This window comes from Octopus sinensis, linkage group LG2 (genome assembly GCF_006345805.1).
Source record: "Octopus sinensis linkage group LG2, ASM634580v1, whole genome shotgun sequence".
NCBI classification, from domain to species: Eukaryota; Metazoa; Mollusca; class Cephalopoda; order Octopoda; family Octopodidae; genus Octopus; species Octopus sinensis.
In genome coordinates, this window is record NC_042998.1 from 69,014,672 (window position 1) to 69,071,559 (window position 56,888).

At 39.5% G+C, this 56,888-nt stretch overlaps 1 protein-coding gene and 1 long non-coding RNA gene across 3 annotated transcripts in view; both read right to left on the reverse strand.

Annotated features, from left to right (window-relative positions):
• LOC118768111 overlaps positions 1–533 on the reverse strand; it is a 9,838-nt gene extending 9,305 nt beyond the window's left edge. Inside the window, exon 1 of the long non-coding RNA XR_005003986.1 lies at positions 400–533. This is a non-coding gene — a long non-coding RNA (uncharacterized LOC118768111). The remainder of the gene's footprint in view (positions 1–399) is intronic.
• A 1,939-nt stretch (positions 534–2,472) lies between these two features.
• On the reverse strand, positions 2,473–38,073 carry LOC115232552 (calcium-responsive transcription factor-like). 2 transcript variants are annotated; one of them, XM_036513929.1, is made up of 13 exons: positions 37,835–38,073; positions 30,120–30,337; positions 28,980–29,207; positions 26,976–27,151; positions 25,147–25,336; positions 22,152–22,269; positions 20,383–20,520; positions 19,170–19,382; positions 13,418–13,573; positions 11,913–12,106; positions 10,213–10,352; positions 7,369–7,801; positions 2,473–2,819 (listed from the first exon to the last, which is right to left on the reverse strand). In XM_036513929.1, exons 2-13 carry the CDS (start codon positions 30,325–30,327, stop codon positions 2,767–2,769), a joined length of 2,247 nt encoding a protein of 748 aa, XP_036369822.1. In that variant the 5' UTR covers positions 30,328–30,337; positions 37,835–38,073; the 3' UTR covers positions 2,473–2,766. The 2 variants fall into 2 exon arrangements, with proteins under 2 accessions (XP_036369822.1, XP_029658355.1); XM_029802495.2 differs by having other exon boundaries at positions 11,913–12,102; positions 13,417–13,573; positions 37,835–38,072.
• Positions 38,074–56,888: the final 18,815 nt, after the last annotated feature.

The window sequence follows — 56,888 nt, forward strand, 5'->3', positions numbered from 1 at the left end:
ATCATCATCATCAACCACTGCACATTGTCTTGAACCCTAGGACTCTTAGGGTCAGTTACCTGGTTTCCAAGGTATACAATTGACTAAGATTACAATATTGCCCCTGAACAGGATGCCTGTCCCTTACAGTTTTATTCATTTTCAGTTGAGTGGACTGAAATGAAGGGTTTTGTTCAAGAACACTGCCTGGTTTGAGAATTAACAATGAAATTATTGTGTACTACAACTCATCAAATATGCATGTATAACACAGAATGATGTACAAAAGTCAGGAAAGTGAACAGTGTATGAGTCATGATATACATGTGTACATGCGTATGGAGGTGGGGAGGATATCAGGTGTAGTGTTGGTGAATTTCAGGAAGCATGGAGGTTTGATGGATGCAATGTCTCAGCAACTAACAACTGATGTAGGTAGTCTCTTCCATGCTTCAGCAACTCTGGGTGTGAAAAAATGTTTCTGAAAGTCATGGGAGCTGTGCTGTTTTCTGACTTTGTAGACATGCCCACATGTTAGACACATGGAGTTCAAAGAGGTGCTCAAGGTTGCTGCTGGCACGATGGTTAATAATTGAAACTGTAAGCTTGCAATTATGAGTACAACATCCTAACTACTAGGCCACATGCCTTCACTACTGAACTGGAACTTTAGTTAATCAACTAAAGGGGCCAAACACAAAGTTTACCTCAGTGAAATTCAAAATTTAAGACATAAAGAGCTGAAATAAATATTACAAAATTGCAAGGAAATTTACTCTGATGCTCAAACAAATCTTCCATCTCCCCACTTTGAACTATCAACTTGAGAATGAAAAAGTCAGTCATTCTCCTAAACCAAAGGTTCTCAACAGGGGTTCATATAAGATTTTGTTGTTAAAATTTGTGTGTAACAAACTGGTTATATTTCAATACAAAAAAATATTTGGAAAATTTTTTACACGATTCCTAATAATATTTAATCATAAAAATCATAATAGGAGTATTTAGACATCAAATGACTATGAGGGTCCCCCAACCACCACCACCACCACCACTTGGGTAGAAAAGGAATCAAAGTAGTTCAAAAGCAAAAAATGGTTGAGAACCATTGTCCTAAACCTTCACCAAATTCTTAATTATTTTAGATGTTAATTGACACAGATTGTTGAGCACCCCAGTACACTCTCTATAGTGGTTGTCATTGGGAAGGGCATCCAGCCATAGAAACCAAACCAAAAAAGACAAACAGAGCCTAGTGCAGCTCTCTGGCTTGCCTGTTCCTTTCAAACCAGTGCACTCATGCCAGCATGGAAAACAGATGTATGATGATAATGATGATGGTGTCAGGGTGTTATGTAACAAATATGGCCTGGAAAAGTATAAACATTATTGAAAAATATAACGGTCATTATTATTTACAGAGCTGGCTTAGTGGCATTTCATCCATCTTTATGTTTTGGGTTCAAATTCCGGCAAGGTTGACTTTGATTTTCATCCCTTCAAGGTCAATAATATAAATACCAGTTGTGTACTGGGGTCAATGTAATTAACTTACCCTTGCTTCCTCGAAATTGCTGGTCTTGTGCCAGAATTTGAAACCATTATTTGCAGTGGTTGTTTGGATTTCTTTTCATTGATCAGAAAATTATCATCACATTTCTTAAAATTTTATTCTATTTTGTTTTAATTAATCACAAAGAGGAACAAGGGGCAGGGAACAGAGAGATGGAGGGGACAGAGTGGTTATTGCACATCGCAAACATTGCAAGTCACCTCAGACATGTCAGATTAATACAAATGATGACGATGATGATGATGATGATGACGATGTTTTAACAGCGTTGTTAATTAAACTATATTAATTATGCAAGAAATCAAATTAAAAAATTTTTCAAGTTGAAAACAACGAAAAAGAACATTTAGTGAGAAAAATAATATAGATACAATGAAGAAAAAAATTTTTTAATACTGCTCTCTCTCAATATAAATATGTATATATATACATACAAACACACACACACATATATATGTATCACATACACATATCTATACATATACATACATTTATATGTATATGTATACATTCACACATATATCTACATATATACATAAACATGTGCACACCCATTCACCCACACACTATATATATATATATATATGTCCAACCCATGGAAAGCGGACGCTAAATGATGATGATGATGATGATGATACATACATACATACATATATAAATAAACAAAATTTCCCACACATTTCTCATCTCCAATATTTGAAAGTAAATTTTAAGGACACAAGGAAGTTACACCAGGAAGGAAGGGAAAGCTAATAAATGGAGGAGGATGAGGAGGAGGATACAGACAGACAAAACAAAAAACATAACCAAACAAACAAATAGACAAACATATCTGATGACAATCGGAAAATATAATGAAAAAAAATTTCTGCTTTCTTTCTTTTTCCCTACTTGGGTTTCTTTTTGTTGTTTTTGTCACAGTTGTTTGTTGATGGATTTGTGTCTGTGTGTCACTGATAGTCTGCAGTTAGCAGAAACCAGGGGGAGGGGCATGAGCAGGACAACTTCCAACTCTCAGAATAATACAAATTCTAACAGAACAATGTAAACAACACTTCTCTCTCCACCCCCACCCCTCTCTCATCTCTCCATAACACTGATGACCTTTGACATCGTCAAATGTATTACTTCCACCATCACTACCATCACCATGCTGAAACTGGTACAGTTTAAAATTACTGTAGTCTGTAGCAACAATGAAACAGTCAAACTTCCTAAACTTTCTCAACTGAAGAGGCACTGTGAAGTGGCACCAATGAACCAGGTTCTGAAAATAGAGAAGAAAAAATAACAAATATATATTATATAAATAACATGAAAAAATACAATAGAATTTGAGGGAGGAGAGAGAGAGAGAGAGAGAGAGAGAGAGAGAGTGGAGTAGAAGAACAATGATGTTGAGAAAGTGTATTATATAATAATAATGAAATTATTGTATACAGTGCTCAGGTGCACCACAACTTGTCAGAAAGTGCATATAAAGTACATGCAGTAATGTAAAAATGTCTGGAAAGCGAACAATGTATGAGTCAGATACATGCCTGTGTGTGTATGGAGGGGAGAAATCAGGTGTAGTGTTGGCGAATCTCAGAAAGCATGGAAGTTTTGAAGGATGCAGTGCTCCGACAACTAACAACTGATGCTGGCAGTTTGTTCCATGCTTCAGCAACTCTCAGCGTGAAAAAATGTTTCCTGAAGTCATGGGAGCTGTGCTGTTTTCTGACTTTGTAAATATGTCCACGGGTGTTAGATGGGTAGAGTTTGAAAAGGTGCTCAGAGTTATTGTTTGTACGATGGTTGATAATTTTATGGGTGTCTGCCAAGTCAGCTGCCAGACATCAGAGTTTCAATGTGTCCATCCCCAGGGAAGTAAGGCGTCAGGATATGGCAAATGCCTGATGGAGGGTATTCTTTTGGTTGCACATCGCTGAACAGCTTCCAGACGATTGATATCCTGGGCAAGATAGGGGTTCCAGACGATTGATATCCTGGGCAAGATAGGGGTTCCAGACCGGTGATGCGAATTCCAGGTGAGGTCTTACCATAGCTATATAAAGCCGCAGATAGATAGCCAGAGAGCAGCTCACAAAGGATTTGGTGAGTGATGCCAAGACACCCTCAGCTTTCTTGACAATTTTAGCGATGCGTTTTGTCCAACGCAAATCACTGTCGACAATAACACCCGGGTCACGTTCACATGAAGACTTTTTGAGACTAGTGTTGTGGAGGGAGTAGGTTGACGCTGGGTTTCTCCTCCCAAAATGCATGGTGGTACATTAGTCCACAGCCAGCTTGAGTTGCCAGTCCATGATCCACTGCTGCATTGTGTTCAGGTCTGCTTGCAATAGAGATCTATAGTGTACAGGATTTGACCTCTTTATTTCGAGGTACAGCTTGATGTCATCTGCATATTTCAGCATTCTTTAAGTTGGTATCTATGTCATTAACATATGCAACAAATAAAAGGGGGCCAAGAACAGATCCCTGTGGTACACCAGATGTCATCTCATAGGGCGAAGAGTGCTGTCCTAGAACTGTGACAACCTCTTTTCGGCTGAAAATAAAGGACTTCAACCAGTTATAGAGTTCGTCTCTTACACCCAACGCAGAAAGCTTCACCATAAGTCTTTTGTGTGGCACAGAGTTAAAAGCCTTAGCAAAGTCCAGGTAAACAACATCCACCCAGGATCCGCGATCAGTGATTTGGGTAACATCCTCAAGAAACTCGATGAGTTGATTACAGCAGCTGGAGTTAAGAATAAATCCGAATTGTGACGGCTGGATGAGGCTGTGAGACTTCCAGAAGTTCCAGAGGGTTTCTCTGATACAGGATTCCATCAGTTTGGCGATGCAGCTAGTAAGACTGACGGGGCGATAGTTGACAGGCGATGTGCGGTCGCCTTTTTTTAACAGAGGGATGACACTGGCAGTTTTCCACTGTTCTGGAGTAACACCATTGTCAAGACAGAATTGGAAGAATAGAGAAAGTTGGCTTAGAAGAAAGTACCCACGCGTTTGAGAAGTAGGTATGTAACAGAGTTTATCCATCATAGAAGTATGGTGTCCTTTCTTTTGACCTGGGATCTTCTGAAAGTTTGTGGCACATTGAAAGCAGATCGAAAGCAGATCGAAACATAACATTTACTCCCTCAAATCAATATCTATCTATTATGTGTGTGTGTGTGTATGGGAAGGCCGGTTTATGGAATTATCCTGGGTTTCCCGTCCATAAAGGACTTAACTTTATGGCGTATTGTCAGACTCCAGAACCTGTTAGCCTATTTTGCTGAGATCTTACGCCAACAGGTCTTGGGGTCTGAGGATATGCCATAAAATTAAACCCTTTATGGATGGGAAACCCAGGATAATCCCGTAAACTGCCCTTCCCCAGTAAAAAATATAAACTGCTCTATATCTTAGAGTGTGCTTCTTCTCCGGATTTATGTTTTCTACAAACGACATATATATATATATATATATATATATATCATCATCATCATTTAATGTCCGCTTTCCATGCTAGCATAAGTTGGACAATTTGACTAAGGACTGGTGAGCCAGATGGCTGCACCAAGCTCTAATCTTGATCTGGCAGAGTTTCTACACCTGGATGCCCTTCTTAACGCCAACCACTCTGAGAGTGTAGTGGGTGCTTTTACGTACCACTAGCACGAAGGCCAGTCAGGCAGTACTGGCAATGGCTACGCTCAAATGGTGTTTTTTACATGCCACCTGCACAGGAGCCAGTTCAGGGGCACAGGCAACGACCTCACTCGAATGTTTTTCCCATGCCATTGGCACAAGTGCCAGTAAGGCGACGCTGGTAATGATCATGCTTGATTGGTGCTTTTTACGTGCCACCGTCACGGAAGCCAATTAGCTGCTTTGCAGTGATCACGCTCGGATGGTGCTCTTAGCGCTCCTCTAGCACAGATGCCAGTCATCGAATTTGATTTCGATGCAGATATGGGTACAGGACGTCAAAAAAGCGTGAACAAAATGAGAAACAAGAACACAAAAAGCAAAAACATGGAAAAAAAATTTTTTTCGAGCTATGAAAGAAACAAATAGAGAAACAAGACAGGCAACATAAAGAATATTCCCTTCATCAGTTGTCCCCTGTTTTATCTACTCTGCGTTTCAAACGTAGGGACAAGACGCGACTTCATTAAAACAGTCCTTCCCGCAAAGCAAATTAAAAACACTTGGGATTTGTGGAGGGTTAGGGTGGTGACTTTTGTTTTTGTATTTGGTCTGCAAGATTCTTTATGTGAATTTGTGTGTTGAAGCATATTTTATTGTATCTGGGAAGTCATACTCTTTTAGTGCCTTATTACTTAACACACCAGTTCAATTTCCACTCATTTACTTATTTATATTTTCTAGAATTTTTGCTGCGTCTTGCAACCTTTTCAATAGTCATTGACTATGTCCATTATCAGAGCTGCATTCTTTTTGTTTGCTTGTTTGTGTGCATGGGTATACACATACACATGTATGTATAGCAACAGTGCCAAGCAGTGATTAGGAATAAACAAACTTGTGACATATTTCAACTTCTAAAGGCAAATTTACTGCACTAACCATGCTGAAAGAATTCTACGGTGTTTTTACATCTTTTACCAGATGAGAGAATCTTTTCTCCTGTAACTGCAGTGAATTTGCCTTAAGAAGTTAAAATATATCAAACATATCTTAACTAACCTACAGTTCACACACACATAGGCGTAGCTGTGTGGTGAGTAGCTTGCTTTCCAACCACATGGTTCCAGGTTCAGCCCCACTGCATGGCACCTTGGGAAAATGTCTTCTACTATAGCCTCGGGCCAACCAAAGCCTTCTGAGTGGATTTGGTAGATGGAAACTGAAATTTATGTATTTGTGTGGGTGTGTTTGAATTTGTCTACCCACCATTGCTTGACAATTGATGTTGGTGTTTAAATGATATATATATCATTTAGCGTCCGTTTTCCATGCTGGCATGGGTTGGACTTTTGACTGGGGTCTGGGAAGCCAGGAGGCTGCACCAGGCTCCAGTCTGATCTGGCAGTATTTCTACAGCTGGATGCCCTTCCTAACACCAACCACTCTGAGAGTGTAGTGGGTGATTTTTCACGTGCCACCTGTACAGGGACCAGAGGGGGCTGGCATCAACCACAATCGGATGGTGCTTCGAAAGAAAAGAGACATAAGGAAAGCTTCTAACAATGCAGAAATTTTTGCAGAAACCTTTATATTTTGGGCACAAAGGCCTACCGTCAGAAAGAAACTGTCCAAGAAATGTGTAGTTACATCGATTTTGCTATCCTATTTTAAACTGTGCTTGGGATTTGGGTTAGCAGCAGCAGCAACAACTCTACAACGCTCCTATGTGTATGTATGTGTGTGTGTATACAGATTGATACATACATGTATGTATTGATGTATGTATGTATCTATTCATATATCATACATTGAATGTAAAGAATTTGGAAGTCATTTTCTGTTCTCTCCTGCCAGCTGATATGTTGACATTGAGGGTGACCAACTGAAAGACTTGGACACTTGCCTAGGGACTTCTTTCACACATGTACATGCACACACTTACACACAAGGATGTAAGGGTACACATGTCTGTGAGTACTCAGCCACTTGCAAGCTAATTTTGCAAGCAGGCTGTTCTACTGATTGAATTTACTGGAACCACGTGGTTGTGAAATAAACTTCTCGACCACATAGCTATGCCTGTGTCTAACATATTTATAATAATTATTTTTCTTCTTCACACATTTCAAATTTTTTCATGGATAATAATAAAACAGACAAAATGTTCTTACGTCCATTAACCGCAACTGTAATTAACTGTCTTGAGTTTGGTTCCGTACCATCAGAATTAACTATTTGAGCTGTTAATCCAGGCGGCAGCAACTGTACATTGTCCGTTTGTACAATGGCCGTGCCATCTGCTTGGATTATATGAGCTTCATGAATCGTCATTGGTGACGATCCAGTTTCAACCAACTGAGTACCATCAACTAAATGTGTTGCCTCAACGATTTGGTGCGTGCCATCAGCAGTTTGTATATACTGGGAGCTGTCTGCTGGCACAACTTGTAAAGTTGTTACAGATTCTGATGACAGAGCTGTAGCAGAAATCTCTGAATGAAGTTCTTCACATTGCTGATCATGTGAAATGTTCGTCTCATCGTCAATGGCAGAAGTGACAGTTAATGGTTCGTTATTCATCACATCAGATGAAATTGATGGTAACTGGAAGATGAAAAATAGCAGCAAAATAGAAATTTGATAGAATTACCAAAAACAGAAAATGAAGGAATTTTCATCATTACTCATTACCGTTAATATTTCCTTTCAAAAAAGATTAGCAAATTGGCAGAAACATTAAGACAATGGACAAAATACTTAGCAGCATTTCTTCATGCTCTTTATAATCTGACATCAAATCTTGCTGATGTCAACTTTGTCTTTCATCCTGTCATAGTCATCATCACCATCACCATTTAACGTCTGCTTTCCATGCTGGCATGGGTTGGACGGTTTGACTGAGGACTGGTAAGCCAGTGGGCTACACCAGGCTCCAATCTGATCTGGCAAGGTTTCTACAACTGGATGCCCTTCCTAATGCCAACCACTCCGAGAATGTAGTGGGTGCTTTTTACGTGCCACTGGCATGGGAACCAATCAGCGGACTGGCATCAATCACGTTTGGATGGTGCTTTTTACATGCCACCAGCACAGGAGCCAATCAGGGGTCACTGGCATCAACCACATTTGGATGGTGCTTTTTACATGCCACCAGCACAGGAGCCAGTCAAAAGTAAAGTACCAGTCAAGCACTTGACCATTATCTTTCCCCTTAAAACTGCTGGTCTTCTGCCAAAATTTGAAACAATATTATTTTTGCCCACGTAAAAACACCATTTGAGTGTGGCTGTTGCCAGTACCGCCTGACTGGTCCTCATGCCGGTGGTACGTAAAAGCACCCACTACACTCTCGGAGTGGTTGGTGTTAGGAAGGGCATCCAGCTGTAGAAACATTGCCAGATCAGATTGGAGCCTGGTGCAGCCATCTGGTTCGCCAGTCCTTAGTCAAATCATCCAACCCATACTAGCATGGAAAGCAGACATTAAACGATGATGATGGTGATTGTTAAAGTTGATTCCATCCTCCAGGGTCAACAAAAAAATGTCAGTTAAGTACTAATTCAATCTGATAAGAAAGACATCCAATTGTAGAAACCAAGACAAAAATTAAACATATGGAGAAACATGTGATCCTCTGACCGCTGTAAAAACAACAATGTATTTAAATAAGTACCAACTTGGATTACGACATATCATCCGACTCATGACAACATGGAAAAACAGACCCAAAATGATATTTCATTCATTCACATTCCAGTACATACTAAGTTTATTAATTACAAATGACCACTACAAACCTAATTAAAACATACTGTCATATATAGGGTGTCTGCTAGTCAATATTGACCACCTATTAGCTTGTAACCCAACCAAATGGTTCTGAGTTCTGTCCCACTGTGTGGCATCTTATGCAAATGTCTTCTACAATAGCCTTGGGCTGACCAAAGCCTTGAGAGTGTATTTAGTAGTCAGAAACTGAAAGAAGCCCATCATATACATGTGTGTGTGTGTGTGTGTGTGTGTGTGTGTGTGTGTGTTGTTCCCCACCACTATTTGACAACTGGTATTGGTGTGTTTACGTTCCTGTAACTTAGCAGTTCAGCAAAAGAGACTAAGTACCAGGCTTAAAACAAATAAGTCCTAGGGTTGATTTATTTGACTAAAAATTCTTCAAAGTGTTGCCCCGGCATGGCCACAGTCTAATGACTGAAACAAATGGAAGACAATATACATGTAGACTCAGGTAAAATTGTCTGAGGAAGACTAACAGTTGCCCATACATGCAAATCTCCTCTCTCTGTATTACTGATGTTTATCTAAGGGAAATACCACTGGCTTGGATTATACAGCCTGGCACACAGTCCTTGCTGTCAGAACACAAAGAGCCCACAATGTATTTCATCTGACTTTCTGACAGTTTCAAGAATCATTTGTCCTGGATTGGTACTTTTTTTTATTGACCCCAAAAAGATGAAATCAAAGTCGACCTTGGTAGGAATTGAACTCAGACCACAAGGGGTTTGAACAAATACCATCAGACAGCCTATCCAACGCTCTAATGACGCTTTTCTTCTCTAGGCACAAGGCTCAAAATTTTTGGGGAGACAGGAGCAGTCAATTAGATCAATCCCAATAAGCAACTGGTACTTAATTTATCAACCCCAAAAGGATGAAAAGCTAAGTCAACCATGGCGGAATTTGAACTCAGAATGTAAAGACAGACGAAATACCAGTAAGCATTCCGCCTTTCATGTTAACATTTCTTATTTCTTTATTGCCCACAAGAAGCTAAACATAGAGGGGACAAACAAGGAAAAACAAAGGGATTAAGTCGATTAGATCGACCCCAGTGTGCAACGAAAGGGAAAGTTGATCTCGACAGAATTTGAACTCAGAATGTAACGGCAGACAAATACTGCTGAGCATTTCGCCTGGCATGCTAACGTTTCAGCCAGCTCACCACCCTAAGCCTCTAATGACACTGCCAAATCGGTGCTATCACTACATATATTTACCTGGATAAAACTTCCAGCAGAAATAAGACTTGGATGTATTTTCGAAAGTAGTTGAGCAGTTTCAGGTGTTAAACTTGTAGAGACTTGTGTTGTGCCATCACTTAAATGCGTCTCGATTCGAGAGATTACGTGTTGACCATCTGAAAGTAAAAGTTAAAATTATACAGTCTGAGTCATTTAACATATTTGATACAATTAATCAAGAAATATTAATTAATTCTAATTATACCTTGACTAACGAGAAAACTTGAATAGCAAAATGATTAACATAAGTAACAAAAATAAAGGGAGATAATAAAGAAAATTAATAATTAAATATAAGGTGTTTAAAAAGTCTCTCCGCAATAAGTATTTTATCACAAAATAAATATTTATAAGATGGTATAAGACTACAAAAGAATATATTAGATTTTAGAAGACTTTAAAAAACTTTATAAGAGGTGTTGAAAGTGTCGTCCTTCGTTTTCAATAAATAAGTTTACTCTTCTACACATGTTTTGAAGTATATCTTGGAAAGTCTGAGTCTTGGAGAGTCAGGATGAAAAAAAATTCACTGCGGAGAGAATTTTCGAACATCCTGTATAAATATAGTGTGAAGTGATATATAATAATAATAATAATAATAATAATAATTGTGTACAGTGCTCAGGTGCACTACAACTCATCTAAAGTGTATATATAATCAGGTGTAGTTTCGGCGGATTTCGGAAAGCATGAGGGCCTTAAAAGATGCAGTGTCATGGCAGTCAACAACTGACGCAGGCAGTTTATTCCATGCTTCAGCAACTCTGAGCGTGAAAAAATGTTTCCGAAAGTCATGGGAGCTGTATTGTTTTCTGACTTTGTAGGCATGTCCACGTGTGTTAGACACATGGAGATCAAAAAGGTGTTCAGTGTTGTTGTTGGTGAGGTGGTTGATAACTTTGTGGGTGTTTACCAAGTCCGTCGCCAAACGCCGGAGCTTCAGTGAATCCATGCCCAGGGAAACAAGGCGCTCAGAATATGGTAGGTGTCTGATGGAGGGTATGCGTTTGGTTGCACGTCTCTGGACAGATTCCAGGAGGTCAATGTTCTGTGCAAGATAGGGGTTCCAAACTGATGATGCGAATTCCAAGTGTGGTCGTACCATAGCTGTATACAGTTTTAAATAGATGGCTGGAGAGCGGCTAACAAAAGACCTGCTGAGTGATGCCAAGACACCCTCGGCCTTCCTGACAATCTTAGAGATATATATACATACATACATATATATCACTACACTCACAGAGTGGTTGGCGTTAGGAAGGGCATCCAGCTGTAGAAACACTGCCAGATCAGAGTGGAGCCTGGTGCAGCCTCCTGGCTTCCCAGAGCCCGGTCAAACCGTCCAACCTGTGTTACCACGGAAAACGGACATTAAACAATGATGAGGATGATGATGATATATATATATATATATATATATATATATATATATATATAGTGTGTGTGTGACCCAACCACTTGACAATTAGTGTTGGGGTTTCTATGACCCTGTAACTTGGTGGTTCAGCAAAAAAAGACAAATAGAATAAGTAACAAAATTTTGATAACAAAACAAACACACACACACACACACACACACACACACAGGGACCAAGTTGTTTGACTAAACTCTTCAAGTTGGTGCCCCAGCATGGTCACCGTCCAAAAACTGAAACAAGTAGAAGATAGAAAATTACCTTCTCCTGGGTTCTGTGTAAACGTGACTGTCACAGTTTCTGGGACAGCATTAGGGTTATCACTGTTGTTGGTTCCATTAGAACCAGTGTTCCAGACACTTGTTGTGCCCAGCTGGGTCATATCACAGCTTTTGTCACCATCCTGAGAATTTTGCATATCACTACTGGCAATTATCTCCAAGTTAAGATGCTGAAAGTAAAGAGAGACAAACACAAAATTAGCCCAATTAACAATTTAATTACCTAGCATTAAAGCAAATAGAGTTATTTTGCTTCAGTCATTACACTGCAGCAACACCTAGACTTTTTAGTTCAATGAATCAGCCCCAGTACTTAACACACACACACACATTTATATATAAGATGTAAAACGCACCATCTGAATGTGGCCAATGTCAGTGCCTCCTGACAGGCTACTGTGCTGGTGGCACATAAAAAGCACTATCTGAAAGTGATCAATATCAGGGCCACCTGACTGGCTCCTGTGCCGGTAGCATGTAAAAGCACCCACTACACTCTCAGAGTGGTTGGCGTTAGGAAGGGCATCAAGCTGTAGAAACGTAACTGGCTTTCCAGACCTCAATCAAACTTTCCAAAGCCAGCATGGAAAACGGACGTTAAACGATGATGATGATGATGATGATGGGTTTCTTTCACCAAATCTACTCGCAAGGCTTTGATCAGCTCAAGGCTATAGTAGGAGACACTTGCCCAAGGTTCCACATAGTGGGACTGAACCCATAACCATGTGGTCGGGAAGCTGGTTTCTTCAGTCTTTACAAGTATCATGCTAAGTCAAGACAAAGAGATAGTAACAGACACACACATTCAGCTTCTTTCAGTTTCCGTCTACCAAATCCTGAAACCAACATAGAAGACACTTTCCCAAGGTGCCATGCAAAGGGACTGAACCCAGAACCTTGTAGTTGGGAAGCAATGCACTCACATATCTACCACAACCCCACTGACTCACTTGAGTTCGCTACAAAACCATGCCAAAGCAGACAATAGAGCTTGGTACAGACCTTCAACTTGCCAGCTCCTGTCTAACTGTACAACCCATGCCAGCATGGAAAACAGACAGTGAACAACGACGACAATAATGATGATGATGATGATATATGCATGTGTTTTGTGTGAGTGATTGCATACTTCCTCCTGTCTTTACATGTTTACTGACTGTAAACAAAACACAACTGCCTGGTTATCAAATATTGATGATGTCATATGCTTGCAGTCAACTGCAAATGCATGTCCAGGCTTCCTAACTTGTCTTGACATGTTGTGTGTGATCTTTGTAAACAAAAAAGCGACTCAGAACTATGTCTGGAGTCGTCTGCTGTTCAACAGACCAAGGCATTATTACCTTGTTTGGAAATAGGAGAAGGTCATCCAGCCAAAGAAAATCTTTCTCAATGAAACATGGAAAAATGGATATTAAAACATTGATGATGATGATGATGAATGACAAGGCAAAAAAAAACAAACAAAGAAAAAAGCTTACAGCAGGAGAAGTATAAGGAAGTTTCCCAGTTCCGATGTCTTTGAGAGCTTGATGGATGTGATTCTTCAGATCGTTAACAGTAGGAAAGAGTGTGAGATCATGGCGTTCAGGACTGTTATCAGGATTCCCTGGGTACAATTCTTTGGTTACAAAATTCCTGAAAGTTTCAGATTACAATAAAGTAAAACTCATCATACTTTCTCACACAGTCATATATATATAAATATATATACATCAGTGCTGGCTCTCGCTACAGAAAACTTGTAAAGATAAGTTTCAAAAAGTGACTGAATTGCACTTCTAACACAGGTAGGACACATTATTGACTTGTAAGCCTTTAATATACTTGGTAGTATATTATGGTTGTATAACAAAATATGGTGCCCCAACCCACCTGCAATTAATAAGTACATACCAGTTGTCAGGAATGTGTTTAATATTTAAAATTAATAAATCCAATTGTGTTACACAGCTAAATATTAGTAGTTATTTAAGCAATATGTTTGTGTATGGTTAATGAGTTGGATGTGATATTGAAGAAGGAGCAAGAACACCTGAAATATGCATATACACCAATTACCTATTTTTCATCTTTGATTCTTGATTCCGAATTCCTTTTGCCAAGACTGTCCGTAAACGAAGTGATCCCAAGATAAGAAATCCTTGAACTTTAATTCATCCCGTATTTCTATTTATTATTATTATTTATTAATTATTATTATTCTGATCCCCCTAGACGCCACTCTGTTTACTATTTCAGCCTCGCCTCGTTTTTGCATATTCTGTATAATTCACTAGTTATCGTTATAGATATTTAAGATCTATTCTCCCTTACAGGGCTGATAGAAATTGGCTGCCGATTCTTCGCGCCCTTCTCTCCCCCTCTTTTTACATTGTCTGTCTGGACTCCTATGCATACTTAAGCTAGTAACCTGCCTCATTCTTGATTCCGAATTCCTTTTGCCAAGACTGTCCGTAAACGAAGTGATCCCAAGATAAGAAATCCTTGAACTTTAATTCATCCCGTATTTCTATTTATTATTATTATTTATTAATTATTATTATTATTCTGATCCCCCTAGACGCCACTCTGTTTACTATTTCAGCCTCGCCTCGTTTTTGCATATTCTGTATAATTCACTAGTTATCGTTATAGATATTTAAGATCTATTCTCCCTTACAGGGCTGATAGAAATTGGCTGCCGATTCTTCGCGCCCTTCTCTCCCCCTCTTTTTACATTGTCTGTCTGGACTCCTATGCATACTTAAGCTAGTAACCTGCCTCATTCTTGATTCCGAATTCCTTTTGCCAAGACTGTCCGTAAACGAAGTGATCCCAAGATAAGAAATCCTTGAACTTTAATTCATCCCGTATTTCTATTTATTATTATTATTTATTAATTATTATTATTCTGATCCCCCTAGACGCCACTCTGTTTACTATTTCAGCCTCGCCTCGTTTTTGCATATTCTGTATAATTCACTAGTTATCGTTATAGATATTTAAGATCTATTCTCCCTTACAGGGCTGATAGAAATTGGCTGCCGATTCTTCGCGGCGCGCCCGCCCTACCCACCCCCACCACCAATACCGAATATCTCTATTTTGCTCCAACTATACCGGATGTCGTTTCTCCCACCACCATTATAGGTGTCTACTCTTTGAACCCCCCTCTTCAATACGCTATTTCACCATGCATTACCCCTCTCTCGATATCCTACGTTCTACTTGCCTAGAACCTGTCCTCGGAACCACCCCTCCCACTGGTGTTCCCCTATATTTCTGCACCCCCTCACCACCATTATAGATGTCTACTCTTTGAACCCCCCTCTTCAATACGCTATTTCACCATGCATTACCCCTCTCTCGATATCCTACGTTCTACTTGCCTAGAACCTGTCCTCTGAACCACCCCTCCCACTGGTGCTCCCCTATATTTCTGCACCCCCCACCACCATTATAGGTGTCTACTCTTTGAACCCCCCTCTTCAATACGCTATTTCACCATGCATTACCCCTCTCTCGATATCCTACGTTCTACTTGCCTAGAACCTGTCCTCTGAACCACCCCTCCCACTGGTGCTCCCCTATATTTCTGCACCCCCCCACCACCATTATAGGTGTCTACTCTTTGAACCCCCCTCTTCAATACGCTATTTCACCATGCATTACCCCTCTCTCGATATCCTACGTTCTACTTGCCTAGAACCTGTCCTCTGAACCACCCCTCCCACTGGTGCTCCCCTATATTTCTGCACCCCCCCACCACCATTATAGGTGTCTACTATTTGAAGCCCCCTCTTCAATACGCTATTTCACCATGCATTACCCCTCTCTCGGTATCCTACGTTCTACTTGCCTAGTACCTGTCCTCTGAACCATCCCTCCCACTGGTGCTCCCCTATATTTCTGCACCCCCCCCCATAAAAAGCACCATCCGAACGTGGCCGATGCCAGACCCCTCTGGCACCTGTGCAGGTGGCACGTAAAAAACACCCACTACACTCGCGGAGTGGTTGGCGTTAGGAAGGGCATCCAGCTGTAGAAACACTGCCAGACTAGACTGGAGCCTGGGGCAGTCCCGAGCTCCCCAGACCCCGGTCGAAACCGTCCAACCCGTGCTAGCGCGGAAAACGGACGTTAAATGATGATGATGATGATCATCATCATCACATTGTTTACATAGACATATTTGTATACGAAATGTCGTAACTTTCAGTGCTGGCTCTAGTTTCTACAGACAATCTGTAGAAATAACTTTAAAAAGTGATAAATATACGTGCTTATTTTTTTTGACTGGTGCCAGTGCCACCTAAATAACACCTGTGCCAGTGGCACGTAAAAAGCACCATTCGAGCATGGTCAATGCCAGTGCTGCCTGATTGGCTCCAATGCCAGTGGCATCTAAAAAGCACCCACTACATTCTCGGAGTGGTTGGCATTAAGAAGGGCATCGAGGTGTAGAAACCTTGCCGGATCAGATTAGAGCCTGGTGCAGCCTCCTGGCCTGCCAGTCCTCAGTCAAGCCATCCAACCCATGCCAGCATGTAAAGCAAACGTTAAACGACAACAACGATGATGATGATATTGTAATTTGTGAACAATAGTGAATTTGGTTACAGGTTTCTAAATAATAAAACCCTCCCTCCATCCATCCATCTGTTACTCACTATTTCTGGGAGGGTTACTGAAGTAGAGTCCTATGGCACTTCCTCCATAGGTTCCTGTCGGAACCATCTTTCCAGATGGATTCCCAAGATGGAATCAAAATTTCCAGATGGATTCCCAAATATCACTAACTGAAATTATGGATATTATCTAACTATCTTCTTCTGGTTCCATCCTTAGGTCTCCTGCCAGTTGGTTCAGTTTGAAGAATCTGTCTTATGATTCTTTCCTGCAATATCTAAAACATGTTCATAGTACTAGAGTTGTGACCTATCAATGCAGAGAATTAGTGGCTCAACATGGAAAGAGTCTCCGATCTCCGAGCTATGCACTCTGTTGAGTGACATTACTCCAGAGATCAAACAAAAAGAAAAACAAACATTGCACGGCTGCCTTTTTGCAATCACTGACATTGTTAGAGGGTGATGCATGCATTTTACACGACATTGCTGGAGTTCTAAGCATAGAAGTAACAAACTCCTATGGCCTCTCCTGACAAAGATATACAAGGGTTGGCCATCCAGCTCTGTATGCAAGAGGATATTGCTCTACTAACTTCCTGAATGCTTGACAAGATCATGATGGACAGCAGGCAAACTTGCCCAGATGAAGAGGGTTCTAAAACCTTCCTTGTGATTCATCGTCATTGCTTGTTTTATTGTCTATTTTGTAAGCATGCATGCCTCCTATTCACATTATGCACTGTGGCTGTGTTTGCTTCTCAACCATATGGTTTTGTGTTCAGTGCCACTGTGTAACACCTTAGGCAAGTATTTTCTACTATAGCCACAGGACAACAAAAGCCTGCTGAGTAAATTTGGTAGATGGAAACTGAAAGAAGCCTGTCAAATACATATGTATATATCTACATGTGTATGTGTTTGTTTTCCACCACCACTTGACAACCAGTGTTGGTTTGTTTACATCCCCATAACTTAGCAGTTCTGCAAAAGAGACTGATGGAAAAAGTACCAGGCTGTTAAAAAAATAGTCCTGGGGTCAGTTCATTCGACTAAAAACTCTTCAATGTGGTGCTCCAGCATGGCCACAGCCTAACGACTGAAACAAATATAAGATACAAGCAATTTTGTTCATTTGCAACCTTGCGTGAAAACATGTCTGGCCATTGTGCCATTATTGCTCAAAGAACTATGGTGAAAATCACCTTGTATGGAGACAGGTGAGGGTTGGCAATAAGAGCAGTCAGTCATAGAAGATGTGCCTCAACAAAATCTGTCTGAGCCTTGATGATGAGGGTGATGATAAATACTGAGAAACAATTTTACAAAAGATACAACTTTTGCCATATATGGACAATAAGATGCAAACAAGCTTTAACTTGATACAGGTGTGGTTGTGTGGTTAAGAAGTTTGCTTTATAATAACATGATTTTGGATTCAGCCTTGCTACATGACACCGGGAGAAAATGTTTTCTACTGTAGCCCCAGCAGGTTTAGGGTTGACTAAGTTTATTTAATATCTGAAGAGCTGAAATTTATGTAACATGATACAAATGCATTAAACAAATTTCCAGAGAAACAAGTCACAAACTTAAATGCCATTCGTCTATAGCAGGGCTGGGGAAACTACCACCTGCTTGCACAATTGCGCCCGTGAGCCCATTTTATTGCGCCCACAGGCTGGTATACTTGTATGTACAAAATATAAATTTTTCAATTATAAAATTTGTACAATATTCATATGCCTACTTGCGACATAGATTGTGTTTCCATTACGACATAAAATGGTCAGACCTGAACAGAAATTGTCCAGTAATTGCCATTTGAATGGAAATTTTGCTTTCATTATAAAACACATATTGATGTGTTTGTACCACCTCCTTGAGACCCAACTATACTCTAGCTGAAAAATATAGAAACCTCATAAGTAATATAAACGTCCTAAATTCAGTGGTAGCGTTAATGAAAATGTTGTGTTAATTTAATGTCTTAAACTTATTATTAATGTGTCTCAAATTCTACATAGATATATACAAGATTTACACAGATATGAGTTAGAACTTGTGATGCGCCGGTGGACCTTTTTCTTCGGAAATTGTTGCCAACCGCACTAAAACGTTTCCCCAACCCTGGTCTACAAAAAGCACTTTGTTGGTGCTTGTATGGCAGGCGCAAGCGTAATGAAAACAGCTGAAATGTTTGGTGTATCAAGAAGTACTGTCTCGAAAGTAATGACAGCTTTTGAGAAAGAGAGAAAAAAACCCTCATCGAAACAAAACTCCGGAAGAAAGCTAAAACTTTCAGATAGGGAACATCGGACTCTTACGCGAATTCTTAGAAAGGATCACAAAAATACAGCTCCAAAGCACTGGTAGTGTTGTCAATAAAAAGCACTGGTGTTGATGCCATGTAAAAAGCACCCAGTATACACTGCAAAGTAGTTGGTATTAAGAATGGCATCCAGTCATAGAGACCAGGCCAAATAGACAATGGAGCCTGGGGTAGTTCCTGCCTAACCAACACCTATCAAACCATCCAACCCATGCCAGCATGGAGAATGGATATTAAGTGATGGTCATGAGGATGGAGTGTTAGATTTGCAAAACTGTTATTTTAGACTCACCGTAACTGTTTGCGAATGACATAAATACGAGATTCTCCAGCAGCCACCATTTCTCGAATTTTATCCTGAACTCTTGGATGTAACCGGGAGGACAATGCATTGTTTTTGGCTTCAAGCTCTAAATCAATAGCTGTATCGTATTTGGGTGAGGCTGGTTCTACATTCTCTGCATGAAACTCATGCGCATTTTCAGTGGGCAGTTGTACATAATACCTGAATGGAAAGAGAAAAAAAAAGACTAAATAAATGCAATTTTTTTTTTTTAAAGCAAAGACACACCAGAAATACAGGGGTTGGACAAAATAATGGAAACACCTAGCATCATAACAAATTTTAAGGTGTTTCTATTATTTTGTCCAACCCCTATATAACAAATCAAATTTCAAATGTCCTTGTCTTGGTTAATGTTGGTTCATGGCTGAGTGATTAAGTTTACTTTGGAACCTTATGTTTAGGGGTTCAGTCCCACTGCACAGACACAGTTGAGTGACATCTTGTATTATAGCATTGGGTTGATCAACAAAATTGATAGATGGAAACTGAAGAAACTCATAAACCATCATCATCATTTAATGGCTGTTTTCCATATTGGCATCAGTTTGGACGGTTTGACAGGAGTTGCACCCGGTTATGTTGTCCGTTTTGGCATGAATTTTACAGCTAGATTACATTCCTAATGCCAACCACTTTACAGAGTGGACTGGGTGCTTTTTAGGTAGAACAAGCACCAGTGCTTTTAACATGGCACCATACACACACATGTATACATGTATGTAAGCATTTGTCTTATTTTCTTTAGTCTTCACATGTGTTTGTTGATTGTAAGCAAAAGCTTCACTGTTCATACAACTAGTGTCCTTTGCTTGTGGTCCACACAAAAGCATGTTCAGGCTTCTTGACATATCATGCAATCCTTAGAAACAAAAGGTTCTTTGAACTGGTGTTGTTTTCGATTCCAGTGCTCCGTATAACCAAGTCTGACCTGTCTTTTGGTCAATAGACTGGTGGGGAATTATTACCTTGCTTGGAAATAAGTGGGGAGCTGGAATCAGGAAGGGTGTCTGGTCATAGAAAACTCTTCTCCTAATGTAGGCTCATTTGAACCATGCGAGCATGGAAAAGTAAGCATGATGATGATGATGATAAAACTTATCAGAAAAACAACAACTTAGGACAAAAAATAAAAAAATTATAAAATCAGGATGGGACGCACCTTTCTTGACCAATGTTTTCAAGGCAAGAAGATTTTAATTCTTGAAATCGTTTGTCCATTGAAATTTTTAATGATCTTTTATCTTGCATTAAATCAACTGTAAATTCAGGGAATTTTTTAACTTTTTTGATGTAAATCCTGTAAAATGTAAAGAAAAAGGAACTTTAATGTTGTGTTTTTTCATAAGTAGAGGCAAGTTCCCTGGCTTGAGGTCCTGCAAGAACTGGAAAAGATGCAAAAAAACAGCCATATTTAACCCTTATGTTTACCATATTTCAGTTGAAATATACTGGTTTTATTTTGATTAATTTTGAAAATAATGGAAAATTTAGTGAAATATTTTAGTTGTTATTAACATAAAACTAACATTTTCTTATGGAAGGTTTTAATTTAGAACACTTTAACCCTTTTGTTACCCTATTTCTCTCAAAATTCACTGCTGTCCTTTCAATTAATTTTGAAAATAATGAAGAATTTAGAAAACTAACTTTATCATTATTACACTGGCATTTCAAACAAAAGTAAACATGAAATTTTGATACCAGTTTTAATTTAGATCAGATTAATGCTATGTGAGTCTTAAAATTTCTTCTTGTCTTCCCATGCTGATAAGAAACAAAGGCTTCACTATCAAAGTGTCCTTTGATTGCAGTTCACCATAAAAGCATATCCAGGCTTCTTGATGCCATAACATACTGTGCTTTCTTTGTAAACCTCGTATCATGAAGGTCCACATTGACACTCCATCTCCTCCAACTAATCTCTCTTTCTAATACCACCCCAGTCACTCACACCTTCTCTTCTTCAATCTGAATAGCCACGGAGCCCCAAACAGCAAGAAAGCTGTTCTGTTTGGCCCCTTCTCTCATACTCTCACTTGACATCCCCTAATATAAAATCATCTCCCTCTACTTTAGCCCCACTTAGTTAAAGGAGATCTTTGTCTTACACTTGTATGTATGAGTGCCATGAACTGGCATCAGGAAGGATTTCTAGCCCATAGAAACCATGCTAAAGTAGGCATTGGAACAAAACACATTCTTCAAACCCATTGCATCCTGTCAAACCATCCAACCGATGCCAGTGTGGAACATGGTTATTAAATGATGATGATGATGAACATAAAAAGCAGAAAGAAATACCAAAAAGCATTTTGTCCAATGTTCTAATGATTCTGGCAATCCACCATCCTTACTTATATCATCATCCTCATCATTTAACATACGTTTTCCATGCTGACATGGGCTGGATGGTTTAACAGAAGCTGGCAAGCAATAGGGCTGCACCAGGCTCCAATTGTCTGCTTTAGCACGGTTTCTATGGCTGGATGCCCTTCCTAATGCCAACCACTTTATAGAGTGTACTGGGTGCATTTTACATGGCATCAGTACTGACAGGGTCACCAAGTACCTTGTAAGACAAAAAACCCCTCAACTGGGAAGGAGCAGGCAATAGTATTGAGGTGGGTGTGGCTTTGTGCCAGATGAGAGATTTAAGGTATCGAGGGGACAGTTATAGGGGTCTTGCTGTAAAGTAGAAAGAACAGTGAGTTGGAGAGTATGTAAAGAGAGTAATGTAAAGAGAGTGATAGTGAGAGAAATGATGGAGGAGATATGATGGGACATGCCCTTAAGGGACATTGGGGGTGGTGAGAATAAGTGAGGTGATACAGAGGCTTGGGCTGGGTGAGTGGGCAGGATGAGGTGTTAAAACAATAAATACCATTTACAAATTAAAAGAAAGAAGCAGAATAAATGAATAAATATTACCGAGCAGGACAGGTTTGAGTGTATTCAGGTTTTTTATTATTCTGTTCAGCTTGTTTCTTCTTCAAGTTTCCTTTTCTCCGAGGACCAAACTGACATTCCATAACAATTGCCCGGCTTCCTGGCAGCAAAAATGGTAAAATTTCATCTATCTACATCACCTTTTGCTCACACTGTTTTCATTACTTTAACTATTTAGCATTCTTATTACTGTCAAAAGTAATGCTTATTTATTCATATTATTTTGAATGAATCATGCATTATTTCATAACTTTGAGATCTCAAAGATGTGATTGCTTATGTTTAGAATGATATTGTAGAGAAGGTGTGAAAGGCAAGATCTAGCTAGTCTGAACGTAAAACAGGCAGTATATTTGGGCTGGATATCATCATCATCATCGTTTAATGTCTGCTTTCCATGCTGGCATGGGTTGGACGGTTTGACTGAGAACTGGCAAGCCAGAAGGCAGCACCAGGCTCCAATTTGATCTGGCAATGTTTCAACAGCTGGATGCCCTTCCTAACGCCAACAACTCCGAGAATGTAGTGGGTGCTTTTTACATGCCACTAGCATGGAAGTCAGTCAGGCGGCACTGACAATGACCTACGCATAAATGGTGCTTATTGGATGCCACCAGCATGGGAGCAAGTCAGGCGGCACTGGCATTGGCCACAACTACAATTTCCTTTTTTATTTCTATTTGATTGTGATTCTGATTCTGATTTGATTTTGATTTTTGATTTTACTTGACTCAATAAGTTTCCTCAAGCACAGCATGTTGCCTGATGAAAACCACCCTCCTCTCTACTACAACTCCATGCAGCCAAGGTTTTTTCCTCGTCTTATTTGGTGACTTGATTAATGTTGGCATCAGAAAAAAGGATCAAGTTCTTTTTGTAAAGTGGTTGGAGTTTGCTAGTTGATAGTGTAGAAGAGAGGGAAAGAGTAAGGAATGCACAGTGCTGACTAGAAAGGATGAAGAGGATAAAGGTGGCATCGTCTTTGCTCACCATACGAATAGAACAGAGTGGTGACATTTAGTAGAGATGATCCGGAAGTTGTTCCTCTTCGATTACAATCGCAAACAGCAGTAGCTTTCTCCAACCAAATACACATCGTTCATTGATTGAAATTACCCAAATACGACAACTTTAACACAAAATAACTTCTAAGATACAAAATTTTGTTAAAAATGTACACAGTAAACCATGTTCTATGTGAGAAATTCTACCAGTATTCGAAGATTCAAACTGTTTACTCATTTACTTGTTTCAATCATTTGACTGTGGCCATGATGGAGCACCGCCTTTAGTCAAGCAAATCAAACCCAGGACTTATTCTTTGTAAGCCTAGTACTTATTCTATCGATCTCTGTTGCCGAACCACTAAGTTACGGGGATGTAAACACACCACCATTTGTTGTCAAGCAATGTTGGGGGGGGGGAGACAAACATAAACATATAAACACACACACATACATATATATATGACGAGCTTCTTTCAGTTTCCATCTACCAAATCCACTCACAAGGCTTTGGTTGGCTCGAGGCTATAGTAGAAGACACTTGCCCAAGGTGCCACGCAGTGGGACTGAACCCGGAACCATATGGTTGGTAAGCAAGCTACTTACCACAGAGCCACTCCTACGCCTGTAGTTAAAAAAATTAATTAAAAGATCTGTGATTGGGATGGAATAGATCCTCGACCTTACTTAAAGGCAGTGAGCTGACAGAATCATTAATTCGCTGGGCAAAATGCTCTTAGCAGCATTTCATTGGTCTGTATGTTCTCACTTTGAATTTCGCCAAGGTTGACTTTGTCTTTCATCCTTTCAGATTCAATAAAATAAGTATGTGTGGAACACTGAGGTCAATGTAATCGACTTAATCCCTCCTTCGAAATTGCTGGCCTTGTGCCGAAATTTGACACCATTACATTACTTGAAAAACAAGTGAAGTTTGGCAACAGGGAGAGCATTCGATCAAAGGGCAATCTGCCTCAATAAACTCTATCCAACACATGCAAAAATTGAAAAATGGATGTTAAAATGATAATGATGGTGTTGATGAAGTAAACACTCATCAACTTGCTACCAACACTCCATTGGTTGCATGACAAAGATTCCATCTGGTCCTCCACAGACATGTGTATCCTTAACGTAAGTTCTCAGGGAGATTCAGCATGACACAGAAAGTGACAAGGCTGGCCCTTTGAAATACAAGTACAACTTATTTTTGTCAGTTTAGTAGACTGGAGCAATGTGAAATAAAGTGTCTTGCTCGAGGACACAAGGTACTGCCAGGAATCGAACTCACAACCTTATTATTGGGGGCTGAATACCCTAACCACTAAGCCATGCGCCTTCACACTAATCAACTTAAAGCCCTAGAATTCTTAAAACATTCATAATCAGTGATCTCCCTTAAACTGACAAAGATTATCAGCAAAAGCAGGACATCCAACCATAAACATCTGACATCAGGATGTTACTGATAACACACCTAGAAGGTGCTTCTTTTCCGTTCACCAAAGTGAATGGAACTTTAGCCAGGGGGAACTGATGTCATCAGATGGTATCCAATGACCATCAAGTATTTCAACCCTAAACTGTAACACATTCCTGTTGGTGGGTCTGCAGAGGTGGCTAGATCCCTGCTCCTCATCTCCTCTTGGCTTCCAGCTTAACTCCTCTCTGTTCTGCTCCATAACCAGCAAAAGGATCTTTCTTCTGCCTCTCCCATCCTAGGCACAGCCACCCTTTGCTCTTTTCCTCTCGTTCCAATGGTTGTAAGCATCCTTCTAAATGGCTGGACAGGGAATCCCCTACATCAAACTTCACTGTAAAACTCCATGACTGCCATCCCATTTCCTTGCATTCTTCTCTTTGACAATGTTACAAAATTTTTCGGAAATTAAATTAATTACATTTATGCATATAAAAGTTATTAGATACTTTTTATTTTCAATATGAAGAGATTTTTTTTTTCTTTTTCTTACCTGAATTCACAAAAGGGATCCCATCAAATGGGACATATTGAGACTTCCACATAAGGCGAGTTGAAGGTTTTGCAGGACTTGGAGACTGTCGAGTCCCCCAGTAACTGTGAGTTTGTTGTTTGTGGTAAGTTAGCAACAGGTCGACTTCTATCTCACTCTCAACATAACCTCGAAATGAGTTGCCAATCATCTGTTAATAAAAATAATTAGGATTATTATTTAAGCCATAAGAATTTAGAATTCTCTATCAGTTTTCCTGGTGTCTGAATCTAAAAGTTCTTTATCTGGAACGAAGAAACATTGATGGTTGTAAAGGAATTTCTTAAGTTCTTTAAAATGTTTATGGATGAATTATTTCCCACTTTACAACACCAAGTGGATATTGTCATCCTCCTCCTCCTCATCATTTTCAAGTCTTTGTTCAGATTGGGACTGTAGCAGAAGAGAATTGCCCAAGGTGCCATGCATATTTCCAAGACATGGCTGCATGGTTTGCTTCCCAACCATTTGGTTTCAAGTTCAGTTCCACTGCATGTCACCAAAGACAGATGTCTTCTACTACAGCCCTGTACTGACCAAAATCTTGTGAGAAGATTTGGTAGAAGGAAACTTGAAAGAAGCCAAGTTTATATATGTCTATGTGTGTGAGAAAGAGAGAGAGTTCATATTTTTGCATTGTTTGTAAATATGTTATTGCTCTTTCTCTTCTTTGGGTTCAGTTCCAATTTGCAGTGCCTTGGTCAAGGTCTTCAACTATAGTCCCAGGCCAACCAATGCTAGGTGAATGAGTCTTATAGATGGAAACTATGAAGAAGCCCATCATATGTATATATGTGTGTATATATGAATCTTTCCCAGTTTCGGTTTATTTACTTTCCTGAAACTTAGCAGTTCAGCAAACGAGACCAATAGAGTAAGCATCAGGCTTTAAAAAAAAAACAATAACTAAATGCAGGGGTTAATCTGTTTCACTAAACCCTTCAAGTCAGTGCTCCAGCATGGCTGCAATGCAATGACTGAAAAATGGAAAAAAATAAAAGGTAGGTGTGGGTGTGTGGTAAGAAGCTTGCTCTCCAACCACATGGTTCCAGGTTCAGCTCCACTGCATGGCACCTTGGGCAAGTGTCGTCTACTACGGCCTCAGGGTGACCAAAGCTTTGTGAGTGGATTTGATAGACTGTTGAAAAGGGGTCATTTGCCACTTTTGTATCTGTCTTTTGATGATGGTTGTTGCTCTGATAGATATTGTTATATTCCAAAGTTGTCGATAAAATGGTTCTATCTGGCACTGTACAACCCCCAGTCGTACAGTGTTATCCTCAAAAAGATTGGTTTTTTTATAACGTCCACTCAGTATCACAGTATGATTACTATATCAGCACAGACATGACTATTAACACAGTCGACGCATACTCTTGACCTTCCTGACTTTCTCTGTCGACCAGCTACTGGTCTATTTATAATGGTTGGTTACTACCACTTTTTACTAGGAGGGGTGTACAGTTTCACTATACAACATAGACAGAAACTGTAAGAACCCCATTGTACATGTATGTGTGTGTGTGTCTCTGTAAATATCTTTGTACTTCTATTTGTCCCACCCACTACTTGACAACTGGTGTTGGCATGTTTAAGTCCCTGTAACTGTAACTTAGCGATTCAACAAAAGAGACCAATAGAATAAGTACAAGGCTTAAAAAAAACTAAGTGCTGGGGTCAAATCATTCGTCCAAAAATTCTTCGAGGCAGTGCCCTAGCATAGCCACATTCCAATGACTGAAACAAGTAAAAGACAAAAGATAGTAATGTAGAATCCAATTTGCTGTTACCTGGCAACTATGAAGTCGTGCCGCCCATGAGGGACAATTGGGCGGCAGAGAATGAATGGATTGAGGTGATGGTTGCGGAAGAGGGGAAACTAACATCATCCCAGAATCAGATTCACTGATTGTTGCTGAAACTTCATTGGAATCGGAATTCTCAATACTTTCAAGTTGATCGACATCTGTAAATAATTAAAAATAATTGGAGGTCATCATCATCATCATCATCATCATCATCTTGTTTTCCATGCTGGCATGGGTTGAATGGTTTGACAAGAGCTCACATGGCCAGGAGCAGCAGTAGATTCAATTGTCTGCTCTGACATGCCTTCTACAACTGGACGCCTGCCACTTTATAGAGTGTACTGGGCGCTTTTTACATGGTACCAGCACCAGTTCTTTTTACATGAAACCAGTGCCAGTGCTTTTTATGTGGCATCAGTGCCAATGTGTTTCATGTGGCACCATCACCAGTGCCTTTTACATAGCACCAGCACCGACAGGGACATCATAATTAAAAAAACATTGGAGTCAGAATTATCGATATTTCTAAGTTGATCTGACACCTCATCATTACATTACTATTTTCCTTCAAGTTACACTCACCTACCCTCATATAATGCAGGGTAATCATATATCTCCACTACAACAAGGCTGTCCTTCCGTCATATTTTAGCCTCTCAAAACTTGACATAAAGCAACCCCTCACTCTACCATGACCTTGCTGGGTCAAGGGGTTTGTTTCTTTACAATTTCACTAGTGTTGAGGTCAAGAAAAAAGAAAAGCATTCAATGATAGAAAACCATGGTCAAAACAAAGGAGTTTGATGCAGTCCTCCAGCTTACTGGATTCTTAACCATTCCATCCATGCCAGTATAAAAGATAGATTGTTAAATGATGATGACATTATGCAATTAGGGTTTCTTCAAAGCATTTTAACCTGAGGCCACCCTGGGTTCTATGTTACAAACTTCTTGCATGAAAGTAGTCTAAATTTAAAAAGGTAAGATTGATACACCGTTAAAGAAAAACAGAAAGATTAGAATGTAAAAATGCATTTTTTTTTAATGTAAGATTTGGTAAAATACCCTGAAAGCAACTATATCAAAAAATGCAACAGGACTTTCTTTCCAATATTTTGTTAAGATTATTTCTGCAATTACAGAGATGTACTTGCATAGCAAGTGACCCGATCTGAGATTGTGTGCTGGAACAAAAACAATTGCAGCGTGGAAGGTGTTTATAAACCATTTAAGAAACACACAAAAACTGTTAGATTCATTTCAATATTTAAATCTAATCAACTGGACAAAATGCTGTGCTGCATCTCAGATGAATCTATCGGTTATTATGTGTTTCTTAAATGACTTATAAACACCTTCCACACTGCAATTTCTACAATTATTCTATAGAAATTACAGCCAGCTCTGATTTTTGCTACGTTTCGCATCAAGATATCAGATGTAAACAAAGAATGAGATCTAAGACAAAAATGGGAGTAATGAGTGTATATGCCATATTTCAGGAGATTTTGTCTTCGATATGAAGCTTAGCAAAAATCTGAGCTGGCTATAATTTCTATAGAATCTCTATAGAAATAACATTAACAAAATAATGTAAAATGCACTGCTAACACAGTAGAACATGGTGTTGACTTATGAAAACATTTAATATAGGCGTAGGAGTGGCTGCGTAGCAAGTAGCTTGCTTATCAACCACATGGTCCCACTGCATGGCACCTGCACAGGAGCCAGTCCAGCAGCACTGGCAACAACCTCACTTAAACGTTTTTTCATGTGACACCAGCATAAGTGCCAGTAAGACGATGCAGGTAACGATCATGCGAAACAATAGACAATGCTTCAAGCGAACTACAATACTTTCCTATACTTTATAGTATATTGTGTTTGCATAACAGAATGTCACATACCTACCAATCATTAATATTTCTTTCCAATCTATTATATATCGATTATATCAGAAAGAAATCACTTCGCAAATAAACATACCTGGAAGTTCTGCTTTTACTTCAAAGTTATTGGTATTTACAGCAATAATTGTAGCAATTTCAGGGTTTACTGAGCTGGGCACAACCTGCCAGACCTTCTCACCACCATCAGATTGGGTTGAGTTTAGGAGTTCCTGAGCAGGGGAGGTAACTGTAATGATTTGTAGTTGACCATTTGTCACAGGAGTAGCAAGTAAACTCTGTAAAGTTGGTGCACCATTTTGATTACCTGTAAAGAAATATTTAATATATATAAGAAACATGATAGGTTTTATTTTCACAGCCTTGGAAATATGCCAAGCAGAATATAACACTGCATAATATCAGACTTAAGTCATAAACATTATTTAAAAGCAGAAAAGTGTAAAATTTCACATAGTTCATACTCTGTATTCAGCATCTGTTTCATTAAGATAAAGACCCCCAAATGTATAATTTCATAATTGTTATACATGGTTAGTCTACATCACTCCATAAGAATCATAGGGCTGGTTTCCCGGTCCTTCTGGTATATATATTCCTCCCTGAATGAGGCACCAGCCCTTCGTAGGGTTATTAATTTTTACCAGCTGAGTGGGTGGAGGCAGATGGCCTAGTGGTTAAAGCAGCGGACTCACAGTCGAGGAATCACAGGTTCAAATCTCAGACCAGGTGATGTGTATGTTTATGAGCAAAACACCTATGAGCTTAGGTAATGGCAAACCTCTGCTGACTCTTCCGCCACAACTTTCTTTCACTCTTTCCTCCTGCATCTAGCAGCTCACCTGCGATGGACCGGCATCCTGTCCGCGTGGGGAACCTATACATCAACGAAACCAGGAAAACAGCCCTTATGAGCTAGGCATGGCACAAGAAGGAAGAAACAACAACAACACCAGCTGAGTGGACTGAAGCAACATAAAATGAAGTGTTTTGCTCAAGAATACAACACATCACCCAGTCCAGGAATTGAAACCACAATTTTACAATCTTGAGTCCTGACCAATAAGCCTTCACAATTATTAGTTACAATTAAATTAAATTAAATCAAATACATGGAAGTCAGTCCCATTAGAGGGTGGTGGTGACTATTGGAATGTAGAATCAAAGTAAAGTGTTGGATAAAATGAAATCTGAACAAGTATGAAAAATAATCCTTTACCTCCACTATGAGCAATCGATGTTTCTGCATCTTGGCAGACAGCTTGTCCATTCTTTGGCAAGAGTGCTGCTATCGTCTCTGGTGAAGTGTGGATTATTTCTATGGGAGTACCGGAAGTGACCAGTTCTCCTTGGCCAATGTCTTGAACAGTGGCTGTTGTCAAGAGAGACTCAGGAACAGATGACAAGATCTGCACCCCATCTGACATGATTAGTCACCTGTGAAAAAAAATAAACAAGAAGATAACTTCAAACATTCAATATCATTAACCTAGGACAGAAGCAAGCATATGATGGGAGAAAGAGGCTGAATGGAGAGACAGTGTATTAGAGGAGGAAGAAATGAGACAGTTTGCATCATCATCATTTATCATTCATTTTCCATACAGTCATGGATTAGCTGCCTCCACAGGAACTGGTAGGTCAGGAGGCTGCACCATTCCCTGCTATCTGCTTTGACTTGGTTTCTACAGCTGGATGCCCTTCATAATGCCAACCACTTTACAGTGTGCTGGGCTGTTTTTTTTATGTGACTCCAGCAACAATGAGGTCACCAAGTAAAGTGCAAGACAAGACCTCTTCAACTGAGGGACAGAAAAAAAAAGGAGTCTTACATTAGAGGGGAAACATAGCTGCCTCAGCTGAGGAGAGAGTGAAGAAAGAGGGGAGAATGAGAAAGAGAAGATGGTGGTAGCAGCGTGTGGGCTGGGGATTGGAAAGGCTGAGTGGGGGAATTCATGAGTGTAAAAGGAAAGTGGTGGGTGGAGATGGTATTAGGAGGATATGTGGTAGGGGAAAATGCAGCAGGTGGTGAGCTTGGGGGGAGATGGGTTGTGGGAGAGGTTTGTCAGGGCACAGATTGTGTGCAGGTGGAAGAGGCATGGACATAAAGGACACACATGTATGGCCTTGATTTTTACCTAACTGGGTGGGTCTTATTATGCTCAACTCTAAAGGAGCACTGTCTGTTACGACGACAAGGGTCCCAGCTGATACGATCAACGGAAAAGCCTGCTCATGAAATTAACATGCAAGTGACTGTGCAATCCACAGACACACATACCCCTAACGTAATTCTCAGGGAGATTCAGCATGACACAGAGTGTGACAAGGCTGGCTCTTTGAAATGCAGGTACAACTCATTTTTGCCAGCTGAGTGGACTGGAGGAACATGAAATAAAGTGTCTTGCTCAAGGACACAACGTGTCACCAGGAATCGAACTCACGACCTTACAATCGTGAGCTCAACTCTAGCTGTAATAGAAAAGACACAGTAATGCCAGGGTGTAGTGGGAAAGACAATAATAGCAGAAAAGGTGGCGAGCTGGCAGAAACGTTAGCACACCAGGTGAGATGCTTAGCAGTATTTCATCTGTCTTTACGTTCTGAGTTCAAATTCCACATCAACTTTGTCTTTCATCCTTTCGGGGGTCAATAAATTAAGTACCATACTGGAGTCAATCTTATCAACTGGACCACTTCCCCAAAAATTTTGGGCTTTGTGCTAAGAAAACAATAATAGCAGAAAGTAGAGACTAATAGCAACAACAAATTTGCTAGTGAAAAAGAGATTGTAAATTGTAGAACTGGTAAAAGGTGAGAGCATGATGGATGTGAATAACAAGTGACCTGGGGAAGAAGTGATGGCTAGCATTAGAGGAGGTAAATACAATCCTTTGATACTCAGGCATCTTGAGTGGGGAGAGAGAGAGAGTGATAGATGGATGGTGGTAGGGAGTGTTTAGTATACAAAAATGGCATGTGTAGTGAACAGGACAAAGGGCAAGTGACAGAGAGATGGGAGGTTAACAAGTAGGTGGGAAGGGCAGCTGATGGAGACTTGGCAGATATAAATGGCTGAAAGCCCAGACATAAATAAGTATTATACACACCAGTCTCCATTTTTACCCTCACTTTAACCCTTTGTTTCAATCAATTTTGAAAAAACCAAGCCAAAGCAGACATCTGGAGCCTGGTGCAACTCTCTGGCTTACCAGCTCCAGTCATTCTATCTATTCATGTCACCTTGGAAAACAGACATTAAATGATGAAGATGATGATGATTAAGTTAATGTTTGAAACATATATTAACCAGTGCCACCTGACCAGTTCCTGTGCCAATGTAAAAAGCACCATTCAAGCTTGATCGATGCCAGTGCCGCCTGACTGGCCTGTGCTGGTGACATGTAAAAACCACCCACCACACTCTCAGAGTGGTTGGCATTAGGAAGGGCATCCAGCTGTAGAAATCTTGCCAGATCAGATTGGAGCCTGGTGCAGCCTCCCAGCTTACCAGTCGTCAGCCAAACTGTCCAACCCATGCCAGCATGGAAAGCAGATGTTAAATGATGATGATGTAAAATTTGGAAAGAAAATATTAATTTAAGTCACTTTATCACTTCTTGTGCTTACAGACATGTCCTTTACATCCCTCTCTCACACAAGTGCTCCTAATCTTACAGGCTTACACGTGCTGGTGCCACATAAAAACATCTATGTTGGTTCCACGTAAAAGTGCCCATACTAGTGTTACATAAAAGCGTTTATGCCGATGCCACAGTAAATGGCACCCAGTCCACACCCTGTAAAGTGGTTGGCGTTAGGAAGGGCATCGAGCCATAGAGACCATGCCAAAACAGACAAACGGAGCCCAGGCAGCTCTTGTCAGACTGTCCAACCCATGCTAGAATGGAAAACAAACATTAAATGATGATGATGATGATTTTGCTTGTTTTTAATTACTTAATTTCTTCCTTTGAGGAAGGAACTAGTTTCTAACAAAAATACAAAGTTCTATTGTTGGATTTCAATTAATTTTGAAAATAACGAAAAATTTGGTAACAAAACTTAGTCATTATGTTGCTGTTTGGAACAAATATGAAATTTTTATAAAATGTTTTACTTTAGATCACTTTTAAACAGAAATTTTGTATCATAGAATCAGGGCTGGTGTTTGACTGGTTGGTATTAAATGGGTTTTGCCATTTTTGTACAAGTAGATGGCTCCTCACCAGCATTATGTTTTGTCAATTGTCATCTTCTTCATGAGATACCATCTTTAACCCTTTAATATTCAGATTATTCTCTCAAATCTAATGCTTATTTATTCTTTTATTTGTTTCAGTCATTTGACTGCGGCCATGCTGGAGGACCACCTTTAATCGAGCAAATTGTCCCCAGGACTATTAGTACTTATTCTATCAGTCTCTTTTGGCAAACTGCTAAGTTACTGGGACATAAACACACTGACATTGGTTGTCAAGCGATGTTGGTGGGAACAAACAGACACACAAATACATATATATATAAGACTATCTTCTTTCAGTTTCCATCTACCAAATCCACTCACAAGGCTTTGGTCGACCCGAGGCTATAGAAGAAGATACTTGCCCAAGGTGTCACGCAGTGGGACTGAACCCAGAACCATGTGGCTGGTAAGCAAGCTATTTCCCACACAGCCACTCCTGTGCCTTAAAATTTTTAACTACATCGTTTGTAATTTCTGGAAGAGATTTGAAACCACCAATGTGTTGTATCACTACTTCTCAACACCCATGCCTACTGGGCTGCCGAAGCAGCCTTTATTCACATTATTTTAGATTAATTATGCATTATATTGAAGCTAAGAGATTTTCCTGGTGTGACTGTTTATTTTTAGAATGACAAGATAGGTGTGAGAGGCCAGATCTGGTCAGTTTTAACATAAAACTGGTGGAATATTTCGGCCAAATATGGCCAGTTTGAATGCCAAAGGATAAAGTCATTCTTCATTCCAAGACTTCACCAGTTTCCTTGCCCCTTAGGTTCTGTTCACTTCTCCTAACATAAAAACCACCTTACTAGTGCTGTGAAGCCCTAAAAAAGGGCCAACAGTACATGCTGTAAAGCAGTTGGCATCTTAGGGTCCTTCCAGACAGAGAAGCCATGTCAAAGTTAACACAGGAGCATCATACTATTCTTGCACCCATCAGATCAAATTGTCCAGCCCATGCTAGCATAGAACATGGACGTTTATATATATATATATCTATATATATAAATACATATATAGATATATATATATACATACATATATAAATATGTTTTCTTTTATTCTTTTGTTTTAGTCATTTAACTGTGGCCATGCTGGAATAAATACTGGGCTCTGTAAGCCTAGTATTTATTATATCGGTCTCTTTTGCCAAACCGCTAAGTTACAGGGATGTAAACACACCCACATTGGTTGTCAAGTGATGGGGGGGGGGCTAAACTCAGTAGTTGATAGCTTCTGTTACCTAGGTGACCAAGTCAGTAGCGGGGAGGGTGTGCTGAAAGTGTAGCTGCTAGAATAAGAATAGCCTGGGCAAAGTTTAGAGAGCTCTTACTTCTGCTGGTGACAAAGGGCCTCTCGCTCAGAGTAAAAGGTAGACTGTATGACGCATGTGTACAAACAACCATACTACATGGCAGTGAAACATGGGCCATGACTGCTGAGGACATGCGTAAGCTCACAAGGAATGAAGCCAGTATGTTCCAATGGATGTGTAATGTCAGTGTGTATACTCAACAAAGTGTAAGTACCTTGAGAGAAGAGTTGGACCTAAGAAGCATCAGATGTGGTGTGCAAGAGAGACGACTGCGCTGGTATGGGTATGTGGCGAGAATGGAAGAGGATAGCTGTGTGAAAAAGTCCCACAACCTAACAGTTGAGGGAACCTGTGGAAGAGGTAGACCCAGGAAGACCTGGGATGAGGTGATGAAGCACGACCTTTGAACATTAGGCCTCACCAAGGCAATGACTAGTGACCGAGACCTTTGGAAATATGCAGTGCGTGAGAAGACCCAGCAAGCCAAGTGAGGCCATAACCCGTGGCCTATTCCAGGGGTGTAACTAGCCCACTTATGCATACCTTTCCTTCATTGGACACTAAACTCTGCTTGCGAAGACCTGTTGAGGCAAGTGAAATCGAAATCAAATTATATTCGATGACTGGCACCCATGCCAGTGGAACACTAAAGCACCACCCAAGCTTGAGCACTGCCAGAGCAGCTGACTTGCTTCTGTGCCATTGGCACATAAACAGCACCATTCAAATGCGATCATTACCTGCGTCGCCTTATTGGTACTTGTGCTGGTGGCACGTGAAAAACATTCAAGCAATGTCGTTGCCAATGCTGCTGGGCTGGCTCCTGTGCAGGTAGAACATAAAAAATCACTTGAGCATGGCTGTTGGCAGTACCGCCTGAGTGGCTCTTGTGCCTGTGGCATGTAAAAGCACTCACTACACTCTCGGAGTGGTTGGCATTAGGAAGAGCATCCAGCTGTAGAAACTCTGCCAGATCATATTGGAGCCATCTGGTTTGCCAGTCCTCAGTCAAATTGTCCAACCCATGCTAGCATGAAAGCGGACGTTAAACGATGATGACGGGCTTCTTTTAGTTTCCGTAAACCAAATCCACTCACAAGGCTTTGGTCAACCCAAGGCTATAGAAGACAGTTTCCCAATGTGCCACGCAGTGGGACTGAACCCGGAACCATGTGGTTGGTAAGCAAGCTACTTACCACACAGCCACTCCTGCAACTAAATATGTGTATGCTTTAAATTCTTCTGAGGAAGGAGCTGTTCTCTAACAATAATACAAAACTCCATTGTTGGAATGTCTATAACAAAAATATCACAGTTTAAACTTGAGAAAAGTCTAAAGTCTTGATATGTGTGTGTGTGTATACACATATATACATACATATATATATATATATATATATATATATATATATATATATATAGTACTATTACACCAGTAATTTATATATATACCTAGTGGGTGTATGAATATGTGTGTCATTATATCTACAGGTATATGTATGTATATATTACCAATGGTTATATCTTTACAGAATGAGTATATATATATATATACATATATATGCATACACACACATACACAGGCTACGTAAGTAACCACACAAACACCCATGCGCATTATTTACTGACATAGAAAAAAAACACTGAGTCATACATTCAGCCCGCCGGTTAATAACACCTGTATTGGGGACAACCTCGCCACACCCAGCCCCACCACACATTATATATATTTATGTATATACATAAATCCTTTATGCTGTAATCAATAACTGGAATTATTGATGATATTGAAAGAACATCAGGAGTATTTCAGAAGACAACCCAATACAACAGTCGATTATAATTACGTAGTGAAAACGGGGAGAGGGGGGGGCTCAATTTTAGTATAAAAACAAATTAACTGAAGGGGGCCAATAACAAAATATTAACTGTTGTGTTGTTTAACACTAGGTCAGCCTTAATTGAGCAGATCGATGGTTAAATGTATTCTAATCATTTCGTCATTGCTTTTGCTGGTTTTGTTTTACAGGCACAGTGTATCGAGGACTACAGTAATCCAATGTGGCTTTACTTTTTTTTTTTAGTACGTTAAGATGTGATTTGAGGAGCATTTAACAAGTTGGCCCTACGATTAAGTGTTCTAGCCGTGACAATCCTGTCTTATATTCAAAAATAGTGTGCGTGTGTGTGTGAATATATTATTCAAAGTCCCGTCTTCTTATAAAACAGTACCGAGTGATTTGTGAGCGATTAGGCTGCTATTTCTACCAATTAGCGCGGCTAAGTAGAGGCTTTCTCAGTAGTTTCGTCTCTTTAAACATTATTCGCTGTATTTTGCCAGAATACGCCTCATAAAGTTTATAAAAGAGCTTATTTGAAGGGCATTAAACAACACCGTTCCTAGTAAGAATCGAACTGCTGGGTACCTGATACCTATTTTAATAACGAAAACTATTACAAAACCAGACTGAAAATGGAAGTAAATGTTAACAGAAGTCAGAAGTATAGTGTCTAGAGAAAATACTGCATTACGGTGGAATTACATTGGTGTAGAATTTATAGAAATATAGAATGGTGTGGTATTTATAGCAAGGAATTGAGATATTTAAGTAACACAAACGGAATTTCATTTATATACATGTATTCATTATATATATATATATAATGAATCTCAGACTAGTATATAATAATATCTATTTAGAGCCAGGACTAGGATTAAAAGCATTCCAGCCATGACCAACCAATGTTAATTTCAGACGTGTGTGATAATGTAGTGGTGCCAGATGCGTTATGTATCCTTCCATTTTTAGTGTAAGATGTGTTAGTTGTAATATCGGTAGAGTATTTAGTTGTTATTTCTAGTCGCAGGTAAGAGAGACGAGAGAGAGAGAGAGAGAGATCGGTTCCCTGGTTAAGTCGGGGTTCCATCGATGAAGTAAAAATGGTAAATTAAAGAATGAATATCGACAGCATTAAGAAATTATTAATTGTGAACATGTCCGTATATACATGTGTTGGAGGGGGGGGTAACAAGGAGAGGTTTTGTTAGGTCTGAAGAATTCAAAAATATTTAAAACAGAAAACCATGAGGGATCAAATATTTTTGCTTTACAGTGTCTGGAGTCTGGGTACAAGAGAAAGTGAGAAAAGAGCATCAGGAATTGGTAAAGATGATGAGTTATGCGGTATAACGGTAGTGAAACAGTGAATGGCATATTGAGATATATGGGAATTATAATATCCTCAGTAATGGTAACAGATGAGTCCCATAATTTAAGACTTCGTCCCATAAGGAGCAACAGTGATTAGAACTCACAACCTGAATCTAACAAATAAAAACCAAGCTTTAAAGCGAAAACGAGTCACAAACCTCGAAATCGTCGCAAAACCTCGACTTCAAGATGGCGATGAAACTGAGGCCAAAATGTGTGTGTATGTGTACGTAGCTGGCCAGGTCTGTGTGCGTAGCTGTCTGTGTCTATATGTGTGGACTTATAGTCTACGTGTGTCTTCAGCTGTCTGTGTTTTGGGGTTTGCGTTTATGTGTATGCGCATGTGCACAAGTCCGTGTGTATGTTTTTAGGTTTGCATATCGTATGTGTGTGTGCGCGCGTACATATATGCATAAACATGCGTGTGTATGTGTAAGTGTGGCTATTCTTATTATGAGTGCGTGTGTGTATGTGCTTATATGAATGTGTGTTAGTCATGTAATCGAACTTGGCAGATGGCGCTACTTGTTCTCTCCCACAAAAAATCCTCTTTTTTTAATCATTTTCGTTAAGCATTAAAAGTTACAATAATTAAACATTTTTTAATTGGTTTTCTATGAAAGGATTTTACAGTATTGTTGGCAAGATCATATTTGATAACCTCTAATGTAAAATTTTACGGGAAATAAAGGAAAAAATAGAGAATTTGTAATTAGCAGCGATTTTTTCCCATTCTATTTGAAATTTACAGAATTGCAAGTGATTATTAATGTGTGTATCGTTAGCTGTTGTATAAATAAAGGAAAATGCTTTTTTTTTTTATTTAAAAGTATAAAAAAAAAAGTCGGGTGTGTATGTCAAGTTATGTTCGAGCCTTTTCAGACATCAACAATATAAGTTCCTTCTAGAACTCTGATACGGCATTCAAATTATATTGGGTCTGTTGAGACCTTACCGCTCAAAGATTGTAACAATTACTTGAATAAACATCGAGCTTCAACGATAGTGTCAATATCTTAGATTACCATGGGTATCAATCCTCTAAGACTAGGAATTTCATCAGTGATGCATAGCATTCTCTGTGTTTATTTATATGCTTCTTAACTTTGAAGCCCTTTGGCATTCACACACTATACTTTTTCACCGAGCATGTAGGTATTATTCATCATCATTTAACGTCCACTTTTCCATGCTTGGGAATTTGGCAGATTTTTTTTATAGCCATATGCTCTCCCTGTCGCCAACCCTCACCTGTTTCCAGCAAAAGTAATATTTCCCAGTGGTCAAACATGTTTTTCATAGAAAACTGAAAACGAATATTAAGGCTGGGATGGACAGTGATGCTTGATCACAACCATCACATAGTATCACGACAGGCACACACACAAACACGATCGTCTAAGAATCGATAAGTCATAAAAACGATGCATTTCTATGTTTGTCAATAGAGTGAGTCTATTAATCAAAGTATACAGTGTTATATATCCGTTTCAGCCGATCTTACTAGCACAGTTAAGTAGTACCACATGCTCTTCATGAAGAGTATTTAGGGTGAAATCAATTTGCTAATATTGACAGTAATTGATCTACAATACTGTATACTTTGATTTGTACATACATACACCTCACACACACACACACACATATATACATGTAGCGTACACTCAAGTGAAATTCCTCTCTCCTTTATTAAATATACATACATTTGAACGTAGTAGATAACAGCTAACTTTTGGCCGCTATTTGGACCCTGTTGTCCACCACTTTGATTGGTTGGTATTGGCACAATTTGTCTCTTACTCTGTCACCCCAGTATGCAACCTAATCAATCGGGGTCCCTAAATAAGATCATGTGAGACAGCTTGTTCATAATCCAATTTGAGCCTACTGTTACCTATAAAAACCCAGCTACTCCTCATCTTGAGGTCTTTGGTTCCAGACCTTCTAAGATCTAACCACTAACCACACGACACAGCCAGTTCCAGTGACAATGCCAGACAACACCCATCCAACAGCATTACAGCAACCTCCATCTTCATTGCCACCATCATGTCATCAACAACATCTCTATGTACACAGCACCAGCATCACTGCACAGGTTCTAACATAGTGCTGTTCATGAACTATTTCACCTTGGTTAACAACAAACAACCCACACAGATGCATGTAAATATATCAATAAATCTTTCACAAGCATTCCATGCTGTTGTGTCTCTCTCTTTTCTCCCTGCACAGATCACAGTCAATCCTACATATATTGTAAGGACTGTGTGTTGTCCAACATTAACTCTCGTTATCTCGCATTACACGGTCCTATATATATAGTCAGAATTTACAAAAAAACAAAAGACAAAGATGGGTGTGTGAACAATAGAGAGATGTATTAGTTTAACACTCGGGAAGTGAGAAAGTCCTTTATGTTTCGAGCCTACACTCTTCGGCAGAAAGGAACACAGAAATAAACAGGGAGAGAAAATAAAAAAGGTTTAGTGGCTAGGGATCTATCATGGCGAATAGCATATATATATATATATATATATATATATATATAAATATATGACAGGCTTCTTCCAGTTTCCATCTACCAAATCTGCTCAGAAGGTTTTGGTCAGTCCAGAGCTATAGAAGACACTTACCCAAGGGGCCACACAGTGAGATTGTACTTGTGACCACACGGGCTAGGAAGCAAGCTTATCAATCACATAACCAAGCCAATACATTTTCTTTTTTGTTCCTAACAACCCAATTATCTGCATTCATTAATTAATGTATTTCATGCTTAATTAGCCCCTTGAGTTCAGATATTAAACGCATCTAATGGGTTGCATTTTCCTTTTTACTGGCTAAGTCTGGAGGAAGGGACAGAGTCCCATAACCTTTGCAGACTCTCCATGACCTGTAAGATTGATGTCATGAATGTTCCATTTAAACTGTGGCAGGTCAGGATCTACAGGAAAGACATGAGGTGATTCCAGATTACCAATGTTCTAGAGAGAAAGATCAGAGTGCAGTGCTTTGTGCAAGGGTGGTGAGGTTGGATGCAAGGACAATGAGAAGTAGAGAAAGAGATGAGTGGGTTGGATGTGCCCGTGAGATGGAATTACAAGACCAGCCAGTTCTGTAGGAGAAGCATTCAATTAATTCCCCTCCATGTGTTAGATTTATGAGGGTGGTGGAACATTGCTATTGAGAGAAACGGTAATTATGTTGAGAAGTAGGGATATGATCCACAGAGGACCAGCTTCATTTTGATTTATGATACATGTTCCTGTGTTGGTAATTATACCTGTCCTAAACAAAATGGCATTACTTTTTGATTCACCCACATACTATCCATGGTTCACTACCATACAGCATCACATTTCATATTTCCCACTATAATCATGTGACTGGACCTCTTTTATCTAAATGAATTTTCCAATGGACATTAGGCTTTTAAAAATTCTGAAAACTTAGCTCATGGACCCAACTTCTTTCTTAGGTATCATCTACTCTCTGCAAATTGAATATCAAGGATTTCCAACTTAGAGCCATGATTTACAACAGGTCCAGTTATGAACATAGTAGAGTCCCTGTCCCTTCCACAGAAGCTGGTCACAAGTCTGTATTCCATCAAGAGAGTGCCTTAGATGTGCCACACATCTTACTGCCATGTCTTCTGAGCCATTGACCATATTAAGTTTTAATCTACCTCATCTACCATTTCAGTCTTCATACACTTAAGGGGTGATATTTCCTGTATAGCAACCTTTCCAAGATTGTTGATAGCTTCTGTTTAGTTTTGCTCACTAACCAACTTGTGGGATGCTATGGTGTGGCCATTGGTTTACATAACTGGTTTCTGGGAGAGTTGTTGAGTAGTTGGAGACAAGATGTATGGCTGACTGGTTCACAAAGATATAACTACATATACACAAAACCAAACACCTGCCTTTGTTAGGCTTCACTTAATTTCTAAGGCTCAAACAGGGACAACTTTCAGATTATAGGTATCATAGGTGTAGATGCTTCTGGGAAGAACTTTTATGACCTAATTTTACTTCTGTGCAATGTGCATCCTTATCTCTCCTGTAATAAGATTCTGAACTTTAGACAGAGTATCCTTAGATACTTTTCTATCATCATCACCATCGTCGTCGTTGTTGTTTAACGTCCACTTTCCATGCTGGCATGGGTTGGGCAGTTTGATAGAAAGCTGCACCGGGCTCCAATCTGATCTAGCAAAGTTTCTACAGCTGGATGTCCTTCCTAACGCAAACCACTCTAAGAGTGTAGTGTGTGCTTTTTCTATGCCACCGGCACAAGGACCAGTCAGGCGGCACTGGCATCGATCACGCTCGAATGGTGCTTTTTACATGCCATTGGCATGGGTGCAAATCAGGTGGTAATGCCATCAGCCATGACAATGATTTCACTTGACTCAATAGGTCTTCGCAAGCACAGTTTATTGCCCAATGATTGAAGGGTACTCTTAAATGGGCTCGTTATGATGCGCTGGCATAGGCCACGGTTATGGTCTCACTTGGCTTGCTGGGTATTCTCAAGCACAGCATATCTCCAAAGGTTTCGGTCACTTGTCATCACCTCCATGAGGCCCAACATTCAAGGGTCATGCTTCACCACTTCATCCCAGGTCTTCCTGGGCCTACCTCTTCCACAGGTTCCCTCAACTGCTAGGGTGTGACACTTTTTCACACAGTTGTCCTCATCTATATGTAACACATGATCATACCAGCACAGTCATCTCTCTTGCACACCACATCTGATGCTTCTTATGTCCAACTTTTCTCTCAGGGTGCTTACACTCTGTCGTGTATGCACACTGACATTACACATCTAGCGAAGCGTACTAGCTTTATTCCTTGCAAGCTTACACATGTCCTCAACAGCCATGGCCCATGTTTCACTGCCATGTAGCATGGCTGTTTGCACACATGCATCATACAGTCTACCTTTTACTCTGAGTGAGAGGCCCTTTGTCACCAGCAGAGGTAAGAGCTCTCTGAACTTTGCCCAGAGCTATACTCTCAAAGCAGCCACCTCCTACTACTGACTTGGTCACCTAGGTAACAGAAGCTATCAACTACTTGTAGTCTTTCCCCCTGGCATTTCTCTGCACATTTTCAGTGTTTATTGCTCCTGAGAATTTGCCACACACAAAAACTATCTCCCCAGTTAGCCTTCCTTTGATATTGTTGCACCTCTTATGTGTCCATAGCTTACACCACCTACATCTAATAGAGTTTCTACCTATGCCTTTTCTACAGATCGAGCAGGGCCATCTACCTGAAGGGATTTGAGATTTGTCTGCCTTCCTACTTATTAAGACTTTGGTTTTTTCTAGATTGACTCTAAGCTCCTTTGATTCTAGACCTTGCTTCCACACCTGAAACTTCTCCTCTAGTTCTGTTAGTGACTCAGCTATTAGAGCAAGGTCATAAGCACAGAGAAGCTCCCAGGGGCATCCTGTTTTGAATTCCTGTTATTGCCTGGAGGACTTTGATGAATAAGAGGAGGCTGAGGACTGATCCTTGGTGGATCCCTATCCCTACACGGAATTCTTCTCTGTACTCATTTGCCAATCCTCACATTACTGACAGCATCCCTGTGTATGGTTTGATAGCTCTTACTAACCACTCATCTATTTCTAGTTTCCACATTGACCACCAGATAAGGGATCGAGGGACCCTGTCAAAGAATTTCTCCATGTCAATGAAAGCCAGGTACAGAGACTTATCTTTGGCTAGGTATTTCTCCTGCAGCTGTCTTACCAGGAATATAGCATCAGTGGTGCTTTTCCCTGGCACAAACCCAAACTGCATCTCATCTAGACTGACTCTTTCCCTAATTAGTTGGGCTATAACCCTCTCTGGGACCTTCATTACCTGATCCAACAGCTTGATACCTTTGTAATTATTTGTATCTAATGCATCACCTTTACCCTTGTAGCAGTTGACTATGGTGCTCCTTCATGTATCAATTGTAAGAAATAAAGTAAGAAAACCATTATTAATTGTATAATATTTTAAATCCTAGGATTAAGTCCTTTTTAATCCCCAAATCCAAGGAGAAGCAAAATATCTTGTAACTCAAGAGTGCTATTATAATGGAGACACATCACACACTCATTGAGCTTCTGGTAAAGACACTGCATTAGAACTAAACTGAATTACAACTTGAATATTTTCATCAGTTTGTATCTATTAGCACACACTCTCTTTATCTTTCTTACTTGCTTAACCCTTTAGCATTTAAACTGGCCACATCCAGCCCAAAATGTTCTGCCTGTTTTATGTTCAAATGAACCAGATCTGGTCGCTCACATCTATCCTACAATGTCATTCTAATAATAAACAACCACATTATCTTGAAACTATGAGATTATGTATGATTTATTCAAAACAATGTAAATGAATAAATATTAAATTCGACAGAATAAACTGAATGCAAAAGGGTTATCATAATCATAGTCATCATCATCATAATCATTTAGCGTCCATTGTGCATGTGTTGGACAGTTTGACCAGAGCTGGCAAGCCAGAATGCTGCACCAAACCCTAGTCTGATTTGGCATGGTTTCTACAGCTGGATGCTCTTCCTAACAGCAACCACTCTGAGAGTGAAATGGGTGCTCTTACATGCCACTGGCATGGGTGCCATTTACGACACCAGTATCTGCCATGACTGCAATCTTACTTCGCTTGATGGGTCTTCTTCTCAAGCACAACATAATGCCAAAGGTTAATCTCTCTAAATTCATAAAAGCTTTCATGTTGAGATTAGACTTAGATAACTTATTTTTCTTTTTTGTATACATTTGTAACTTTTTTTAACTTGATAAACTTCTTGTGGTTTAGAAATGATTTGCAATTTTTTTCACCAGGGAAAAAAACAACTCTTAATTGTAAATTATTAAACAGCCATCTTAGAACTTATCAAAGTAAAAAGACATTTATTTCTTTGGAAGGTAATTGTTGTTCTCTATCATTTTGAAAAGATATCTAGGCGTAGGAGTGGCTGTGTGGTAAGCAGCTTGCTTACAAACCACATGGTTCCGGGTTCAGTCCCACTGTGATCTATTGAACATAATCTGTACTTAATATAAATATAGTTATTTTACAATACCTTTGTAATGAAAGCAGGGTATTTCAGCAAAAATATGGTCATAAATTGGTTAAAAACACTCTAAAATAAGCCACATACAATATAAAGTTGTCTGTTCTTTGTGAAGACCACCATAAGATATACCAGATGTGATTTCTCAATCTTATGTAACCAAAACATTGAATTCATAACTTGATCTCTTTCATTGAAATTTCTGTTACTATAATCGATTAAACCAGCTTCGTTCAACATAAATATATATGTACACATACACATACTCATGTACGTATATATGTATGTATGCATGATTGCATATATGTTTGTATGCATATAATGTATGTGTGTATGTATATGTGATGTATGTATGTGTGTATGTATGTATGCATGTAAATATATATATACATATCTATGTGCATGTGCACATGGATGTCACTGCATCTATTACATGCTAAACTTCTTGAATGTTTCACATATTTTTACAGTGCCTTTGAAAATTTCTGGTTGTAATCTTTTGAAGAGGTGTGTTCTTTCTGGTTTTGTGACTCCCAGCTTCTCAAAGTTGGCCCTGATTCATATCGCCAAAATGCTTCAAATATTATTGGTAGAAATTCAGAATTATAGCCTGGATGAAGAAACAGCAGACTTATTAGTTTGGCATAAATGTTTTTCTTCTTCAGGCGCAGGTATGGCTGTGTGATAAGAAGCTTGCTTCCCAACTACATGGTTCCGAGTGGCACCTTGGGAAAGTGTCTTCTATTGTAGCCTCACGCTAACCAAAGCCTTGTGAGTGAATTTCATAGATGAAAACTAAAAGAAGCCCATTGTATATATATATGTCATCATCATCATCATCATTGTTTAATGTCTGTTTTCCAGACTGGGGTCTGGGAAGCCAGGGGGCTGCACCAGGTCCCAATCTGATCTGGCAGTGTTTCTACGGCTGGATGCCCTTCCTAATGCCAACCACTTTGAGGGGGTAGTAGGTGCTTTTTATGTGTCACCGGCACAGGGCCCAGAGGAGCTGGTATTGACCATGATAGGATGGTGCTATTTATATGCCACTGGCATGGAAGCCAGTCAAGGCAGCACTGGCATCGGCCACGTTTGGATGGTGCTTTTTACATGCCACCGGCACGAGGGTCACAACTACAATTTCTGTTTGATTGTAATTTGATTTGATTTTGAGACTGATGTTGATATTGATATACTTGACTCAATAGGTCTCCTCAAGCACGGCATGTTGCCCTATGTGTGTGTTTGTCCCCCATCACTGCTTGACAACCAGTGTTGGTGTGTTTACATCCCCGTAATCTAGTGATTCAGCAAAAGAGACTGATAGAATAAACAGTAGGCTTAAAAAATAAGTCCTAGGGTTGATTTGTTCAGCTAAAACCCCTCAAGGTGGTGCTCAGCATGGCTGTAGTCAAATGACTGAAACAAGTAAAAGAGTAAAAGAATGATCTTTAATGTTATCTTGACATCTGCCGGAGAACTGATTTCACCTGCTGTGCAGTTTCTTTCTGTCCTAGATCATAATGTCTGGTCTGTTATGCTTGTATTTTATAGAAGATTGACAGGAACATTGAACCAGTATTCTTGTATTATATATATGGTTATGTCTTCCTCATTATCAGTAGTGGACTGGGTCTAAAAATATTGGTTGCCAGAAGACTAAGGCCTCCCGCCCTTGCAACTACAAGGGGGCCTACCTGTAACTACGTTATCATTTAATTTTTTTTTTACCTCCGCCAAGGAAGGAGGTTATGTTTTCATCGGCATTGGTTTATCCATCTGTGTGCAAAATAAATCAAAATGTGAACAGTATTTGATGAAACTTGCAGGAAACGTTGGTAATGACGCAAGGAACAGGTGATGAAATTTTGGTAGTGATCTGGGAATAATTTTTATGGATTCTTGAAGGATTTTTCTTTTGTTATATTTACTTTACATGAAGTTTTATAATGTTCTTTGATTATCTCCCTTGGAAACACGTTCATCTTTCCACATAACCTAGTTTATTTTTGTTTCTCTCTTAGTAATTTTACTTGTGTTGTGTGTGTATCACTCAAGTTTTAGGTAACTGTTGTTTCTTTTTAGTTGTATGGTGAAACCAGCTTGCTATTGTCATTGATGTATTATACATATTTGTACATTACTGCATACACTTTATACGCACTTTCTGACAAGTTGTGGTGCACCTGAGCACTGTATACAATAATTTCATTATTATTATTATTATTATAACTGCTTCAGATGATTCCTGTTTTTAAAGGGTTTTTTAAAAAAAATCATATGGCTGTGTTATTTTTTTAACCCCTGCCAAGGAGGTTATGTTTTTGCTGGTGTTGGTTTGGGAAATTGGGCAATTTTCAGCATGCATGCATATGGGTGGAAATGAGCTGCTTGGCGGAGGTCTGTGCTCTCCGAATGATTTTCTAGTTTGTTAAAATTATTCTTTTCAACTGTCTACAAACACAACCAAGCTGAAATAATTAATACATTCTTTCAGGAGTGAATAAAAAATTCTCAAACTTGAGGGGATGGGCCCCTTTGATACTAAAATTGGCCCCCAAATATGGATTTTAATGGTGGAGGGCAAGCTGGCCAGTCCGCCACTGCTCATTATACATGTAGTTATGTGGCTTCTTATATTTCTCCAGATTCCATTATAGAATGTTCTAGGCATGACATCATACCTTAAGGGTAGGTAATATCATGATGGTGTTTTCAGACAATCACTTATCATGTTGGCGATGTACTGAATGTTAATTCCATTAAGCAGCAGTTGTCACATCCAGCAAAGATCTGTGTGCTCAAACTTTTATAGTAAGAAACACTAGCTTGCTACACAAAATATCTTTTGGCAGTTATCCATAGCATATGTTATGTGTATAGGCCATGTAGACGACGTGGAAAATATGCAGTGTCTGTAATTTCCAACATTTGAATAGGTACATTATTTACATTTCACAGATATTTGTCCTCATCTTATTTGTTGTTAACACGTTTTGGCTGATATACCCTCCAGCCTTCATCAGGTGTCTTGGGGGAAATTTCAAACCTGGTTCTCATTCCTAAGGTATTTTCAATGTTGTTGTTGTTATTCAGGTCGGAGACCACTTCCCCCTGTTGGATGAAGTTAAAATAATAGACAGAGAACACCACTAGAAAATATGAAAACTAAAAGAAGCAGCACATATGCTAGGACATAATAACTTCCTAAGCAGACCAAGTGCAGATATGAATAGTAAAATAACTTAGTAATCATTAAGCTAGTGTTAGGAGCATAAATTGTGACTAAAGTTTGGTGGAAGATTTTCATTGAAAACTTTTGAAAACAAGACGTTTGTACTACAGATCCAGAGGCGGTTTCAGCCGGGTTGGTAGCGAAAGAGTTAATGTCCATGTTCCATGTTGGCATGGGTGACACGATCCAATGTGAATCTAAGGACAGTATGCTCTGAGGACAGCTGTGTGAAAAAGTGCCACACCCTAGCAGTTCAGGGAACCTGTGGAAGAGGTAGACCCAAGAAGACCTGAGATGAAGAGGTGAAGCACGACCTTCAAACTTTGGGCCTCACTGAAGAAATGATTAGTGACCGAGACTTTTGGAAATATGCTATGCGTAAGAAGACCCGGCAAGCCAAATGAGACCATAATCTTGTGGCCTATGCCAGGGGTATTACCAGCCCACTTATGCGTACCTTTTCCTTCTTTGAACACTAAAACTCTGCTTGCGAAGACCTGTTGAGGCAAGTGAAATCAAATCAAAAATCAAAATCAAATTAGATGACTGGCGTCCGTGCTAGCGGGGTGCAAAGAGCACCATATGAGTGTGATCATTGACAGAGCGGCTAACCAGCTTCCATGCCAGTGGCACTTAAAAGGCACCATTTGAGCGTGATCTTTACCAGCATCACCTTAAAGAGCACTGAGCGAGATCATTGCCAGAGCGGCTATCTGGTCTCCGTGCTGGTGGCATGTAAAAGACACCATTTGAGCATGATTGTTACCAGCATCGCCTTACTGGTACTTGTGCCAGTGGCATGTGTAAAAGATTCGAGCGAGGTCATTGCCAGCACCGCCTGACTGGCCCCGTGCCGGTGGCATGTAAAAGTACCCTCTACACTCTCTGAGTGGTTGGCGTTAGGAAGGGCATCCAGCTGTAGAAACTCTGCCAGATCAAGATTGAAGCCCGGTGCATCCATCTGGTTCGCCAGCCCTCAGTCATTCATCCAACCCATGTTAGCATGGAAAGCGGACGTTAAACGATGATGATGATGATGATGATGATGATATATATATATATGTACACACACACACATACATCATTTGACGTCCATTTTCCATGCTGGCATAGGTTGGATGGTTTGGCAGGAGTTGGTAAGCAGAGGACTGTCCCAGCCTTTACTGTTTGTTTTGGCATGGGTTTTATGGCTGGATGCACTTCCTAACACCAACCACCTTACAGAGTGAAGTTGATGCTTTTTATATTGTGCCAGTTGATGCTATTTATATTGTACCAGCAGGGAAAGTGGACGTTAAACGACGATGATGATGATGATTTATATACATATATGTACATATGCATGTGTGTGTGTGTGTGTGTGTGTGTGTTTGTGTCTCCTTGTCCTAACATCACATGATTGTTGTAAATAAGTGTCACTGTTATATCATTCACTTCCAACATTCTGGAAGAAGACATGTCTGGCCATGGAGAAATATTATCATTTTGCTTGGAAACAGTCATGGGTTGGCGGCAGAAATGGCATCCAACTGCAGCAAAATTTACCACAATGAACTCTGTCAGATTCACACAAGCATGGAAAAGTGGACGTTAAAACAATGGTGTTGATGATGGCGATGGTGGTGATAATGATGATGATGATGATGATGATAGTGGTGGTGATGATTCATTTTTAATTTAATAAACAAATTTACATTGACCTCAACTAAAGTGCATAGCATTCCAAAAACAAAACGAATAATGGTAACAAAATTAAGAAAAAAATAGTTGTAAAGATGTTAGATTTGTATTAAGCTGTCTGCAGCAGCAACAGTTATTTGTCTTGAGATACAAGAGAGAATCGGTACAAAAAGGCCTCAACTCAACATGCAGACTAGAAGGAAAGGCAACACGGTATGTTGTTTCAATAACAACAAATCTTTGCAAAGATATAGAATTACGTTGATAAGGTGCAAAACGGGTGGATCTGGAAAACATTCATTTTTTTCCTTTGATGTGATTGCAACTGCAGGTGATCTCCCAAGGTTATAAACAACGCTGAGATATATACAAACACACACGTATCCATACACACATGTTTATGTTGTTCTTAAGTTTCATGTTTATATGCTTGCTCAGTCAGCAGCATGGAGTATCACAATGAAACGTTCCTTTGCCCATGATGGCACCATACATATATGTATATGAGTGTGTGTGTGTGTCATCATCAACATTTAATGTCCGTTTCTCATGCTGGCATGGGTTGGATGACTTGACAGCTGGAAGCCCTTCCTAATACCAACCACTCTATAGAATATACTGGGTGCTTTTTCCATGGCATCATCCCAGTACATTTTATATGGCACCAATACCAGTTCTTTTTCTATGGCACCAGCACCCACACCAATGCTTTTTATGTGGCACCTTGGTTTCAGGATCTCAATTCTGTTGTGGTGGGCAGGTCTTCTCGTGCCACATATCTCAAACCTCTCTCATCTACTTTGTAAGGTTCAGCATTTATAGATTGGCCTTCAATACTTTGTTCTATGTCTTCCTGGGTCTCTCTCTTTCATGAATTCCCTCCACTTCAAGTGATTGGCACTTCTTTATGAAATTGTCCTCATCCATCCACATCACTTGACCAAACTAGCACGGTCTTCTCTCATGCACACTGCATCTAATCTTCTTCTGCTCAGCTTCTCTCTCAATGCACCACTGCTCTGTCACACATGCACATTGACATCACACTTTCAGTGGAGCATACCAGCTTCATTCCTCTTGAGCCTTTACATGTCCTCCACGTTCAGGGCCCATGTCTTACTACCATGCAGCATTGCAGTTTGTACACATGCATCATACAATCTTCCCTTCACTCAGAGAGAGAGAGAGAGAGAGAGACCATTGGTTGATAATGGAAGTAAAAGCTCTCTGAACTTTCTCCATCCTAGTCTTATTCTAGCAATTACACTTTTTGTACAACCTCTTCCACTGCTAATTGGCTCACCTATGTATAGCAAAATTTATCTATAACTTTCAGAGAGCCACCAGGATATTTTAAAGACTCAGTTTCTCATGTATCTGTGGCCTTTATGGCCCCTGTACATCTTCCACATACAAACACTACTTTCTCTGTTAACCTTCCTACTATTCCACTGTCCCTCTTGCATGTCCATAGCTTGTACTGGGTACTCTGAACAGAATTTCTGCCTACACCCTCCCTACATATTGAGTAAGGTCATTTACTGGAAAGCTGAAGGGCCCGGTCCAACTTCTTGCTCACTGGGACCTTAGTCTTTACTGGGCAAACACTGTACACTAAATTCATTATTGTACCTATAGTCAACTCTTATCTTATTAACAGTATCCCCGTGCCTGGCCTATATTGCTTTCATAAACCATTCATCTATCCCTTGCTTCCTCAGTGACCATCATATCATATCACAGAGCAATGTATTCTGTTGAAGGCTTTCTGTAGATCAACAAAAGCCAAGTACAACAGCTTGTTCTTAACTAAATACTTCTCTCACAGTTACCTGACTATGAAAATAGCATCTGTGGTGCTTCTCCCTGGGAGAAAGCCAAACTGCATTTCATCTACTCTAATTTGGTTCCTAATTAATTAGGCTATAACTTTCATCCTCTGGTCCAGCAATTTGATGTCTTGATAATTATTTCTAATTAAGGGATCTCCCTTGCCATTGTAGCAGCTGATCTTAATGCTGCTGTGCCGTTCACTAGGGATTATGGCTTCCTGAACAATCTCATTAACTATACAGGTGACTAGATTGTATCCAACCCTGCTAGACATCTTAAGCATCTTGGGAGAGACTCCTGATGGACCAGGAGCCTTGCCTGTCTTCATATCTTTAATTGCTTTATTATCTGTCATGCTACTGTTTACTAGGACAGGTGGTCCTTTGAGGAAGACTCTCTCTCTCTCCCATTCATTCTCCACATTTAATAGTCTAAAATAGTAGCTCTTCCATGCCTGTTTCTTTTCAGGATCACTAAGAGCAAACATACCACCATTATATATATATATATAAATAAAACGGTGCTGTATAAAAAAAAAACATTTGCACGGAAAGCATATAGAAAGTTTGTTTACACATAAAAAAACAAACACGAACTATTATAATTCTTAAATTTGACAGGAAAAGGGAGGCTGACTCGCTGGTGTAAAGGTAACACACTTAGTCGCATTAACAAAGGGATGTGGGTTCGACTCCCACACGGATAGGAAAGCCTTCTTTTTTCTGTCAAGGGCTTACATGCTCCTTTATTAGACTATTTTCCTTAGTCATTGCAGTGATTGCCATAGCTCTAAGCTTATATAAAAATACCATTATTATTATTTACAGGATTGTAAGATATGGCACCTTATACAAAAACCATTCACACCAAAAGCATATATATATATATAGTTAATTTGAGAAAGTTATAGCCTCATTAGGGATTAAATAATCCAAGGTATCCCACTGGTTAATCCCTATCATAAAATGTGGAAGTCATTGGTATATGTTAGGGATTACTGAAGTTATATATAATCAATATTGAGGGAAAAAAAAGAAGAGAATGGAGAAATAATGGATGTATGAATAATTTATTTGTATGTTATAAAATGATGAAAATTTGTTTTAAAAGACAAAACAGTACAAATAAATTGATTACAAGTTGTAAAACTCTCACAATAAAATAAAGGAACCTACATATATGTTTCAGTCCCATGACATTAGTTGATAAGAATTTCTAAGCATTTGGTTAAATGCTAAGAAAGGTATCATATTGTAACTATATAGTGGTAGGACTTCTTCAGGGTCAATTCAGAGCTCATGGAACTTAGGTAATCATTTTTGTTTTTTGCAGGACGCATCCTTCAGAAGAAAAATGATTACCTAAGTTCCATTAGCTCAAAATTAATCCTGAAGAAGTCCTACTCCTATATAGTTAGAATATGATACCTTAATGACTATGTTATTAAGTTATGATACACAAGTGTAGTTCGCCACTATTTTCCATAGGCAAATCAATACTCACTGTACTGTTGCAAATATAATAAAGTTGTAGAATTTCTGCCTACACCCTTCCTACATATTGAGTAGGGTCATTTACTGGAAGGGTGAAAGGCTCTATCCAATTTCTTGCTCACTGGGACCTTAGCCTTATGCATACGGTCTGCTACAACAAAATTAGAATACATAAAAATGTGTCCATTTGTTATGAATTGTGATTCTCACCTTATCATCATCATCATCGTTTAATGTCTGCTTCCCATGCTAGCATGGGTTGGACGATTTGACTGAAGACTGGCGAACCAGATGGCTGCACCAGGCTCCAATCTTGATCTGGCAGAGTTTCTACAGCTGGATGCCCTTCCTAATGCCAACCACTCCGAGAGTGTAGTGGGTGCTTTTACATGCCACCGGCATGGGGGCCAGTCAGGTAGTACTGGCAAAGAAATTAGCTATAAACGGGTTGGAACTTGTGACCTCATGGTTGTCAAGCGAGTTTTTTAACCATTGTCATATAATGTATTTTTTGTAACATCCGCAACCCAAACAGATCCATCATCAGTCATATATCTATATCATGCAGCTGTAGTTTCTTGCACACTACATCTGATTTTTCTCATGCACATTGTTTTTATCTCAACACATTTGTACTCTGTCACTCATGCATATGTACATCAAGCATCAAATGGATCATGCTTGCTTTAATTTCTCGTCTTCTCAAGCCCTCCATATTTAAGGCCCATGTTTCATGATTATGCAGCACTGCAGTTCTAACTCAAACACCATACAACCTGCCCTTCATTTTGTTACCAACAGCAATAGTAACTCCTTGATCTTTCTCCAACCTGTCCTTATTCTGGTTACTATCCTTTTGGAGCAACCACCTCCCTTGTCAATGACATCTCCAAGGTAACAAAAGCTATCAACTACGTCCAGTGAGCCACGCAAACATTCAAATGAGTTCTTAGAATGTACTGCTCCGTACATCTATCCCATACAAAGCTTATATTCAGGAACAGTCTGCTTGTGATTCCATTACATCTCGCGTGTGTCCATAACTTACACCAAGTACTATGTATGGTGTTTATACCTACTCCCTTTCTGCATATCAAACAAGGCCATTTCCCTGAGGACACCAGTTTACTAAAACTTTTTTTTGCTAAAATTACTTTGAGGCCTTACAATTCTAGGTTTAGTTTCCATGCTTGGAATTTCCTCTCTGATTCTCCTGTAAATTCACCTGAGAGCTAGGTAACCACCAAATTACTGAACATGGTAGCCCGTCAAATACCTTCGCCAAACCAACAAAAGCCAAGAAGAGTGGTTTATTCTTAGCCAAATATTTCTCCTGCAGTTGCCTCACTAAGAAGACTGCATCTATGGTCACTCATCCAGGTACTAAACCAAACTGCATCTCATCAAAAGCTATTCTGTCATGATCCAATGACCTTTGTAACCAGGCCCAGTAATGAGATTCCTCAGTCAGTGATTCTCTGTAAGGCATCTTCTTCACCTTTGTAGCAGTTTATGTTTGATGACAGTACAGTGCCAGTTATTAGGTATGACACCTTTCTGTATAATTCAATTTCCTCTCTGGGTAGTGAAAATACATCCTACCTCACTAGATAGTTTGAGCATCTCTGCAACTATCCATGATGAATCCACAGCTTACTTTTTCTTCATGTATCTTATCACTTTATCTACCAAGAAGCTGTTGACTCAGATCATTGGTCACTTTGTGCAGTCAGTATGAAGTAGCCCTTTATCCCATGCATTCTCCACATCCAACAGCCTCTCATAATAGGACTTCCATATTGTTGGTGAGTATACCTCTTCATCATTTTGAATACACTTCTCAGCAATTACATCTTGGTCCTCTCGCAAACCTTGTCTAGCAATCTTGACCACTTCTTCATGCATCTGATATCCTTGTTGTAGAACATGTGTAAATCTCTTCCTTTCTGCCTTACATTTAGCTAAACATATACCTTTCTAGATATTTGATCATGCTCCATACTACCACCACCTTCCTTCCAGGTTTTCCAAGCTTGTCCCTGAGTTTTACCACCCTAACAAACATGCCATTCTACCATCACATTACCATCCACAGATGTGATCTGTCGCCATCAGTGGATTTTCTAACTGAAACTCCCAATTGTCACCTGTGTTACAGAAGGTATCTAACTCTTTCACCCAAGTTTTACACATTTATTAGAATTTTTCTAAACCTATGACCAGCTGCAGGTCCTTTTAGCCTCCATGTCATCCTTCTCTATGTTGCCTTCCGTCTTTTTCATCTGACTTGCTCTATCTCTGAAGTCACAAGCCACTAATCTGTTTGGTAGTGCACTCTCCACCAGGAAAGATTTTGGTATTTACAATAAACTTTCTATACCATTTCCTGGTGAGAATGTAATCTATTTGGCTTGTGTGCCCAACAGATTCGTAGATGATTGGCTGATTCCTTCAAGTGTGTGTTGCAAATTTTAAGATAAGTTGCATAATGGAATACCATGAGCCTTATACCCCATTCATTTCTTGAATCATGTCTTGTATATGTCACAGAAACCATCATCAACTCGGTCAATATGCCTGTTGAGGTTGCTGGCCATGATAATAAAGTTACTGTCAATCTTCATTGAGGTAGTTTGCAGAAGGGCCTCATAGAAGTGGTCCTTCTGGCAATCCTGTCTATGGAGTACATGTAGAGCTAATTGCTACTTTTGAGTTGCTTATAATTAGTCCCATATTAATTAGCCTATCACACACTCTGCTTCAATTACTTTATGCATTTATTTGACATTAAAAAGTGAGCTTTGTCCCATTAGCATTTAAACCAGTTGTATCTGGTTCAAATGTTGTACCTGATTTATGTTCATACTGACCAGATCCAGCCTCTCACACCTACCCTACAATGTCATTCTAAAAATAAGCAACCACATCATTAAAATCTTGAAGGTACAACCTAATGCATGATTAATTCATAGCAATATGAATAAATAAGCATCACATTTGACAAAGAAATCTGAATGTTATAGGATGAAACCAATAAGAGCCAGCCTTTGTGTTTAAGAATACTTTGGAATGAGGCAAATAACAGTTTGAATCGAAGATTATGGAATGTTGTCAGGGCTGTTTCATACAGGGAATAGCAAAACACAAAAAAATATAAAGACGCGAGGATTTCAAAAATGCAAGAAATTTTAACGAAATGAATAGAGGAATAATGAATGCTGGAAATTTCTGCATTGTGTGGGAAGGTTGATCAAAAGAGTAACCTTACTAGTAGTGGTGCCCTTTCACATCTACTAGCATTCAGTTCGTACTCATCTACTGCAGCGTAATGCACTGAAACATAAAATGAAGCGCCTTGTTCAAGGACATAACGCACCACCCGATCCACTAATCAAATTTACACCCTTATGATCATCAACTTAATACCTTAACCACTAAAACACGCCTTCAGACTGTCCATACATTTATAGCCTTGCTTTATTAATAACTGAACTTAATACTTAATTGGCAGGATCATTAAGTATTTAGTTCAGTTATTTATAAAGCAATGCTACAAAAACAAATAATGAAATTACAAGATAACAAAATAATAAAATGAATAAACACGAATACCTTAACCAGCAAATTCTGTTTTTATTTTGTTCCATCTCTCTCTCTAACTCACTTCCCCTACTTATCTGTCTTACTTCTTCTTTATATATCTATCCACCTATTTTTCTCTATCACTTCCTTTATACGGTTAATCATTTTTAGAACTGGTATAATTCTGTTATATGGTAAAACATACGTAAATAAATTGTTAAAATAAAAAAGGCCTGCACACTCTCTCAACGAAGCATTTCATAGTGTTTCCCT

Coding starts and splice junctions, on each gene's coding strand:
- LOC115232552 (XM_036513929.1), bottom strand. CDS start 30,327: ATGTCAGATGGGGTGCAGATCTTGTCATCTGTTCCTGAGTCTCTCTTG. Junction 29,208..30,119: donor ATCGATTGCTCATAGTGGAG/GTAAAGGATTAT, acceptor ATTTCTTTACAG/GTAATCAAAATGGTGCACCA. Junction 22,270..25,146: donor GATCCCTTTTGTGAATTCAG/GTAAGAAAAAGA, acceptor TTTTGCTGCCAG/GAAGCCGGGCAATTGTTATG.